This window comes from Rhea pennata, chromosome 6 (genome assembly GCF_028389875.1).
Source record: "Rhea pennata isolate bPtePen1 chromosome 6, bPtePen1.pri, whole genome shotgun sequence".
NCBI lineage: Eukaryota > Metazoa > Chordata > Aves > Rheiformes > Rheidae > Rhea > Rhea pennata.
In genome coordinates this window covers 16,255-79,092 of record NC_084668.1, presented here as the reverse complement: position 1 = coordinate 79,092, position 62,838 = coordinate 16,255, and the positions used below count along the sequence as shown (strand labels likewise).

At 59.5% G+C, this 62,838-nt stretch overlaps 5 long non-coding RNA genes across 13 annotated transcripts; all 5 read left to right on the top strand.

Annotated features, from left to right (window-relative positions):
* Positions 1-3,405: 3,405 nt before the first annotated feature.
* On the top strand, positions 3,406-7,145 carry LOC134141989 (uncharacterized). 2 transcript variants are annotated; one of them, XR_009958768.1, is made up of 4 exons: positions 3,406-3,646; positions 5,333-5,483; positions 5,866-6,079; positions 6,536-7,145. It is a non-coding gene; the product is annotated as an uncharacterized LOC134141989 (long non-coding RNA). The 2 variants fall into 2 exon arrangements; XR_009958767.1 differs by lacking the exon at positions 6,536-7,145 and having other exon boundaries at positions 5,866-6,194.
* A 5,080-nt stretch (positions 7,146-12,225) lies between these two features.
* Positions 12,226-15,980, top strand: LOC134142341 (uncharacterized). 2 transcript variants are annotated; one of them, XR_009958839.1, is made up of 4 exons: positions 12,226-12,470; positions 14,173-14,323; positions 14,706-14,919; positions 15,371-15,980. It is a non-coding gene; the product is annotated as an uncharacterized LOC134142341 (long non-coding RNA). The 2 variants fall into 2 exon arrangements; XR_009958838.1 differs by lacking the exon at positions 15,371-15,980 and having other exon boundaries at positions 14,706-15,034.
* A 5,080-nt stretch (positions 15,981-21,060) lies between these two features.
* Positions 21,061-24,815, top strand: LOC134142342 (uncharacterized). 2 transcript variants are annotated; one of them, XR_009958841.1, is made up of 4 exons: positions 21,061-21,305; positions 23,008-23,158; positions 23,541-23,754; positions 24,206-24,815. It is a non-coding gene; the product is annotated as an uncharacterized LOC134142342 (long non-coding RNA). The 2 variants fall into 2 exon arrangements; XR_009958840.1 differs by lacking the exon at positions 24,206-24,815 and having other exon boundaries at positions 23,541-23,869.
* A 5,238-nt stretch (positions 24,816-30,053) lies between these two features.
* On the top strand, positions 30,054-33,788 carry LOC134141992 (uncharacterized). 2 transcript variants are annotated; one of them, XR_009958770.1, is made up of 4 exons: positions 30,054-30,298; positions 32,001-32,151; positions 32,534-32,747; positions 33,179-33,788. It is a non-coding gene; the product is annotated as an uncharacterized LOC134141992 (long non-coding RNA). The 2 variants fall into 2 exon arrangements; XR_009958769.1 differs by lacking the exon at positions 33,179-33,788 and having other exon boundaries at positions 32,534-32,862.
* A 26,688-nt stretch (positions 33,789-60,476) lies between these two features.
* Positions 60,477-62,066, top strand: LOC134141972 (uncharacterized). Of its 5 annotated transcripts, none has more exons than XR_009958762.1 (4): positions 60,477-60,837; positions 61,098-61,264; positions 61,424-61,668; positions 61,856-62,066. It is a non-coding gene; the product is annotated as an uncharacterized LOC134141972 (long non-coding RNA). The 5 variants fall into 5 exon arrangements; XR_009958764.1 differs by having other exon boundaries at positions 61,098-61,269; positions 61,459-61,668; XR_009958763.1 differs by having other exon boundaries at positions 61,098-61,269; positions 61,428-61,668.
* Positions 62,067-62,838: the final 772 nt, after the last annotated feature.

Sequence of the window (62,838 nt, the reverse complement as noted above, 5' to 3'; positions counted from 1 at the left end):
GGACGGCGCGGGACGGGCCGGCCATAGGGCCAAAGTTATTGGAGCGTTGCGCGGCAGCCGCGCGGCACGCCGGGAGCGGAAGTCTTCCGACACTGGGCTTCCGGTGCGCCATCTTCGTGCCGCGCGGCACGCCGGGAGCGGTAGTCTTCCGACACTGGGCTTCCGGTCCGCCATCTTCGTGCCGCGCGGCATGCCGGCAGCGGTAGTTCTTTCGCCGCTGCGCTGCCGCGCGGCCATATTGCTCAGGCGCTCGTTACTGCGGGGCAGCGCATGCGCACTGCGTTCCGCCGTACTCACTGCTGCCCTCGCCCGTCGATAAAGCGGAATTGAACAGATATGGCAGGCGCCCGCGCACTGCGTTCCGCCGCGCTCACCGCTGCCCTCGAGGGTCGGAAAAAAGCAGGCGCGCACCTGAGGCGGGAAAGCGCCTACGCCCTGCCCGCTGCAGTGCTCGTTACCGTCCCCTCGTTTCGAGAGTGCTCGACTGCACCCGAAACGGCGCCGCGCATGCGCACTGCCTGCCGCCCCGCTCTCTGCTGGCCTCGCCTGTCCGCATTGCGGTACTGCACCCGTAGAGGGGGCCGCGCATGCGCACTGCCTCCCGACCCGCTCACTACTGCCCTCAAATGTCCGCATTGTGGTACTGCACCCGTAGAGGGGGGCCGCGCATGCGCACTGCCTCCCCCGCTCACTACTGCCCTCGCCTGTCCGCATTGCGGTACTGCACCCGAGACGGGGCCGCGCATGCGCACTGCCTCCCGACCCGCTCACTACTGCCCTCGCCTGTCCGCATTGCGGTACTGCACCCGAGACGGGGCCGCGCATGCGCACCGCCTCCCGCCCCGCTCTCTGCTGCCCTCGCCTGTCCGCATTGCGGTACTGCACCCGTAGGCGGGGCCGCGCATGCGCACCGCCTCCCGACCCGCTCTCTGCTGCCCTCGCCTGTCCGCATTGCGGTACTGCACCCTTAGAGGGGGCCGCGCATGCGCACTCCCTTCGGCCCGCTCACTACTGCCCTCAAATGTCCGCATTGCGGTACTGCACCCGTAGAGGGGGCCGCGCATGCGCACTCCCTTCGGCCCGCTCACTACTGCCCTCGCCTGTCCGCATTGCGGTACTGCACCCGAGACGGGGCCGCGCATGCGCACCGCCTCCCGCCCCGCTCTCTGCTGCCCTCGCCTGTCTGCATTGCGGTACTGCACCCGAGACGGGGCCGCGCATGCGCACTGCCTCCCGCCCCGCTCACTGGTGTTCTCGCCGGTCCAAAAGCCAGTACTGCCGCCCCCCCCGGCCTCCCCTGCGTGCGGAGAATACCGCCGGCAGCACACGCGCGCACTGCCGCGCCTCTCCGCTCTTTCGGCCGCAGGTAAGCGCACGGGCCCGGCTCCTCGCCCCTCCCCGGTGCTCATGGACCGGTAGCGCAGGGCGCTTCTCCTTATCGCTGCTCCCTGGGGTCGCGGGGACGGCCAGTGCCGCCCCGGAGCTGCTCCGCGCTACTCTCCCACCGGAGCGGCCCCGGAGCCTGCTCGCTGATGCCCGTCGGTTTCTCGGGCACGGGCAGAGCAGCCTCGGGGCGCTCGCCGCTCGGGGCGAGCCCCGCGGAGCCACGGCGCCCTGCGGCTCGCACGCGGGAGCCGCGAGAGCGCCGCCCCGGCTCTCGCCTCCTCCCCGCTCCCGCCGCCCCTCCCGCCGCGGCCGCGGCCGCAGCCGGCGCATGCGCGGTGCTCGACCGCCGGGCCGCTGCTGCGGCTGCGCCCGGTTGGCGGGCGGCGCATGCGCGGCGCCGGGGAGCAGCATGGCGGCGAGCAGGGAGGGAGCTTTCGCGCGGCGGCGGCGGGCTGAGGCTGCCTGAGGTGGAGGAGCGGGGGGTGCCCGTGAGGCGAGCGCGCCCCTTCGGGTGGCCGCGGGTGTCGGGCTGCCGCCTGCTCGCTGAGGCCGTGGCTGCGCGGAGGCGGCGGTGCGGGGCTCGGGGCGGCGGGGGCTGGGGCCCGGCTCGGCCCCGCCGGGAGCGCCGGGCGGGGTCTGCGCGGCGCCGCGTGTGCCGCAGCGCGGGTCCGACCCCCCCTCGCCACGTGTGGCCTTTAGGGCCCCGGCTCCTGCGCAGCTGCTCGGGACGCAGCCCGGAGGAGCGGGGCCGCAGGCGGGCCCCGGAGCGCTGCTGAGTCCCGGGAGGCTTGAACCCTCTGCGCCAAAGCGGCCGAGGGAGAACTCGGGTCGGGCGCGGTGAGCGCAGCCCCAAGTCATTCGCTTGAGAAGCGTGGCCGGGCAAGCGGGCGGATGGGTAGAAGAAAGAGGCTCCCAGACGCCCGGAGGGCCCCCCCCCCCAGCCAGGCACAGCCTGCGAAACGTTGACGGGTGACGGCACAGCTGCCAAACCGATTTTTTCCCTCTCTTCGCCTGAGCCGCCTCTCGGAACTCTCTGTAGGCGCAAGATGCGGCTGGTCTGGGATAACTGCGCTGTGCGCAATGCTTCAGGGGAGCGTTAACATGAAACTGCAGGCTAAGGAGTCGCCTAGTAAAATAAAAGGCTCGGGAAAAGCTTAAGAGAGCACTGATGGGCCCTGGGAAGCCCCAGGGATGCTACAGAAAAGAGCCTGGCTTTTTTCAGGCACCTCCTCAGAGCAGAGAAATGGCTTACCCCAGCCTGCGGGAGAATGGGTGCTATTAATAACAGCCTTTCCTTACCACGGGCATTGCGAAAGCAGAAGGGACTAGAGAGGATGTGTAGCAGGTTATGGACTCTCTGCAAAGTTTAAGCGAACAACAGTCCCCTCTTAAAGTAGAACCGGTTTTGTCCTAAGTAATAGATGAACGTGGCTGTGAGTAACGTGAAGAGAAGCGGTTGCGTCTGTCACCCTCGGGGCCTCGGGGAAGTAGTGTCTAAAACCCGGTACCCTCGTGGCCTCATCAGCCTTCTCGGTCTGTCTGGCAGGGTAGTCCCCGGAAGGGGGCATCTCCAAGAGAAGCGGCTAGACCCAGCGACCCAGCCGTTCGCTTTGGTCGCCACCTGTGAGGCGAGCATCCGAGCGCAACGGGAGTCCGGGAGCTGTATCGAGAAGGTAATAGGTCTGAAAGAGAGACCGGCACATCGAGTGCTGTCGCTCTTCCGTGTAGTTAAGGGCCGAGAGAATTCTCGGTTAAGCGCGTGCGTGCAAGGCTTTGAGAAAGGATGCGGAGCAGTAACGATAATACCGAAGCGGAATAAAAACAAGGTTTCACGGAAGGCGGCGTAGGTAAGTGTCAGGTGATGCGCCTGCCTGTCTAATAACCTAGCCCTGTTGGCTGTATGCAGCGTTTCCAAACAGTTTACCCTGTACTGTGTGATACAGAATGCTGTATTAAGCCCTTCCCTTTCGGGGGGGGGGAGGGAGGGAGGGAGAAAAAAAAACAGGAACACAGTAAAGAGAAAAAGAACGCGCGTAAATCTAAGCCTTTCGTTGCCAGCAAAATGCCAGTTTCTCTCTTTGTTACAGAGCCGGAACCAACGACAGCAAATGCTGACGGAGAGGGAAGCCGGACGAACGGCGTGTAGGGGATTAATACCCAAGGGACGGGGTTGAAACGAGGAGGCAGAAACGCAGCGGACCCTCGGTATCCCCAGCAGCTGCCAGGGTAGCGGCAGGTGTTCCGCCACGGGCAAGTCAAGGTAACTCTCGACGGTGACTGTTAGTTATTTTGGCCTCCCGGAGGCAGCGCCGAGGCCCAAGCAAGCCGTTCCTACCCCGTGGGTATCGCTAGCGGCATCTGCCTTAGTTTTGCTTTGGTCGTTTCTATTTTGTTTTGTTATCGCACGCGCGTGGATAGAAGGGGAAAGGCGTGACGCTTTTGAGGTTAATTGGCGCGGCCGAAGTAGAAGAGACCAGGAAAACGTAAGCAAGCTGAAGTAATAAAATCAACCGGGACCGGCTGAGAGCTGTCCCCGTCTCCCCCAAAGGAAAACCCGTTCCTCCCGACTAGGCAGGATCGCCGTTAAGAGCGATCGGAATAATAGGTCACCAACGTGTAACGGGAGGCCTGTGCAGCTCCCAAACAACTCTGCTCCGTACGTGTATTTCTGGGTGCGTGACTTTGTGTGTCTACAAAACGTCCTGTTTTAAAAGCTGCAGGGCAGCAAATCGTTATCTTCGGGGAACGATGGTGAAGCGGCCAGAGTTACGGGAGAGGGAGAGAGAGAAAGAGAGAAAAGGAAAGAGGGGGAGAGAGGAAAACAGAGAGAGAGGGAGAGAGAGAAAGCGTGCGCCCTGTAAAACGAAGAGGCCGTTTTCGGAGGGCTCAATTAGCGCAACCCGCAGCTAGTTACCAGGCAATGGCATCTGGGGGAGGAGGAAGACAGTAGGTGGAGGAGACGTTAAAGCCTCGTGGAATGAATTAGCATCTCCTGCCCGCAAATTCCTAGGACAAGGCGAGCCTTTTCCAGTAATGCTTTCCGCATCTGGTGTCTCTGTGGGAGCAGCACCGTCAGAAAAGAGCGGTAAGGGAAAGCGGGTGCCAACGGCACCGTCCTCGCGTCCCCTTTGGGGCCGGAACGCAAATTCTCTGGCTGTGAGAAAGACCGTTTAGCAGCGCCCTGGGCTGTAACTGTCTGCGATACTTCTCCCTTTGACAGCACAGAGGCGGTCCGACGCGCTCAGGTCCCTCTAAAGTGGTAACGCCAGGCATAGGACTAGACAGCAGGGGATCATCTGTCCGAGCGGCACGATGAGCACTAACCTTAACGAGCAGGGGGTTACTGTGCGGGTATTACAGGAAGGGGATGTTGCGCGTGTCTGCGTTGACCGAGGGGCAGAGCACGTTGCGCCCAAAAATGCAGACAGAGAAGGTTTCTGACAGATTAATCTCTAGCGGCTACTTAGTCTAACTTCCCTTTCGCAGCAAACCCGAGTGTCGTCGTAGCTCCCAGAGCAGGGCTGGGGGAAGCGGTACCTGCGGGTTGCGCGTTCTCGTTTACCTTGCGCGCGTGCGTGCGCACTTGTTTGTGTTAGAGCTGCTTTTGTGCTTAGAAGCACCTTTGGATTCTTACGATTTTCCGCAGAGCTTTGCTTTGCTCCGTACTTTCGTAGGGTGATGGATTTTACGGTGCCTGCGTCGACAGGTGCTGGCTGGCTAAGTTGTAATGTCCCGAGGGAGACCCTAGGCAAGGCCGAGGCGCTCGGGGAGGGAGCCTGCCGGAAGAACGTCGCCCGGGAGGGGTCGGCGGCCTCGAGCTGTAGGCGCTGACGCCTACGTTCTGTCGGACGCAGAGAGGTTGCGGAAACTTTAGCTCGGCTTTACGCCGTACGGCGGTAGTATTTTTGTGTTTCTAAATTGCGTTAATCCTCGGCATTCTGAACAGCAGGGAACGACGACGGGCCGTCGTGAAGAACTACAGGCTGCCGCCCTCCGACCTCGGCAGGTGACGCGCCGAGAGCAGCCGGGAGAATCCGAATGCCGGTCTTGGCGAGTTCTCTGCCTGGTGCTGACGAGGAGCCTTTGACAGTAGGAAGGTTGGCAGCGTCCGTACCCGAACCGTGGAGTAGTAAGCTGCAGTTCACGGACCAGCAGAGGAGGCGGGGGGCGGGGGCCGGCGGGGGGGCGGGGGGAGGGATAGGGGGATAGTGACCGGTTGAAGGGGTTGATAGCACGGACTCCTGATAGGTTCTGATCAGAAGACGTTTATCCATGTCAGAAGGCAAAATATGTCTATCGATACAGTAAGCACGAGTTGTGCACGCGACATACACAGCGCAGTGATTGGGTATACAGCGACAAGCACGCGCTCCAGCCACTAAAGCGATTGGTTATGTCCCTTGATACAATTTTCTCACAAGCAGACACTACGGTTATCTGCTTGGCTCATATTCTGCGTTCTTGTTCTGTTTCTCGCAGCACACCTGCTTCTAGTCTCAGTTGAAGGACGGGTCGCCTAGCTCAGCGTCTAACAAACCCCACAACCGGTGGCCCGGTCGCTATGGCGCTGCTGTTGCTAGCAGAGCCACCAGGTCTGTGTGAAGCCTTAGGTGCCTGCTTGGAGCAGTGTTTTGGTCTGCTCACCTGGAAGAAGCAGCGAGGCCTAAAACAAGACTTTGTTGCGGCTACATGGGTAAGCTGCGACCCCACGTGTCTTTGCCTTGCTTTGCTGCCTCATGTCGTAAGAGCGACTTGGGAATAAAAACCGCTTACGGGGGTGCTTAAGGGAGGATCTGCGTTCTGCCCGGCTTAGGGAGCTATAGCGAAAGCTTGGGGAGGGGAGGGGAGGGGAGGGGAGGGGAGGGGAGGGGAGGGGAGGGGAGGGGTGGGAGGAACACTGAACTGAGAATCTCCCAGTGACCTCGGTGGCTTGATTTGTTTGCAGGACAGTGGTCTGAGGGTGGGGGCGGTCTGGGAGAGTTTCAAACAGGACAGGAACGAGCAAGGAGGGTTTGAGAGCGTGGACGAACCAGGTGCCCAGGCTACTGAAGTTGTTAAGGGCTGAGAGCATTTGGGGTTAAGCATCTGAAAGGGGCTAGCGCACGGGGAATGGTCAAATGCCGTCATGGAACACAAGGCTCCTCTCCAGCCTGGGCCTGTGCGTGCCCCCCGGCTCTTGCGGACGCCCCGGAGCTGTAGGCAAACAGGCGAGCAGCCCGGCAGGCGAGCGGGCTCGGAGCGTGGCGAGGGCTGTCCGTGCTGTGCGGATCCGTCCGCTTCCGTTCCCCGTCTCCTCGTCCGGCCCGCCCTCCTTTGGGTTTGTAACCTTCCCCTGCACCCAGCGTTCGGTTCGGCTCTGCGCGCAGACCTCAGGGCTGGGCTTCGTGCGGCCCAGGCCCGTGCCACCGAGACCGGCGATGGGACGGGCGAGCCGAGCGCTGGGCAGCGAGCGTCCTGCAGGGCTCTAGCCTGGCGCAGGGCAGAAGTGCGCAGACAGGCGAGCTCAGGCGTCGTCCTCTCCGTTCTCAGAGCTGAGTGCTCTCCGTGAAGGCGAAAGCGGAAGGGGTAGGTCGTCGGCTACTCGGACACCTGCCGCGTCAAGGGCGGCAGCGGGAGCTGACCCTTCCCCGACGGACGGACGCCGGTGAGGACTCTTTGGGTGTCACAAGGTAAGGGAAAGCGTGCCGGCGTCCAGCTCGGTGGCTGGCTCGCTCCCAGGTGGTGTTTCTGCACGGCAAAACAATAAACGGTTGCTTTAATTCTTTGCGCTCGTGCCTGTGGTTCTGGCTGTGCCTTTGCCGTGAGGACGATGCCCGGGGGGAGAGGGTTACGCGTTGCGCCTGGGGCCCGCAGCCGGCGGCCGAGCCCCTTGCGCTTCGGAGCGCCTGCGGTTCCCGGGGAGCTCGGTGCCGTTGACGGGGCCGTGGGGAATTGCCCTTGCGTGGCCTGGACCCTCGGGACTCTGGGCGGGGGGCGATCCCCATCGTGGTGGGGGCAGCCAGGGCCCCTCCAGGGCCACTGCGTGCCTGGAGCTGGGAGCGCCCGTGGGAACGGGGAGAGCCTGCGGGCGCCGTGCCGTCAGCCGCGCTGAGCCCTGTGAGGTGCCTGATGGTGTGCCCCCGAGGCCCTTTGTTTGTGTTTTGGTTTGCCCCAGAGCCCCGCGTTTGCCCTCTGGTACCCTCAGGAGCCTTCAGTTCACGGTTTGGGCTGCCCCCGTGTACCTCGGGGCCCTGCGTTTGCTTTGCGGCCCGCGCCAGAGTTCGCCGTTTAGCTTTGTCGTCCGCCGCAGAGTTTGGCGAGTGCCCCCCAGGGCCCTCCTCCTGCCTTTCGGTGCCCCCAGAATCGTTCCGTTTGCTCTGTCGTCGCCTTTTCTCTACCTTTGTGGCCCCCACAGGTCCCGCTCGGTTCCCTTGTGCCCCGAGCGCTCCCTTTTGCTCCCCGTGCGCTCCGGGGCTCTGCCTTGAGCTTTCAGGGAGCCGCTCCCGGGAGCGGGGGTGCCTCTGGTGCCCTGGGAGCCCCCGCCGGGGCTGAGGGCCGTTGCTGCCGCCCCCTTGCCGACGGGCTGCGGCTGTGGGAGCCGGGGCTGGGAGGCGGCCCGGGTGGGGCCGGGGGGGGGGGCGCTGCTGGCGATGGCGGGGGTGGGCCCTGGCCAGGAGCGGAGCACCGTTTGGGGCGAGCTGGCGCCGGGACCGGTCCGGGAGCTGGGAACCGGGGTGCGGAGCAGCACCCGCTGGAAGCGGCAGGGCGGCTGCAGCGCGGAGGAGGAGAGGGGTGTCGGGGGGGTCGGTCCGCGCCGCGGGTCCGGCGTGTGCCCCCGAGGATGGGAACGTGCGGGGCGGGGGGGGGGGGAGGGGGGCACAAGCGGTGCGCGCTGCCGGGGGGGGGGTGGAAGAGCGGCGTACCGGGGCTGCGGGAGGGCAGGGGGTGCGCCGGGGCTGCGGAGGGCGGGGAGAAAGGGGGTGCGCGCGGGGGTGGGGGGGGCGCAAGAGGGGGGCGTCTTGGGCCAGCTGGCGATCGCGTGTGGGAGCGGGAGGAGGGAGCTGAGGGGAAGCCCTAGGCAGGATTGCGGGGAAGGGGTGGAGGCGGTGTCGGAACTGCCGCGGGTCCGGTCGCGGGAGCGCCGGAGGGTATTGGGGAACGGCGCGGGACGGGCCGGCCATAGGGCCAAAGTTATTGGAGCGTTGCGCGGCAGCCGCGCGGCACGCCGGGAGCGGTAGTCTTCCGACACTGGGCTTCCGGTGCGCCATCTTCGTGCCGCGCGGCACGCCGGGAGCGGTAGTCTTCCGACACTGGGCTTCCGGTGCGCCATCTTCGTGCCGCGCGGCACGCCGGGAGCGGTAGTCTTCCGACACTGGGCTTCCGGTCCGCCATCTTCGTGCCGCGCGGCATGCCGGCAGCGGTAGTTCTTTCGCCGCTGCGCTGCCGCGCGGCCATATTGCTCAGGCGCTCGTTACTGCGGGGCAGCGCATGCGCACTGCGTTCCGCCGTACTCACTGCTGCCCTCGCCCGTCGATAAAGCGGAATTGAACAGATATGGCAGGCGCCCGCGCACTGCGTTCCGCCGCGCTCACCGCTGCCCTCGAGGGTCGGAAAAAAGCAGGCGCGCACCTGAGGCGGGAAAGCGCCTACGCCCTGCCCGCTGCAGTGCTCGTTACCGTCCCCTCGTTTCGAGAGTGCTCGACTGCACCCGAAACGGCGCCGCGCATGCGCACTGCCTCCCGCCCCGTTCTCTGCTAGCCTCGCCTGTCCGCATTGCGGTACTGCACCCGTATAGGGGGCCGCGCATGCGCACTGCCTCCCGACCCGCTCACTACTGCCCTCGCCTGTCCGCATTGCGGTACTGCACCCGTAGAGGGGGGCCGCGCATGCGCACTGCCTCCCCCGCTCACTACTGCCCTCGCCTGTCCGCATTGCGGTACTGCACCCGAAACGGGGCCGCGCATGCGCTCTCCCTTCGGCCCGCTTACTACTGCCCTCGCCTGTCCGCATTGCGGTTCTGCACCCGAGACGGGGCCGCGCATGCGCACTGCCTCCCGACCCGCTCACTACTGCCCTCAAATGTCCGCATTGCGGTACTGCACCCGTAGGCGGGGCCGCGCATGCGCACCGCCTCCCGCCCCGCTCTCTGCTGCCCTCGCCTGTCCGCATTGCGGTACTGCACCCGTAGGCGGGGCCGCGCATGCGCACTCCCTTCGGCCCGCTCACTACTGCCCTCAAATGTCCGCATTGCGGTACTGCACCCGTAGAGGGGGCCGCGCATGCGCACTCCCTTCGGCCCGCTCACTACTGCCCTCGCCTGTCCGCATTGCGGTACTGCACCCGAGACGGGGCCGCGCATGCGCACTGCCTCCCGACCCGCTCACTACTGCCCTCGCCTGTCCGCATTGCGGTACTGCACACGAAACGGGGCCGCGCATGCGCACCGCCTCCCGCCCCGCTCTCTGCTGCCCTCGCCTGTCCGCATTGCGGTACTGCACCCGAGACGGGGCCGCGCATGCGCACCGCCTCCCGCCCCGCTCTCTGCTGCCCTCGCCTGTCCGCATTGCGGTACTGCACCCGTAGGCGGGGCCGCGCATGCGCACCGCCTCCCGCCCCGCTCTCTGCTGCCCTCGCCTGTCTGCATTGCGGTACTGCACCCGAGACGGGGCCGCGCATGCGCACTGCCTCCCGCCCCGCTCACTGGTGTTCTCGCCGGTCCAAAAGCCAGTACTGCCGCCCCCCCCGGCCTCCCCTGCGTGCGGAGAATACCGCCGGCAGCACACGCGCGCACTGCCGCGCCTCTCCGCTCTTTCGGCCGCAGGTAAGCGCACGGGCCCGGCTCCTCGCCCCTTCCCGGTGCTCATGGACCGGTAGCGCAGGGCGCTTCTCCTTATCGCTGCTCCCTGGGGTCGCGGGGACGGCCAGTGCCGCCCCGGAGCTGCTCCGCGCTACTCTCCCACCGGAGCGGCCCCGGAGCCTGCTCGCTGATGCCCGTCGGTTTCTCGGGCACGGGCAGAGCAGCCTCGGGGCGCTCGCCGCTCGGGGCGAGCCCCGCGGAGCCACGGCGCCCTGCGGCTCGCACGCGGGAGCCGCGAGAGCGCCGCCCCGGCTCTCGCCTCCTCCCCGCTCCCGCCGCCCCTCCCGCCGCGGCCGCGGCCGCAGCCGGCGCATGCGCGGTGCTCGACCGCCGGGCCGCTGCTGCGGCTGCGCCCGGTTGGCGGGCGGCGCATGCGCGGCGCCGGGGAGCAGCATGGCGGCGAGCAGGGAGGGAGCTTTCGCGCGGCGGCGGCGGGCTGAGGCTGCCTGAGGTGGAGGAGCGGGGGGTGCCCGTGAGGCGAGCGCGCCCCTTCGGGTGGCCGCGGGTGTCGGGCTGCCGCCTGCTCGCTGAGGCCGTGGCTGCGCGGAGGCGGCGGTGCGGGGCTCGGGGCGGCGGGGGCTGGGGCCCGGCTCGGCCCCGCCGGGAGCGCCGGGCGGGGTCTGCGCGGCGCCGCGTGTGCCGCAGCGCGGGTCCGACCCCCCCCTCGCCACGTGTGGCCTTTAGGGCCCCGGCTCCTGCGCAGCTGCTCGGGACGCAGCCCGTAGGAGCGGGGCCGCAGGCGGGCCCCGGAGCGCTGCTGAGTCCCGGGAGGCTTGAACCCTCTGCGCCAAAGCGGCCGAGGGAGAACTCGGGTCGGGCGCGGTGAGCGCAGCCCCAAGTCATTCGCTTGAGAAGCGTGGCCGGGCAAGCGGGCGGATGGGTAGAAGAAAGAGGCTCCCAGACGCCCGGAGGGCCCCCCCCCCCAGCCAGGCACAGCCTGCGAAACGTTGACGGGTGACGGCACAGCTGCCAAACCGATTTTTTCCCTCTCTTCGCCTGAGCCGCCTCTCGGAACTCTCTGTAGGCGCAAGATGCGGCTGGTCTGGGATAACTGCGCTGTGCGCAATGCTTCAGGGGAGCGTTAACATGAAACTGCAGGCTAAGGAGTCGCCTAGTAAAATAAAAGGCTCGGGAAAAGCTTAAGAGAGCACTGATGGGCCCTGGGAAGCCCCAGGGATGCTACAGAAAAGAGCCTGGCTTTTTTCAGGCACCTCCTCAGAGCAGAGAAATGGCTTACCCCAGCCTGCGGGAGAATGGGTGCTATTAATAACAGCCTTTCCTTACCACGGGCATTGCGAAAGCAGAAGGGACTAGAGAGGATGTGTAGCAGGTTATGGACTCTCTGCAAAGTTTAAGCGAACAACAGTCCCCTCTTAAAGTAGAACCGGTTTTGTCCTAAGTAATAGATGAACGTGGCTGTGAGTAACGTGAAGAGAAGCGGTTGCGTCTGTCACCCTCGGGGCCTCGGGGAAGTAGTGTCTAAAACCCGGTACCCTCGTGGCCTCATCAGCCTTCTCGGTCTGTCTGGCAGGGTAGTCCCCGGAAGGGGGCATCTCCAAGAGAAGCGGCTAGACCCAGCGACCCAGCCGTTCGCTTTGGTCGCCACCTGTGAGGCGAGCATCCGAGCGCAACGGGAGTCCGGGAGCTGTATCGAGAAGGTAATAGGTCTGAAAGAGAGACCGGCACATCGAGTGCTGTCGCTCTTCCGTGTAGTTAAGGGCCGAGAGAATTCTCGGTTAAGCGCGTGCGTGCAAGGCTTTGAGAAAGGATGCGGAGCAGTAACGATAATACCGAAGCGGAATAAAAACAAGGTTTCACGGAAGGCGGCGTAGGTAAGTGTCAGGTGATGCGCCTGCCTGTCTAATAACCTAGCCCTGTTGGCTGTATGCAGCGTTTCCAAACAGTTTACCCTGTACTGTGTGATACAGAATGCTGTATTAAGCCCTTCCCTTTCGGGGGGGGGGGGGGGGGAGGGAGGGAGAAAAAAAAACAGGAACACAGTAAAGAGAAAAAGAACGCGCGTAAATCTAAGCCTTTCGTTGCCAGCAAAATGCCAGTTTCTCTCTTTGTTACAGAGCCGGAACCAACGACAGCAAATGCTGACGGAGAGGGAAGCCGGACGAACGGCGTGTAGGGGATTAATACCCAAGGGACGGGGTTGAAACGAGGAGGCAGAAACGCAGCGGACCCTCGGTATCCCCAGCAGCTGCCAGGGTAGCGGCAGGTGTTCCGCCACGGGCAAGTCAAGGTAACTCTCGACGGTGACTGTTAGTTATTTTGGCCTCCCGGAGGCAGCGCCGAGGCCCAAGCAAGCCGTTCCTACCCCGTGGGTATCGCTAGCGGCATCTGCCTTAGTTTTGCTTTGGTCGTTTCTATTTTGTTTTGTTATCGCACGCGCGTGGATAGAAGGGGAAAGGCGTGACGCTTTTGAGGTTAATTGGCGCGGCCGAAGTAGAAGAGACCAGGAAAACGTAAGCAAGCTGAAGTAATAAAATCAACCGGGACCGGCTGAGAGCTGTCCCCGTCTCCCCCAAAGGAAAACCCGTTCCTCCCGACTAGGCAGGATCGCCGTTAAGAGCGATCGGAATAATAGGTCACCAACGTGTAACGGGAGGCCTGTGCAGCTCCCAAACAACTCTGCTCCGTACGTGTATTTCTGGGTGCGTGACTTTGTGTGTCTACAAAACGTCCTGTTTTAAAAGCTGCAGGGCAGCAAATCGTTATCTTCGGGATAGCGAAGATATCGGTTTTATCGGTGAAGCGGCCAGAGTTACGGGAGAGGGAGAGAGAGAAAGAGAGAAAAGGAAAGAGGGGGAGAGAGGAAAACAGAGAGAGAGGGAGAGAGAGAAAGCGTGCGCCCTGTAAAACGAAGAGGCCGTTTTCGGAGGGCTCAATTAGCGCAACCCGCAGCTAGTTACCTGGCAATGGCATCTGGGGGAGGAGGAAGACAGTAGGTGGAGGAGACGTTAAAGCCTCGTGGAATGAATTAGCATCTCCTGCCCGCAAATTCCTAGGACAAGGCGAGCCTTTTCCAGTAATGCTTTCCGCATCTGGTGTCTCTGTGGGAGCAGCACCGTCAGAAAAGAGCGGTAAGGGAAAGCGGGTGCCAACGGCACCGTCCTCGCGTCCCCTTTGGGGCCGGAACGCAAATTCTCTGGCTGTGAGAAAGACCGTTTAGCAGCGCCCTGGGCTGTAACTGTCTGCGATACTTCTCCCTTTGACAGCACAGAGGCGGTCCGACGCGCTCAGGTCCCTCTAAAGTGGTAACGCCAGGCATAGGACTAGACAGCAGGGGATCATCTGTCCGAGCGGCACGATGAGCACTAACCTTAACGAGCAGGGGGTTACTGTGCGGGTGTTACAGGAAGGGGATGTTGCGCGTGTCTGCGTTGACCGAGGGGCAGAGCACGTTGCGCCCAAAAATGCAGACAGAGAAGGTTTCTGACAGATTAATCTCTAGCGGCTACTTAGTCTAACTTCCCTTTCGCAGCAAACCCGAGTGTCGTCGTAGCTCCCAGAGCAGGGCTGGGGGAAGCGGTACCTGCGGGTTGCGCGTTCTCGTTTACCTTGCGCGCGTGCGTGCGCACTTGTTTGCGTTAGAGCTGCTTTTGTGCTTAGAAGCACCTTTGGATTCTTACGATTTTCCGCAGAGCTTTGCTTTGCTCCGTACTTTCATAGGGTGATGGATTTTACGGTGCCTGCGTCGACAGGTGCTGGCTGGCTAAGTTGTAATGTCCCGAGGGAGACCCTAGGCAAGGCCGAGGCGCTCGGGGAGGGAGCCTGCCGGAAGAACGTCGCCCGGGAGGGGTCGGCGGCCTCGAGCTGTAGGCGCTGACGCCTACGTTCTGTCGGACGCAGAGAGGTTGCGGAAACTTTAGCTCGGCTTTACGCCGTACGGCGGTAGTATTTTTGTGTTTCTAAATTGCGTTAATCCTCGGCATTCTGAACAGCAGGGAACGACGACGGGCCGTCGTGAAGAACTACAGGCTGCCGCCCTCCGACCTCGGCAGGTGACGCGCCGAGAGCAGCCGGGAGAATCCGAATGCCGGTCTTGGCGAGTTCTCTGCCTGGTGCTGACGAGGAGCCTTTGACAGTAGGAAGGTTGGCAGCGTCCGTACCCGAACCGTGGAGTAGTAAGCTGCAGTTCACGGACCAGCAGAGGAGGCGGGGGGCGGGGGCCGGCGGGGGGGCGGGGGGAGGGATAGGGGGATAGTGACCGGTTGAAGGGGTTGATAGCACGGACTCCTGATAGGTTCTGATCAGAAGACGTTTATCCATGTCAGAAGGCAAAATATGTCTATCGATACAGTAAGCACGAGTTGTGCACGCGACATACACAGCGCAGTGATTGGGTATACAGCGACAAGCACGCGCTCCAGCCACTAAAGCGATTGGTTATGTCCCTTGATACAATTTTCTCACAAGCAGACACTACGGTTATCTGCTTGGCTCATATTCTGCGTTCTTGTTCTGTTTCTCGCAGCACACCTGCTTCTAGTCTCAGTTGAAGGACGGGTCGCCTAGCTCAGCGTCTAACAAACCCCACAACCGGTGGCCCGGTCGCTATGGCGCTGCTGTTGCTAGCAGAGCCACCAGGTCTGTGTGAAGCCTTAGGTGCCTGCTTGGAGCAGTGTTTTGGTCTGCTCACCTGGAAGAAGCAGCGAGGCCTAAAACAAGACTTTGTTGCGGCTACATGGGTAAGCTGCGACCCCACGTGTCTTTGCCTTGCTTTGCTGCCTCATGTCGTAAGAGCGACTTGGGAATAAAAACCGCTTACGGGGGTGCTTAAGGGAGGATCTGCGTTCTGCCCGGCTTAGGGAGCTATAGCGAAAGCTTGGGGAGGGGAGGGGAGGGGAGGGGAGGGGAGGGGAGGGGAGGGGAGGGGTGGGAGGAACACTGAACTGAGAATCTCCCAGTGACCTCGGTGGCTTGATTTGTTTGCAGGACAGTGGTCTGAGGGTGGGGGCGGTCTGGGAGAGTTTCAAACAGGACAGGAACGAGCAAGGAGGGTTTGAGAGCGTGGACGAACCAGGTGCCCAGGCTACTGAAGTTGTTAAGGGCTGAGAGCATTTGGGGTTAAGCATCTGAAAGGGGCTAGCGCACGGGGAATGGTCAAATGCCGTCATGGAACACAAGGCTCCTCTCCAGCCTGGGCCTGTGCGTGCCCCCCGGCTCTTGCGGACGCCCCGGAGCTGTAGGCAAACAGGCGAGCAGCCCGGCAGGCGAGCGGGCTCGGAGCGTGGCGAGGGCTGTCCGTGCTGTGCGGATCCGTCCGCTTCCGTTCCCCGTCTCCTCGTCCGGCCCGCCCTCCTTTGGGTTTGTAACCTTCCCCTGCACCCAGCGTTCGGTTCGGCTCTGCGCGCAGACCTCAGGGCTGGGCTTCGTGCGGCCCAGGCCCGTGCCACCGAGACCGGCGATGGGACGGGCGAGCCGAGCGCTGGGCAGCGAGCGTCCTGCAGGGCTCTAGCCTGGCGCAGGGCAGAAGTGCGCAGACAGGCGAGCTCAGGCGTCGTCCTCTCCGTTCTCAGAGCTGAGTGCTCTCCGTGAAGGCGAAAGCGGAAGGGGTAGGTCGTCGGCTACTCGGACACCTGCCGCGTCAAGGGCGGCAGCGGGAGCTGACCCTTCCCCGACGGACGGACGCCGGTGAGGACTCTTTGGGTGTCACAAGGTAAGGGAAAGCGTGCCGGCGTCCAGCTCGGTGGCTGGCTCGCTCCCAGGTGGTGTTTCTGCACGGCAAAACAATAAACGGTTGCTTTAATTCTTTGCGCTCGTGCCTGTGGTTCTGGCTGTGCCTTTGCCGTGAGGACGATGCCCGGGGGGAGAGGGTTACGCGTTGCGCCTGGGGCCCGCAGCCGGCGGCCGAGCCCCTTGCGCTTCGGAGCGCCTGCGGTTCCCGGGGAGCTCGGTGCCGTTGACGGGGCCGTGGGGAATTGCCCTTGCGTGGCCTGGACCCTCGGGACTCTGGGCGGGGGGCGATCCCCATCGTGGTGGGGGCAGCCAGGGCCCCTCCAGGGCCACTGCGTGCCTGGAGCTGGGAGCGCCCGTGGGAACGGGGAGAGCCTGCGGGCGCCGTGCCGTCAGCCGCGCTGAGCCCTGTGAGGTGCCTGATGGTGTGCCCCCGAGGCCCTTTGTTTGTGTTTTGGTTTGCCCCAGAGCCCCGCGTTTGCCCTCTGGTACCCTCAGGAGCCTTCAGTTCACGGTTTGGGCTGCCCCCGTGTACCTCGGGGCCCTGCGTTTGCTTTGCGGCCCGCGCCAGAGTTCGCCGTTTAGCTTTGTCGTCCGCCGCAGAGTTTGGCGAGTGCCCCCCAGGGCCCTCCTCCTGCCTTTCGGTGCCCCCAGAATCGTTCCGTTTGCTCTGTCGTCGCCTTTTCTCTACCTTTGTGGCCCCCACAGGTCCCGCTCGGTTCCCTTGTGCCCCGAGCGCTCCCTTTTGCTCCCCGTGCGCTCCGGGGCTCTGCCTTGAGCTTTCAGGGAGCCGCTCCCGGGAGCGGGGGTGCCTCTGGTGCCCTGGGAGCCCCCGCCGGGGCTGAGGGCCGTTGCTGCCGCCCCCTTGCCGACGGGCTGCGGCTGTGGGAGCCGGGGCTGGGAGGCGGCCCGGGTGGGGCCGGGGGGGGGGGCGCTGCTGGCGATGGCGGGGGTGGGCCCTGGCCAGGAGCGGAGCACCGTTTGGGGCGAGCTGGCGCCGGGACCGGTCCGGGAGCTGGGAACCGGGGTGCGGAGCAGCACCCGCTGGAAGCGGCAGGGCGGCTGCAGCGCGGAGGAGGAGAGGGGTGTCGGGGGGGTCGGTCCGCGCCGCGGGTCCGGCGTGTGCCCCCGAGGATGGGAACGTGCGGGGCGGGGGGGGGGGGGAGGGGGGCACAAGCGGTGCGCGCTGCCGGGGGGGGGGTGGAAGAGCGGCGTACCGGGGCTGCGGGAGGGCAGGGGGTGCGCCGGGGCTGCGGAGGGCGGGGAGAAAGGGGGTGCGCGCGGGGGTGGGGGGGGCGCAAGAGGGGGGCGTCTTGGGCCAGCTGGCGATCGCGTGTGGGAGCGGGAGGAGGGAGCTGAGGGGAAGCCCTAGGCAGGATTGCGGGGAAGGGGTGGAGGCGGTGTCGGAACTGCCGCGGGTCCGGTCGCGGGAGCGCCGGAGGGTATTGGGGAACGGCGCGGGACGGGCCGGCCATAGGGCCAAAGTTATTGGAGCGTTGCGCGGCAGCCGCGCGGCACGCCGGGAGCGGTAGTCTTCCGACACTGGGCTTCCGGTGCGCCATCTTCGTGCCGCGCGGCACGCCGGGAGCGGTAGTCTTCCGACACTGGGCTTCCGGTGCGCCATCTTCGTGCCGCGCGGCACGCCGGGAGCGGTAGTCTTCCGACACTGGGCTTCCGGTCCGCCATCTTCGTGCCGCGCGGCATGCCGGCAGCGGTAGTTCTTTCGCCGCTGCGCTGCCGCGCGGCCATATTGCTCAGGCGCTCGTTACTGCGGGGCAGCGCATGCGCACTGCGTTCCGCCGTACTCACTGCTGCCCTCGCCCGTCGATAAAGCGGAATTGAACAGATATGGCAGGCGCCCGCGCACTGCGTTCCGCCGCGCTCACCGCTGCCCTCGAGGGTCGGAAAAAAGCAGGCGCGCACCTGAGGCGGGAAAGCGCCTACGCCCTGCCCGCTGCAGTGCTCGTTACCGTCCCCTCGTTTCGAGAGTGCTCGACTGCACCCGAAACGGCGCCGCGCATGCGCACTGCCTCCCGCCCCGTTCTCTGCTAGCCTCGCCTGTCCGCATTGCGGTACTGCACCCGTATAGGGGGCCGCGCATGCGCACTGCCTCCCGACCCGCTCACTACTGCCCTCGCCTGTCCGCATTGCGGTACTGCACCCGTAGAGGGGGGCCGCGCATGCGCACTGCCTCCCCCGCTCACTACTGCCCTCGCCTGTCCGCATTGCGGTACTGCACCCGAAACGGGGCCGCGCATGCGCTCTCCCTTCGGCCCGCTTACTACTGCCCTCGCCTGTCCGCATTGCGGTTCTGCACCCGAGACGGGGCCGCGCATGCGCACTGCCTCCCGACCCGCTCACTACTGCCCTCAAATGTCCGCATTGCGGTACTGCACCCGTAGGCGGGGCCGCGCATGCGCACCGCCTCCCGCCCCGCTCTCTGCTGCCCTCGCCTGTCCGCATTGCGGTACTGCACCCGTAGGCGGGGCCGCGCATGCGCACTCCCTTCGGCCCGCTCACTACTGCCCTCAAATGTCCGCATTGCGGTACTGCACCCGTAGAGGGGGCCGCGCATGCGCACTCCCTTCGGCCCGCTCACTACTGCCCTCGCCTGTCCGCATTGCGGTACTGCACCCGAGACGGGGCCGCGCATGCGCACTGCCTCCCGACCCGCTCACTACTGCCCTCGCCTGTCCGCATTGCGGTACTGCACACGAAACGGGGCCGCGCATGCGCACCGCCTCCCGCCCCGCTCTCTGCTGCCCTCGCCTGTCCGCATTGCGGTACTGCACCCGAGACGGGGCCGCGCATGCGCACCGCCTCCCGCCCCGCTCTCTGCTGCCCTCGCCTGTCCGCATTGCGGTACTGCACCCGTAGGCGGGGCCGCGCATGCGCACCGCCTCCCGCCCCGCTCTCTGCTGCCCTCGCCTGTCTGCATTGCGGTACTGCACCCGAGACGGGGCCGCGCATGCGCACTGCCTCCCGCCCCGCTCACTGGTGTTCTCGCCGGTCCAAAAGCCAGTACTGCCGCCCCCCCCGGCCTCCCCTGCGTGCGGAGAATACCGCCGGCAGCACACGCGCGCACTGCCGCGCCTCTCCGCTCTTTCGGCCGCAGGTAAGCGCACGGGCCCGGCTCCTCGCCCCTTCCCGGTGCTCATGGACCGGTAGCGCAGGGCGCTTCTCCTTATCGCTGCTCCCTGGGGTCGCGGGGACGGCCAGTGCCGCCCCGGAGCTGCTCCGCGCTACTCTCCCACCGGAGCGGCCCCGGAGCCTGCTCGCTGATGCCCGTCGGTTTCTCGGGCACGGGCAGAGCAGCCTCGGGGCGCTCGCCGCTCGGGGCGAGCCCCGCGGAGCCACGGCGCCCTGCGGCTCGCACGCGGGAGCCGCGAGAGCGCCGCCCCGGCTCTCGCCTCCTCCCCGCTCCCGCCGCCCCTCCCGCCGCGGCCGCGGCCGCAGCCGGCGCATGCGCGGTGCTCGACCGCCGGGCCGCTGCTGCGGCTGCGCCCGGTTGGCGGGCGGCGCATGCGCGGCGCCGGGGAGCAGCATGGCGGCGAGCAGGGAGGGAGCTTTCGCGCGGCGGCGGCGGGCTGAGGCTGCCTGAGGTGGAGGAGCGGGGGGTGCCCGTGAGGCGAGCGCGCCCCTTCGGGTGGCCGCGGGTGTCGGGCTGCCGCCTGCTCGCTGAGGCCGTGGCTGCGCGGAGGCGGCGGTGCGGGGCTCGGGGCGGCGGGGGCTGGGGCCCGGCTCGGCCCCGCCGGGAGCGCCGGGCGGGGTCTGCGCGGCGCCGCGTGTGCCGCAGCGCGGGTCCGACCCCCCCCTCGCCACGTGTGGCCTTTAGGGCCCCGGCTCCTGCGCAGCTGCTCGGGACGCAGCCCGTAGGAGCGGGGCCGCAGGCGGGCCCCGGAGCGCTGCTGAGTCCCGGGAGGCTTGAACCCTCTGCGCCAAAGCGGCCGAGGGAGAACTCGGGTCGGGCGCGGTGAGCGCAGCCCCAAGTCATTCGCTTGAGAAGCGTGGCCGGGCAAGCGGGCGGATGGGTAGAAGAAAGAGGCTCCCAGACGCCCGGAGGGCCCCCCCCCCCAGCCAGGCACAGCCTGCGAAACGTTGACGGGTGACGGCACAGCTGCCAAACCGATTTTTTCCCTCTCTTCGCCTGAGCCGCCTCTCGGAACTCTCTGTAGGCGCAAGATGCGGCTGGTCTGGGATAACTGCGCTGTGCGCAATGCTTCAGGGGAGCGTTAACATGAAACTGCAGGCTAAGGAGTCGCCTAGTAAAATAAAAGGCTCGGGAAAAGCTTAAGAGAGCACTGATGGGCCCTGGGAAGCCCCAGGGATGCTACAGAAAAGAGCCTGGCTTTTTTCAGGCACCTCCTCAGAGCAGAGAAATGGCTTACCCCAGCCTGCGGGAGAATGGGTGCTATTAATAACAGCCTTTCCTTACCACGGGCATTGCGAAAGCAGAAGGGACTAGAGAGGATGTGTAGCAGGTTATGGACTCTCTGCAAAGTTTAAGCGAACAACAGTCCCCTCTTAAAGTAGAACCGGTTTTGTCCTAAGTAATAGATGAACGTGGCTGTGAGTAACGTGAAGAGAAGCGGTTGCGTCTGTCACCCTCGGGGCCTCGGGGAAGTAGTGTCTAAAACCCGGTACCCTCGTGGCCTCATCAGCCTTCTCGGTCTGTCTGGCAGGGTAGTCCCCGGAAGGGGGCATCTCCAAGAGAAGCGGCTAGACCCAGCGACCCAGCCGTTCGCTTTGGTCGCCACCTGTGAGGCGAGCATCCGAGCGCAACGGGAGTCCGGGAGCTGTATCGAGAAGGTAATAGGTCTGAAAGAGAGACCGGCACATCGAGTGCTGTCGCTCTTCCGTGTAGTTAAGGGCCGAGAGAATTCTCGGTTAAGCGCGTGCGTGCAAGGCTTTGAGAAAGGATGCGGAGCAGTAACGATAATACCGAAGCGGAATAAAAACAAGGTTTCACGGAAGGCGGCGTAGGTAAGTGTCAGGTGATGCGCCTGCCTGTCTAATAACCTAGCCCTGTTGGCTGTATGCAGCGTTTCCAAACAGTTTACCCTGTACTGTGTGATACAGAATGCTGTATTAAGCCCTTCCCTTTCGGGGGGGGGGGGGGGGAGGGAGGGAGAAAAAAAAACAGGAACACAGTAAAGAGAAAAAGAACGCGCGTAAATCTAAGCCTTTCGTTGCCAGCAAAATGCCAGTTTCTCTCTTTGTTACAGAGCCGGAACCAACGACAGCAAATGCTGACGGAGAGGGAAGCCGGACGAACGGCGTGTAGGGGATTAATACCCAAGGGACGGGGTTGAAACGAGGAGGCAGAAACGCAGCGGACCCTCGGTATCCCCAGCAGCTGCCAGGGTAGCGGCAGGTGTTCCGCCACGGGCAAGTCAAGGTAACTCTCGACGGTGACTGTTAGTTATTTTGGCCTCCCGGAGGCAGCGCCGAGGCCCAAGCAAGCCGTTCCTACCCCGTGGGTATCGCTAGCGGCATCTGCCTTAGTTTTGCTTTGGTCGTTTCTATTTTGTTTTGTTATCGCACGCGCGTGGATAGAAGGGGAAAGGCGTGACGCTTTTGAGGTTAATTGGCGCGGCCGAAGTAGAAGAGACCAGGAAAACGTAAGCAAGCTGAAGTAATAAAATCAACCGGGACCGGCTGAGAGCTGTCCCCGTCTCCCCCAAAGGAAAACCCGTTCCTCCCGACTAGGCAGGATCGCCGTTAAGAGCGATCGGAATAATAGGTCACCAACGTGTAACGGGAGGCCTGTGCAGCTCCCAAACAACTCTGCTCCGTACGTGTATTTCTGGGTGCGTGACTTTGTGTGTCTACAAAACGTCCTGTTTTAAAAGCTGCAGGGCAGCAAATCGTTATCTTCGGGATAGCGAAGATATCGGTTTTATCGGTGAAGCGGCCAGAGTTACGGGAGAGGGAGAGAGAGAAAGAGAGAAAAGGAAAGAGGGGGAGAGAGGAAAACAGAGAGAGAGGGAGAGAGAGAAAGCGTGCGCCCTGTAAAACGAAGAGGCCGTTTTCGGAGGGCTCAATTAGCGCAACCCGCAGCTAGTTACCTGGCAATGGCATCTGGGGGAGGAGGAAGACAGTAGGTGGAGGAGACGTTAAAGCCTCGTGGAATGAATTAGCATCTCCTGCCCGCAAATTCCTAGGACAAGGCGAGCCTTTTCCAGTAATGCTTTCCGCATCTGGTGTCTCTGTGGGAGCAGCACCGTCAGAAAAGAGCGGTAAGGGAAAGCGGGTGCCAACGGCACCGTCCTCGCGTCCCCTTTGGGGCCGGAACGCAAATTCTCTGGCTGTGAGAAAGACCGTTTAGCAGCGCCCTGGGCTGTAACTGTCTGCGATACTTCTCCCTTTGACAGCACAGAGGCGGTCCGACGCGCTCAGGTCCCTCTAAAGTGGTAACGCCAGGCATAGGACTAGACAGCAGGGGATCATCTGTCCGAGCGGCACGATGAGCACTAACCTTAACGAGCAGGGGGTTACTGTGCGGGTGTTACAGGAAGGGGATGTTGCGCGTGTCTGCGTTGACCGAGGGGCAGAGCACGTTGCGCCCAAAAATGCAGACAGAGAAGGTTTCTGACAGATTAATCTCTAGCGGCTACTTAGTCTAACTTCCCTTTCGCAGCAAACCCGAGTGTCGTCGTAGCTCCCAGAGCAGGGCTGGGGGAAGCGGTACCTGCGGGTTGCGCGTTCTCGTTTACCTTGCGCGCGTGCGTGCGCACTTGTTTGCGTTAGAGCTGCTTTTGTGCTTAGAAGCACCTTTGGATTCTTACGATTTTCCGCAGAGCTTTGCTTTGCTCCGTACTTTCATAGGGTGATGGATTTTACGGTGCCTGCGTCGACAGGTGCTGGCTGGCTAAGTTGTAATGTCCCGAGGGAGACCCTAGGCAAGGCCGAGGCGCTCGGGGAGGGAGCCTGCCGGAAGAACGTCGCCCGGGAGGGGTCGGCGGCCTCGAGCTGTAGGCGCTGACGCCTACGTTCTGTCGGACGCAGAGAGGTTGCGGAAACTTTAGCTCGGCTTTACGCCGTACGGCGGTAGTATTTTTGTGTTTCTAAATTGCGTTAATCCTCGGCATTCTGAACAGCAGGGAACGACGACGGGCCGTCGTGAAGAACTACAGGCTGCCGCCCTCCGACCTCGGCAGGTGACGCGCCGAGAGCAGCCGGGAGAATCCGAATGCCGGTCTTGGCGAGTTCTCTGCCTGGTGCTGACGAGGAGCCTTTGACAGTAGGAAGGTTGGCAGCGTCCGTACCCGAACCGTGGAGTAGTAAGCTGCAGTTCACGGACCAGCAGAGGAGGCGGGGGGCGGGGGCCGGCGGGGGGGCGGGGGGAGGGATAGGGGGATAGTGACCGGTTGAAGGGGTTGATAGCACGGACTCCTGATAGGTTCTGATCAGAAGACGTTTATCCATGTCAGAAGGCAAAATATGTCTATCGATACAGTAAGCACGAGTTGTGCACGCGACATACACAGCGCAGTGATTGGGTATACAGCGACAAGCACGCGCTCCAGCCACTAAAGCGATTGGTTATGTCCCTTGATACAATTTTCTCACAAGCAGACACTACGGTTATCTGCTTGGCTCATATTCTGCGTTCTTGTTCTGTTTCTCGCAGCACACCTGCTTCTAGTCTCAGTTGAAGGACGGGTCGCCTAGCTCAGCGTCTAACAAACCCCACAACCGGTGGCCCGGTCGCTATGGCGCTGCTGTTGCTAGCAGAGCCACCAGGTCTGTGTGAAGCCTTAGGTGCCTGCTTGGAGCAGTGTTTTGGTCTGCTCACCTGGAAGAAGCAGCGAGGCCTAAAACAAGACTTTGTTGCGGCTACATGGGTAAGCTGCGACCCCACGTGTCTTTGCCTTGCTTTGCTGCCTCATGTCGTAAGAGCGACTTGGGAATAAAAACCGCTTACGGGGGTGCTTAAGGGAGGATCTGCGTTCTGCCCGGCTTAGGGAGCTATAGCGAAAGCTTGGGGAGGGGAGGGGAGGGGAGGGGAGGGGAGGGGAGGGGAGGGGAGGGGTGGGAGGAACACTGAACTGAGAATCTCCCAGTGACCTCGGTGGCTTGATTTGTTTGCAGGACAGTGGTCTGAGGGTGGGGGCGGTCTGGGAGAGTTTCAAACAGGACAGGAACGAGCAAGGAGGGTTTGAGAGCGTGGACGAACCAGGTGCCCAGGCTACTGAAGTTGTTAAGGGCTGAGAGCATTTGGGGTTAAGCATCTGAAAGGGGCTAGCGCACGGGGAATGGTCAAATGCCGTCATGGAACACAAGGCTCCTCTCCAGCCTGGGCCTGTGCGTGCCCCCCGGCTCTTGCGGACGCCCCGGAGCTGTAGGCAAACAGGCGAGCAGCCCGGCAGGCGAGCGGGCTCGGAGCGTGGCGAGGGCTGTCCGTGCTGTGCGGATCCGTCCGCTTCCGTTCCCCGTCTCCTCGTCCGGCCCGCCCTCCTTTGGGTTTGTAACCTTCCCCTGCACCCAGCGTTCGGTTCGGCTCTGCGCGCAGACCTCAGGGCTGGGCTTCGTGCGGCCCAGGCCCGTGCCACCGAGACCGGCGATGGGACGGGCGAGCCGAGCGCTGGGCAGCGAGCGTCCTGCAGGGCTCTAGCCTGGCGCAGGGCAGAAGTGCGCAGACAGGCGAGCTCAGGCGTCGTCCTCTCCGTTCTCAGAGCTGAGTGCTCTCCGTGAAGGCGAAAGCGGAAGGGGTAGGTCGTCGGCTACTCGGACACCTGCCGCGTCAAGGGCGGCAGCGGGAGCTGACCCTTCCCCGACGGACGGACGCCGGTGAGGACTCTTTGGGTGTCACAAGGTAAGGGAAAGCGTGCCGGCGTCCAGCTCGGTGGCTGGCTCGCTCCCAGGTGGTGTTTCTGCACGGCAAAACAATAAACGGTTGCTTTAATTCTTTGCGCTCGTGCCTGTGGTTCTGGCTGTGCCTTTGCCGTGAGGACGATGCCCGGGGGGAGAGGGTTACGCGTTGCGCCTGGGGCCCGCAGCCGGCGGCCGAGCCCCTTGCGCTTCGGAGCGCCTGCGGTTCCCGGGGAGCTCGGTGCCGTTGACGGGGCCGTGGGGAATTGCCCTTGCGTGGCCTGGACCCTCGGGACTCTGGGCGGGGGGCGATCCCCATCGTGGTGGGGGCAGCCAGGGCCCCTCCAGGGCCACTGCGTGCCTGGAGCTGGGAGCGCCCGTGGGAACGGGGAGAGCCTGCGGGCGCCGTGCCGTCAGCCGCGCTGAGCCCTGTGAGGTGCCTGATGGTGTGCCCCCGAGGCCCTTTGTTTGTGTTTTGGTTTGCCCCAGAGCCCCGCGTTTGCCCTCTGGTACCCTCAGGAGCCTTCAGTTCACGGTTTGGGCTGCCCCCGTGTACCTCGGGGCCCTGCGTTTGCTTTGCGGCCCGCGCCAGAGTTCGCCGTTTAGCTTTGTCGTCCGCCGCAGAGTTTGGCGAGTGCCCCCCAGGGCCCTCCTCCTGCCTTTCGGTGCCCCCAGAATCGTTCCGTTTGCTCTGTCGTCGCCTTTTCTCTACCTTTGTGGCCCCCACAGGTCCCGCTCGGTTCCCTTGTGCCCCGAGCGCTCCCTTTTGCTCCCCGTGCGCTCCGGGGCTCTGCCTTGAGCTTTCAGGGAGCCGCTCCCGGGAGCGGGGGTGCCTCTGGTGCCCTGGGAGCCCCCGCCGGGGCTGAGGGCCGTTGCTGCCGCCCCCTTGCCGACGGGCTGCGGCTGTGGGAGCCGGGGCTGGGAGGCGGCCCGGGTGGGGCCGGGGGGGGGGGCGCTGCTGGCGATGGCGGGGGTGGGCCCTGGCCAGGAGCGGAGCACCGTTTGGGGCGAGCTGGCGCCGGGACCGGTCCGGGAGCTGGGAACCGGGGTGCGGAGCAGCACCCGCTGGAAGCGGCAGGGCGGCTGCAGCGCGGAGGAGGAGAGGGGTGTCGGGGGGGTCGGTCCGCGCCGCGGGTCCGGCGTGTGCCCCCGAGGATGGGAACGTGCGGGGCGGGGGGGGGGGGGAGGGGGGCACAAGCGGTGCGCGCTGCCGGGGGGGGGGTGGAAGAGCGGCGTACCGGGGCTGCGGGAGGGCAGGGGGTGCGCCGGGGCTGCGGAGGGCGGGGAGAAAGGGGGTGCGCGCGGGGGTGGGGGGGGCGCAAGAGGGGGGCGTCTTGGGCCAGCTGGCGATCGCGTGTGGGAGCGGGAGGAGGGAGCTGAGGGGAAGCCCTAGGCAGGATTGCGGGGAAGGGGTGGAGGCGGTGTCGGAACTGCCGCGGGTCCGGTCGCGGGAGCGCCGGAGGGTATTGGGGAACGGCGCGGGACGGGCCGGCCATAGGGCCAAAGTTATTGGAGCGTTGCGCGGCAGCCGCGCGGCACGCCGGGAGCGGTAGTCTTCCGACACTGGGCTTCCGGTGCGCCATCTTCGTGCCGCGCGGCACGCCGGGAGCGGTAGTCTTCCGACACTGGGCTTCCGGTGCGCCATCTTCGTGCCGCGCGGCACGCCGGGAGCGGTAGTCTTCCGACACTGGGCTTCCGGTCCGCCATCTTCGTGCCGCGCGGCATGCCGGCAGCGGTAGTTCTTTCGCCGCTGCGCTGCCGCGCGGCCATATTGCTCAGGCGCTCGTTACTGCGGGGCAGCGCATGCGCACTGCGTTCCGCCGTACTCACTGCTGCCCTCGCCCGTCGATAAAGCGGAATTGAACAGATATGGCAGGCGCCCGCGCACTGCGTTCCGCCGCGCTCACCGCTGCCCTCGAGGGTCGGAAAAAAGCAGGCGCGCACCTGAGGCGGGAAAGCGCCTACGCCCTGCCCGCTGCAGTGCTCGTTACCGTCCCCTCGTTTCGAGAGTGCTCGACTGCACCCGAAACGGCGCCGCGCATGCGCACTGCCTCCCGCCCCGTTCTCTGCTAGCCTCGCCTGTCCGCATTGCGGTACTGCACCCGTATAGGGGGCCGCGCATGCGCACTGCCTCCCGACCCGCTCACTACTGCCCTCGCCTGTCCGCATTGCGGTACTGCACCCGAAACGGGGCCGCGCATGCGCTCTCCCTTCGGCCCGCTCACTACTGCCCTCGCCTGTCCGCATTGCGGTTCTGCACCCGAGACGGGGCCGCGCATGCGCACTGCCTCCCGACCCGCTCACTACTGCCCTCAAATGTCCGCATTGCGGTACTGCACCCGTAGGCGGGGCCGCGCATGCGCACCGCCTCCCGCCCCGCTCTCTGCTGCCCTCGCCTGCCGCATTGCGGTACTGCACCCGAGACGGGGCCGCGCATGCGCACCGCCTCCCGCCCCGCTCTCTGCTGCCCTCGCCTGTCCGCATTGCGGTACTGCACCCGTAGGCGGGGCCGCGCATGCGCACCGCCTCCCGCCCCGCTCTCTGCTGCCCTCGCCTGTCCGCATTGCGGTACTGCACCCGTAGGCGGGGCCGCGCATGCGCACCGCCTCCCGCCCCGCTCTCTGCTGCCCTCGCCTGTCCGCATTGCGGTACTGCACCCGTAGAGGGGGCCGCGCATGCGCACTCCCTTCGGCCCGCTCACTACTGCCCTCAAATGTCCGCATTGCGGTACTGCACCCGTAGAGGGGGCCGCGCATGCGCACTCCCTTCGGCCCGCTCACTACTGCCCTCAAATGTCCGCATTGCGGTACTGCACCCGAGACGGGGCCGCGCATGCGCACTGCCTCCCGACCCGCTCACTACTGCCCTCGCCTGTCCGCATTGCGGTACTGCACACGAAACGGGGCCGCGCATGCGCACCGCCTCCCGCCCCGCTCTCTGCTGCCCTCGCCTGTCCGCATTGCGGTACTGCACCCGAGACGGGGCCGCGCATGCGCACCGCCTCCCGCCCCGCTCTCTGCTGCCCTCGCCTGTCCGCATTGCGGTACTGCACCCGTAGGCGGGGCCGCGCATGCGCACCGCCTCCCGCCCCGCTCTCTGCTGCCCTCGCCTGTCTGCATTGCGGTACTGCACCCGAGACGGGGCCGCGCATGCGCACTGCCTCCCGCCCCGCTCACTGGTGTTCTCGCCGGTCCAAAAGCCAGTACTGCCGCCCCCCCCGGCCTCCCCTGCGTGCGGAGAATACCGCCGGCAGCACACGCGCGCACTGCCGCGCCTCTCCGCTCTTTCGGCCGCAGGTAAGCGCACGGGCCCGGCTCCTCGCCCCTTCCCGGTGCTCATGGACCGGTAGCGCAGGGCGCTTCTCCTTATCGCTGCTCCCTGGGGTCGCGGGGACGGCCAGTGCCGCCCCGGAGCTGCTCCGCGCTACTCTCCCACCGGAGCGGCCCCGGAGCCTGCTCGCTGATGCCCGTCGGTTTCTCGGGCACGGGCAGAGCAGCCTCGGGGCGCTCGCCGCTCGGGGCGAGCCCCGCGGAGCCACGGCGCCCTGCGGCTCGCACGCGGGAGCCGCGAGAGCGCCGCCCCGGCTCTCGCCTCCTCCCCGCTCCCGCCGCCCCTCCCGCCGCGGCCGCGGCCGCAGCCGGCGCATGCGCGGTGCTCGACCGCCGGGCCGCTGCTGCGGCTGCGCCCGGTTGGCGGGCGGCGCATGCGCGGCGCCGGGGAGCAGCATGGCGGCGAGCAGGGAGGGAGCTTTCGCGCGGCGGCGGCGGGCTGAGGCTGCCTGAGGTGGAGGAGCGGGGGGTGCCCGTGAGGCGAGCGCGCCCCTTCGGGTGGCCGCGGGTGTCGGGCTGCCGCCTGCTCGCTGAGGCCGTGGCTGCGCGGAGGCGGCGGTGCGGGGCTCGGGGCGGCGGGGGCTGGGGCCCGGCTCGGCCCCGCCGGGAGCGCCGGGCGGGGTCTGCGCGGCGCCGCGTGTGCCGCAGCGCGGGTCCGACCCCCCCTCGCCACGTGTGGCCTTTAGGGCCCCGGCTCCTGCGCAGCTGCTCGGGACGCAGCCCGGAGGAGCGGGGCCGCAGGCGGGCCCCGGAGCGCTGCTGAGTCCCGGGAGGCTTGAACCCTCTGCGCCAAAGCGGCCGAGGGAGAACTCGGGTCGGGCGCGGTGAGCGCAGCCCCAAGTCATTCGCTTGAGAAGCGTGGCCGGGCAAGCGGGCGGATGGGTAGAAGAAAGAGGCTCCCAGACGCCCGGAGGGCCCCCCCCCCCAGCCAGGCACAGCCTGCGAAACGTTGACGGGTGACGGCACAGCTGCCAAACCGATTTTTTCCCTCTCTTCGCCTGAGCCGCCTCTCGGAACTCTCTGTAGGCGCAAGATGCGGCTGGTCTGGGATAACTGCGCTGTGCGCAATGCTTCAGGGGAGCGTTAACATGAAACTGCAGGCTAAGGAGTCGCCTAGTAAAATAAAAGGCTCGGGAAAAGCTTAAGAGAGCACTGATGGGCCCTGGGAAGCCCCAGGGATGCTACAGAAAAGAGCCTGGCTTTTTTCAGGCACCTCCTCAGAGCAGAGAAATGGCTTACCCCAGCCTGCGGGAGAATGGGTGCTATTAATAACAGCCTTTCCTTACCACGGGCATTGCGAAAGCAGAAGGGACTAGAGAGGATGTGTAGCAGGTTATGGACTCTCTGCAAAGTTTAAGCGAACAACAGTCCCCTCTTAAAGTAGAACCGGTTTTGTCCTAAGTAATAGATGAACGTGGCTGTGAGTAACGTGAAGAGAAGCGGTTGCGTCTGTCACCCTCGGGGCCTCGGGGAAGTAGTGTCTAAAACCCGGTACCCTCGTGGCCTCATCAGCCTTCTCGGTCTGTCTGGCAGGGTAGTCCCCGGAAGGGGGCATCTCCAAGAGAAGCGGCTAGACCCAGCGACCCAGCCGTTCGCTTTGGTCGCCACCTGTGAGGCGAGCATCCGAGCGCAACGGGAGTCCGGGAGCTGTATCGAGAAGGTAATAGGTCTGAAAGAGAGACCGGCACATCGAGTGCTGTCGCTCTTCCGTGTAGTTAAGGGCCGAGAGAATTCTCGGTTAAGCGCGTGCGTGCAAGGCTTTGAGAAAGGATGCGGAGCAGTAACGATAATACCGAAGCGGAATAAAAACAAGGTTTCACGGAAGGCGGCGTAGGTAAGTGTCAGGTGATGCGCCTGCCTGTCTAATAACCTAGCCCTGTTGGCTGTATGCAGCGTTTCCAAACAGTTTACCCTGTACTGTGTGATACAGAATGCTGTATTAAGCCCTTCCCTTTCGGGGGGGGGGGAGGAAGGGAGGGAGAAAAAAAAACAGGAACACAGTAAAGAGAAAAAGAACGCGCGTAAATCTAAGCCTTTCGTTGCCAGCAAAATGCCAGTTTCTCTCTTTGTTACAGAGCCGGAACCAACGACAGCAAATGCTGACGGAGAGGGAAGCCGGACGAACGGCGTGTAGGGGATTAATACCCAAGGGACGGGGTTGAAACGAGGAGGCAGAAACGCAGCGGACCCTCGGTATCCCCAGCAGCTGCCAGGGTAGCGGCAGGTGTTCCGCCACGGGCAAGTCAAGGTAACTCTCGACGGTGACTGTTAGTTATTTTGGCCTCCCGGAGGCAGCGCCGAGGCCCAAGCAAGCCGTTCCTACCCCGTGGGTATCGCTAGCGGCATCTGCCTTAGTTTTGCTTTGGTCGTTTCTATTTTGTTTTGTTATCGCACGCGCGTGGATAGAAGGGGAAAGGCGTGACGCTTTTGAGGTTAATTGGCGCGGCCGAAGTAGAAGAGACCAGGAAAACGTAAGCAAGCTGAAGTAATAAAATCAACCGGGACCGGCTGAGAGCTGTCCCCGTCTCCCCCAAAGGAAAACCCGTTCCTCCCGACTAGGCAGGATCGCCGTTAAGAGCGATCGGAATAATAGGTCACCAACGTGTAACGGGAGGCCTGTGCAGCTCCCAAACAACTCTGCTCCGTACGTGTATTTCTGGGTGCGTGACTTTGTGTGTCTACAAAACGTCCTGTTTTAAAAGCTGCAGGGCAGCAAATCGTTATCTTCGGGATAGCGAAGATATCGGTTTTATCGGTGAAGCGGCCAGAGTTACGGGAGAGGGAGAGAGAGAAAGAGAGAAAAGGAAAGAGGGGGAGAGAGGAAAACAGAGAGAGAGGGAGAGAGAGAAAGCGTGCGCCCTGTAAAACGAAGAGGCCGTTTTCGGAGGGCTCAATTAGCGCAACCCGCAGCTAGTTACCTGGCAATGGCATCTGGGGGAGGAGGAAGACAGTAGGTGGAGGAGACGTTAAAGCCTCGTGGAATGAATTAGCATCTCCTGCCCGCAAATTCCTAGGACAAGGCGAGCCTTTTCCAGTAATGCTTTCCGCATCTGGTGTCTCTGTGGGAGCAGCACCGTCAGAAAAGAGCGGTAAGGGAAAGCGGGTGCCAACGGCACCGTCCTCGCGTCCCCTTTGGGGCCGGAACGCAAATTCTCTGGCTGTGAGAAAGACCGTTTAGCAGCGCCCTGGGCTGTAACTGTCTGCGATACTTCTCCCTTTGACAGCACAGAGGCGGTCCGACGCGCTCAGGTCCCTCTAAAGTGGTAACGCCAGGCATAGGACTAGACAGCAGGGGATCATCTGTCCGAGCGGCACGATGAGCACTAACCTTAACGAGCAGGGGGTTACTGTGCGGGTGTTACAGGAAGGGGATGTTGCGCATGTCTGCGTTGACCGAGGGGCAGAGCACGTTGCGCCCAAAAATGCAGACAGAGAAGGTTTCTGACAGATTAATCTCTAGCGGCTACTTAGTCTAACTTCCCTTTCGCAGCAAACCCGAGTGTCGTCGTAGCTCCCAGAGCAGGGCTGGGGGAAGCGGTACCTGCAGGTTGCGCGTTCTCGTTTACCTTGCGCGCGTGCGTGCGCACTTGTTTGCGTTAGAGCTGCTTTTGTGCTTAGAAGCACCTTTGGATTCTTACGATTTTCCGCAGAGCTTTGCTTTGCTCCGTACTTTCGTAGGGTGATGGATTTTACGGTGCCTGCGTCGACAGGTGCTGGCTGGCTAAGTTGTAATGTCCCGAGGGAGACCCTAGGCAAGGCCGAGGCGCTCGGGGAGGGAGCCTGCCGGAAGAACGTCGCCCGGGAGGGGTCGGCGGCCTCGAGCTGTAGGCGCTGACGCCTACGTTCTGTCGGACGCAGAGAGGTTGCGGAAACTTTAGCTCGGCTTTACGCCGTACGGCGGTAGTATTTTTGTGTTTCTAAATTGCGTTAATCCTCGGCATTCTGAACAGCAGGGAACGACGACGGGCCGTCGTGAAGAACTACAGGCTGCCGCCCTCCGACCTCGGCAGGTGACGCGCCGAGAGCAGCCGGGAGAATCCGAATGCCGGTCTTGGCGAGTTCTCTGCCTGGTGCTGACGAGGAGCCTTTGACAGTAGGAAGGTTGGCAGCGTCCGTACCCGAACCGTGGAGTAGTAAGCTGCAGTTCACGGACCAGCAGAGGAGGCGGGGGGCGGGGGCCGGCGGGGGGGCGGGGGGAGGGATAGGGGGATAGTGACCGGTTGAAGGGGTTGATAGCACGGACTCCTGATAGGTTCTGATCAGAAGACGTTTATCCATGTCAGAAGGCAAAATATGTCTATCGATACAGTAAGCACGAGTTGTGCACGCGACATACACAGCGCAGTGATTGGGTATACAGCGACAAGCACGCGCTCCAGCCACTAAAGCGATTGGTTATGTCCCTTGATACAATTTTCTCACAAGCAGACACTACGGTTATCTGCTTGGCTCATATTCTGCGTTCTTGTTCTGTTTCTCGCAGCACACCTGCTTCTAGTCTCAGTTGAAGGACGGGTCGCCTAGCTCAGCGTCTAACAAACCCCACAACCGGTGGCCCGGTCGCTATGGCGCTGCTGTTGCTAGCAGAGCCACCAGGTCTGTGTGAAGCCTTAGGTGCCTGCTTGGAGCAGTGTTTTGGTCTGCTCACCTGGAAGAAGCAGCGAGGCCTAAAACAAGACTTTGTTGCGGCTACATGGGTAAGCTGCGACCCCACGTGTCTTTGCCTTGCTTTGCTGCCTCATGTCGTAAGAGCGACTTGGGAATAAAAACCGCTTACGGGGGTGCTTAAGGGAGGATCTGCGTTCTGCCCGGCTTAGGGAGCTATAGCGAAAGCTTGGGGAGGGGAGGGGAGGGGAGGGGAGGGGTGGGAGGAGCACTGAACTGAGAATCTCCCAGTGACCTCGGTGGCTTGATTTGTTTGCAGGACAGTGGTCTGAGGGTGGGGGCGGTCTGGGAGAGTTTCAAACAGGACAGGAACGAGCAAGGAGGGTTTGAGAGCGTGGACGAACCAGGTGCCCAGGCTACTGAAGTTGTTAAGGGCTGAGAGCATTTGGGGTTAAGCATCTGAAAGGGGCTAGCGCACGGGGAATGGTCAAATGCCGTCATGGAACACAAGGCTCCTCTCCAGCCTGGGCCTGTGCGTGCCCCCCGGCTCTTGCGGACGCCCCGGAGCTGTAGGCAAACAGGCGAGCAGCCCGGCAGGCGAGCGGGCTCGGAGCGTGGCGAGGGCTGTCCGTGCTGTGCGGATCCGTCCGCTTCCGTTCCCCGTCTCCTCGTCCGGCCCGCCCTCCTTTGGGTTTGTAACCTTCCCCTGCACCCAGCGTTCGGTTCGGCTCTGCGCGCAGACCTCAGGGCTGGGCTTCGTGCGGCCCAGGCCCGTGCCACCGAGACCGGCGATGGGACGGGCGAGCCGAGCGCTGGGCAGCGAGCGTCCTGCAGGGCTCTAGCCTGGCGCAGGGCAGAAGTGCGCAGACAGGCGAGCTCAGGCGTCGTCCTCTCCGTTCTCAGAGCTGAGTGCTCTCCGTGAAGGCGAAAGCGGAAGGGGTAGGTCGTCGGCTACTCGGACACCTGCCGCGTCAAGGGCGGCAGCGGGAGCTGACCCTTCCCCGACGGACGGACGCCGGTGAGGACTCTTTGGGTGTCACAAGGTAAGGGAAAGCGTGCCGGCGTCCAGCTCGGTGGCTGGCTCGCTCCCAGGTGGTGTTTCTGCACGGCAAAACAATAAACGGTTGCTTTAATTCTTTGCGCTCGTGCCTGTGGTTCTGGCTGTGCCTTTGCCGTGAGGACGATGCCCGGGGGGAGAGGGTTACGCGTTGCGCCTGGGGCCCGCAGCCGGCGGCCGAGCCCCTTGCGCTTCGGAGCGCCTGCGGTTCCCGGGGAGCTCGGTGCCGTTGACGGGGCCGTGGGGAATTGCCCTTGCGTGGCCTGGACCCTCGGGACTCTGGGCGGGGGGCGATCCCCATCGTGGTGGGGGCAGCCAGGGCCCCTCCAGGGCCACTGCGTGCCTGGAGCTGGGAGCGCCCGTGGGAACGGGGAGAGCCTGCGGGCGCCGTGCCGTCAGCCGCGCTGAGCCCTGTGAGGTGCCTGATGGTGTGCCCCCGAGGCCCTTTGTTTGTGTTTTGGTTTGCCCCAGAGCCCCGCGTTTGCCCTCTGGTACCCTCAGGAGCCTTCAGTTCACGGTTTGGGCTGCCCCCGTGTACCTCGGGGCCCTGCGTTTGCTTTGCGGCCCGCGCCAGAGTTCGCCGTTTAGCTTTGTCGTCCGCCGCAGAGTTTGGCGAGTGCCCCCCAGGGCCCTCCTCCTGCCTTTCGGTGCCCCCAGAATCGTTCCGTTTGCTCTGTCGTCGCCTTTTCTCTACCTTTGTGGCCCCCACAGGTCCCGCTCGGTTCCCTTGTGCCCCGAGCGCTCCCTTTTGCTCCCCGTGCGCTCCGGGGCTCTGCCTTGAGCTTTCAGGGAGCCGCTCCCGGGAGCGGGGGTGCCTCTGGTGCCCTGGGAGCCCCCGCCGGGGCTGAGGGCCGTTGCTGCCGCCCCCTTGCCGACGGGCTGCGGCTGCGGGAGCCGGGGCTGGGAGGCGGCCCGGGTGGGGCCGGGGGGGGGGGCGCTGCTGGCGATGGCGGGGGTGGGCCCTGGCCAGGAGCGGAGCACCGTTTGGGGCGAGCTGGCGCCGGGACCGGTCCGGGAGCTGGGAACCGGGGTGCGGAGCAGCACCCGCTGGAAGCGGCAGGGCGGCTGCAGCGCGGAGGAGGAGAGGGGTGTCGGGGGGGTCGGTCCGCGCCGCGGGTCCGGCGTGTGCCCCCGAGGATGGGAACGTGCGGGGCGGGGGGGGGGGGAGGGGGGCACAAGCGGTGCGCGCTGCCGGAGGGGGGGGGGGGAAGAGCGGCGTACCGGGGCTGCGGGAGGGCAGGGGGTGCGCCGGGGCTGCGGAGGGCGGGGAGAAAGGGGGTGCGCGCGGGGGTGGGGGGGGCGCAAGAGGGGGGCGTCTTGGGCCAGCTGGCGATCGCGTGTGGGAGCGGGAGGAGGGAGCTGAGGGGAAGCCCTAGGCAGGATTGCGGGGAAGGGGTGGAGGCGGTGTCGGAACTGCCGCGGGTCCGGTCGCGGGAGCGCCGGAGGGTATTGGGGAACGGCGCGGGACGGGCCGGCCATAGGGCCAAAGTTATTGGAGCGTTGCGCGGCAGCCGCGCGGCACGCCGGGAGCGGTAGTCTTCCGACACTGGGCTTCCGGTGCGCAATCTTCGTGCCGCGCGGCACGCCGGGAGCGGTAGTCTTCCGACACTGGGCTTCCGGTCCGCCATCTTCGTGCCGCGCGGCATGCCGCCAGCGGTAGTTCTTTCGCCGCTACGCTGCCGCGCGGCCATATTGCTCAGGCGCTCGTTACTGCGGGGCAGCGCATGCGCACTGCGTTCCGCCGTACTCACTGCTGCCCTCGCCCGTCGATAAAGCGGTATTGCAACAGATATGGCAGGCGCCCGCGCACTGCGTTCCGCCGCGCTCACCGCTGCCCTCGAGGGTCGGAAAAAAAGCAGGCGCGCACCTGAGGCGGGAAAGCGCCTACGCCCTGCCCGCTGCAGTGCTCGTTACCGTCCCCTCGTTTCGAGAGTGCTCGACTGCACCTGAAACGGCGCCGCGCATGCGCACAGCCTCCCGCTCCGCTCTCTGCTGCCCTCGCCTGTCCGCATTGCGGTACTGCAACCGAAACGGGGGCCGCGCATGCGCACTCCCTTCGGCCCGCTCACTGCTGCCCTCGCCTGTCCGCATTGCGGTACTGCACCCGTAGACGGGGCCGCGCATGCGCACTCCCTCCCCCCTCGTTGCTCCCTGGCGGGGCTGGGGCCAGGGGCTGTGTGCCTGGAGCTGGGAGCACCCGTGGGAAGCGGGGGAGCCTGCGGGCACCGTGCCGTCAGCTGCACTGAGCCCTGTGAGCCCCTTTGGTGTGCTCCGAGGCCCTTTTCTTGTGTGTTTTGGTTTGCCCCAGAGCCCCGTGTTTCCCCTCTGGTGCCCTCAGGAGCCTTCAGTTCACGGTTTGGGCTGCCCCCAAGGCCCCCGTGTGCCTCGTGGCCCCGCGTTTGCTTTGCAGCACGCGCCAAGGTTCTCTGTTCAGCTTTGTCGTCTGCTGCAGAGTTTTGCGGGTGTGTCCCAGGGCCCTCCTTTTGGCTTTTGGTGCTGCCAGAATTGTTCTGTTTGCTCTGTCATTGCATTAAAATATACATACACATATATGTATAACGTGTGTACATATATATATATATACACACACACAAAACACGTTTGTTGCACCCACAGCTCCCGCTTTGTTCCTTTGTGCCCTGAATTCCCCTTTTAGCTCCCTGTGTGCCCCAGGGCTCTCCCTTGAGCTTTCAGGAAGCTGCTCTCAGGAGTCTGGGGGGCCTCTGGTGCCCTGGCAATCCCAGCTGTCCCTGATGGCCTGCAGCTGTGGGCACTGTGGCTGGGACAAGTCCCAGGTGGGGCCTGTTGGGTGGATTGCAAGGGCAGGAAATGGGTACATGCTGTGCGCTGAGTCTGCATTTGGTAGAAGTTCATGTCAGGGTTGGTCCAGGACAATGGAGCTGCTGCCACACACTGCCTGCTGGGACCAGAATGTTGGCTGCAACACAGGTGAGCAGGGCTGAGGGAAGTCTGGTCTATGGCTTGTGTATGTGCTGGGGGGTCTTAGTGGATGGGAGTGTCCTGGGCAATTCAGCACAACTGAGGTGGACCATGCCAGGGCAAACTGTCCTGGGGCTGGGAGTCGCCATGTATTGGGACAGTGGGGGACAAGGACAGGGTGGGGAAGAGTGGTGCATCAGGGTCATGGAGGGTGGGGAGGAAGGCGGTGCACTGGGGCTGGAGGGGGAAAGATGAATGGATTGCATCAGGGCTGTGGTGGGGTTTATTGCGCATCAGATTAGTGGGGGGAGGGGGTCAGGGGCAGATTGGGGCTGTTTCCTGCAGGGATAGAAGGGATCCGAGGAGAAGCACTGGGGAGGGTCATGTGGGCATGGGCAGTGTGGGAACTGACCCAGGGCTGCTCCAGAGGGTGTCAGGGAGCCCCGGACCCGTGCTGGAGACTGCGGGGCTGCAGTGTGGCCTGTGTGGCAGTTTCTGGCCCTTGAGTGTGAGGAGGGAGTAGAGACGGGGCGGGCCAGAACAGAACCGCCGCAGGGTCAAAGGTCACCGAGCGCTGCAGGCCGGTCTGCCCCCCCCCCCCCCCCCCCCCCGGCATGCCGGAAACAGTAGTCTTCCGGCACTGGGCTTCCGGCAGGCCATGTTGTTTTGCGCTGCACCCCGAGAGCAGTAAACTTCCGGCACTGCGCTTCCAGCTGTTGTTTTGTGTGGCATGGTGGTAGCAATAGGCTTAGGACACCGGGTTCCGGATTTTTTTTTTCGATCTATGCCGGGAGCACTAGTCCACCAGTATCTGACTTCCATTCGGCCATTTCAGGCTGCTGTGGATGCCGGGAGCTCTAATCTTCCTGTCGGCCATATTGTTTTCTGCTGCATGCTGGTAGTTGTAGTCTTCCGGTACAGGCTTTCCAGGAAGTCATTTTATCCTGCCGCGCATGCCAGGAACTGTAGTCTCCTGGCACCGGGCTTCCGGAAGCCTATTTTCATATGCTGTGCATGGTAGGAGGTGTAGTCTTCTGGTACCGGGCTTTTGGGAGGCCAAGGGGGAGAGGTTATTGTAACACAGTAACGTGAAGGATGAACAGTTCCAGCCAAATAACATTAAGTAAACCACAAACCTTTGAACAACGCGAAGAGTTGGCAAAACAAAAACATCAGAATAACCCAGTAATCTAAGATCATTAGTACTTATTAACATATTAAATTACACTCCCCTAAATCAATGAGATCAGAATGACATAATAATGACATAATAATGTTACCACCTTTTGAGCTTCTTGTGCTAATTAATAGGAATGTTAAAGCGCAAGCATGGAGTTAATACATGATGTGATAAAATTGTAACCGATAGAAAAAAATGTGTAAAGTACTCCCTGAAAAGTGTAGGTGTGCTAGCTTTGTGGATCTACCACTTAGCACCTATCTCTGCACAGAAATATAATAAACAAATATCTCAATGTTGTGTGTCTATTGGTTCCTTGCACACCAGATAAAGAAGGATTAAGGGCTCCACCCCACTTTAGCAGCCCGCTTCTCTGCTTTGGCCTGCTCCTTTGGCCTTTTATTTTCCATCTGCTGACCTCTGTTGGCCTTCTGTGCGCCCCTCTTGTGCACTTTGCACTGTTCTTGCAGCCCTCTTTGTGCCTCACAGCTGTCTTTTGCCCCTCCCGTGTTTTTACCTCCCCTCTACTCCCTTCAGAGTGCCTCTGCAGGCCTTTATCCTGCCCAACAGCACTCCTTTGGTCCTCCAGACCTCTGTGTGACACTCCTTTCTTCTGGCCCTATACACCCATTAGCACCCCTGCAGTCTCTTCAGAATCCCCCAAGGGATCTTCTTCCTGCCCTAGAGCTTTCTGGTTGCCAGTCCAGTCCCTTTAGCAGCCCGCTGCTCTGCTTTGGCCTGCTTCTTTGGCCTTTTATTTTCCATCTCCTGAGCTCTGTTGGCCCTCTAGACCCCTTAGCTCTGCTCTTGTGCACCCTGGACTATTCTTTCAGCCTTCGGTGTGCCCCAGAGCTGTCTTCTGGCCTCCCTGCCCAGACACTTTAGGAACACTCTAGTCTCCTCAGAATGCCTCCAGCTATCTTCTTTCTTCTCCAGAGTCATCTTTCCCTCTTGGAGTCCCCTTAGAAATCCTGTAGTGCACTCCAGAATACTCTTTTAGCTTTCTTTCTGCCCCAGAGGTTTGTCTTGGCACCCTGTAAACCCATTAGCCCCCCTCTTGTCCCTTTAGAATCCCCCAGGTGCCCTCCTTCTTGCCCTGTAGCCCTCAGTTGGTGCTCCACCCCTTTAGTAGCCTACTGCCCTGGTTAAGCCTTCTATTTTCCACCTGCTGACCTCTGTTGGCAGACAGACTCCTTAGCCCCCTCTTGTGCTCTGTGGACTATTCTTACAGCCTTCCTTGTACCCTACAGCTGTCTTTTCCTCCTCCAGTCTCTCTAGCACACCTCGACTCCCCTCAGAGCCCCTCTGAAGGCCTTTATTCCAACTCAGAGCACTCCTTTGGTCCTCCACAACCCTGTGTGACACTGCTGTGCTCTGGACCACTCTTTTGGCCTCTGTGGTGCCCGAGAGCCTTCTTTTGGCCCTTTAGAGCCCCAAGGACCCCTCTTGTGCTCTCTGGACACCTATTTTGGACAGGACGGGGCTCAAGAGCAGTCTTCTGCCTTTCTGGACCCTTTCAGGACCACCTAGTCTTCTCAAAACCCCTTCAGATTCCCTCCTTGTTCCTTGTCTTTTTTTTGGCCCTCTGGATGCCTTAGGGTCTCTATAGAGCACTCTGGATTATTCTTTCAGCCTTTCTTTTCCCCCAGGGCTCTCTTATGGTCCTCTACACTCGTTAGCACCTTGCAGTCCCCTCAGAATCCCCCAGGAGCCCCGTGGTTGGCAGTGCAGCCCCTTTACTAGCCTGCTGCTCTGGTTTAGCAACCTCTTTTGGCCTTTTATTTTGCATCTGCAGACCTCTGTTGGCCCTCTAGACCCCTTAGCATCCTTCTAGTGTACTCTGGATTACCCTTTCAGCCTTCTGTGTGCCACAGAGTTCTCCCCCACCCCAACGCTTTGGAACTCTCTAGTCTCCTCAGAACTCCTCTATCTTCCCTGTTCTCTAGAGTAATTCTTTTTGCCATGTAGATTGCTTAGCACTCCTAGTTTCCTCTGGATGTCTCAGCCTTCCTTGTGGTCTTGATGCATCTTCTGGCCCTCTGGAATCCCATTAGAAAGCATGTAATTTTCTGGTAGCCCATCCAGGTTTCTTCTTTATTGCCTAGAGTCATTTGTTTGGCTATGTAGGCCCCTTTTGAACCGTTGTAGTACACTTTCGACTAGTTGCTTCCCTTCATTGTTTGCCAGAGCTGCTGTCTGGCCTTCCCCCTCCCTGGATCCTGCAGTCCCCTCAGAATCCCTCTGGAGTGCTCCTGCAGCCCTAGAGCCCTCTTAGCACTCCAGCTCCTTTAGCAGCCTACTGCTCTGCTTTAGCCTCCTCTTTCAGCCTTTTGTTTCCCACCCACAGACCTGTGTTGTCTGCCTAGACTCCCCCTTAGCACCATGCTACTCCCCTGGAAACCCTTCAAAAACTCTTCCCTTTAAAGGCCCTTTTCGTGCCCCAGAGCTGTCTTCTGGCCCTCAAAGTTGCTTAAAACCCCTCCAGTTGTTCACATGGCCTCCTGAGGCCTTTGGCCCTATATATCTCATAGAACCTCTTCTGTCCCCTTAGAATACCTCTAGAAGTCTCTCTTGTTAGTAAATTCTTAACTTTTGGCCATCTAGTCCCATTATGAGCTGTCTGGCCTGCTCTGAACGCTTCCTGGGATGCTTACTGTGCTCCACAGATTCTCTCTGGCCCTCTAGCCACCTTAGGAACTGTCTAGTCTCCTCAGTAGCCCTCCAGCTATCTTCCTTGTGCCCTAGAGTCATTTTTTAGCCATGCAGGTCTGTTAGGACCTCTCTAGTGCATTGGAGAGTCTTTTGGCCTTCCATCCTCCCTAGAGCTGTCTTTTGGCAGTCTAGCTTCTTTAGGATTTCTGCAGTGTTCTCCAAACTGTTTCTGAGCTTTTTCTTATGCCCTAATCCTTTTTTTTTTCCTTTTTTTTTCCCTGCGGTTTGTGTGGGGGGGTGGTTTATGTTTTGTGTTTTGTTTGGGTGGTGTTTTTTTTGTTTTGCTTTCCTCTGTACTTTTGTAGGGTGATGGATTTTACTATGCCTCTATCAACAAGTGCTGGCAGACAAAGTTATAACATCCCAAGGCAGACTCTTAGGCAAGACTGAGGAGTTCAGCTGGACAGCCTGCTCGAAGAGTCTCGCCCAAGAGGGGTTGCTAGCCCCCTCTTGAGCTCTAGGCGCTGATGCATCTGCATCGTCCTGTCAGACACACAGACGTTTTCTTTGCTCGCAGACATTTCAGCACGTCTTTACGCCTTACAGCGGTAGCATTTATAAACTGCGTTAATCCTAGGCGTTCGTAACGTTGGGGAACGACTGCACGCTGCCGTGAAGAATTACAGGCTACCGCCCTCAGACCTCTGCAAGTTATTGCGTGTCAGGAGCAGCCAGGAGGATCCAGGTGCCAGCGGAAAGGTTCTCCTCCCGGTCCTGACAAGGAGCCTTCGGCCGTAGGAAGGTTGGCCGCGTCCTTACCTGTGAGTAGTAAGCTGCAATTCCCAGGCGGGCAAAGGAAGCGGGGAATAGCGATGGGTAGCCCGGTCACTGTGGCCCTGCTGTTGCTGGCAGGGCCACCGGGTCTGCGTGAAGCGTCAGCTGCCTGCTTGGAGCTGTATTTTGCTCTGTTTACCTGGAGGAAGTGGTGAGGCCTAAAATAAGAATTTTTGTGGCAAGATGAGTAAGCTGGGACCCCACTTGCCTTTTGCCTTGCTTTGCTGCTTCACGTCATAAGAGCAACTTGGGATCCCAGGATGAAAACTGTTACAATGCTGGGGGGGTGGGCACTGCATCTGCCCGGGTTAGGAAACCATCGTTAAAGGTTTGGGAGGGAAAAAGCTCTAAAACGAGAATCTCCCAGGTGGTTTGATTCGCGTTGAGGGTCAGGGTCAGAGCCTAGTACTCTCTGACAGGGTTCTTCTAGATATTCCACACATACGGAGAGCACAATGTTATTACAGTGGCTTAATTTAAAGGTACGTGACGTTACATGAGATTTTTGATTTAGAGGAGTGATACAGTAATATACTGAAATCACAGTACAAGTGTAAATCTTCTTACCGGACTCTATAATACACTCACCGTCACGACGTCGCCGGGAAGCAATACATGGGTTGAAGCCAGCTCCAGCCCGTTGCTCTCTCCAAAATTTCCTTTGTTGGTTGTTCAGGCCTTATACTCTGTGTTGGGCTGAGCCACGTATGCACTTATACCATTCCTGAGCTTCAGGGGCATCTTGCCTGCGTTCGTCTCCTCTGAGCCTTCTTTTCTTACAGGCGTTATTGGTCGGTTACAGTCAGTCGTAACTGTGGACTAGGGAGTAGCTCTAGGAGGGCCGTGCGGCTGCCTGGCCTCTCGGTAGCTGTTCCGGCCTCTTCGCAGGTGCTGAGCGTAGTCTGGCCGTCGAAAGAGCATTGTCGTCGCTGGGAGCTCTCCGCAGAGATCTGCGTCTGGCCGCCGAAGATGAGCGGAAGGCGAGCCCAGGCTTGCGACGTGGATGCAGCTAAGTCCTGGGGCTGCGTTGCGTGTGAGCAGGGCTGGGACGTGGCAGTGGTTTTGCCCTTGGCGGTTACGGGCATAACTGGCCGTGGATGGTTGCCCGCAGAGCCGAGAGGAGCAAAACTATCAACGGTCTGTGGGGGAGATGAATTAGCGCTTGCGGCGTTTCAGGTGCGTTCAGTGGTCACGCAGCCTGGCGCGATCCAGCGGCACGATTTGTGCACGTGCTTATGCATTAGCGGCGGCTAAGCCCAAGCCTCTAAACAGCAACTGTAACAGGATTGTGGTGCACGTCTTCCTGTTCTGCTGCCCTTCTAAATGAAGGGGAAAGTTCCTAAGCTGTGGGCAAAACACTTTGGCCGCTTCTTACTGTTCTCATGCTCGTGGGTGCTGTGGCATTCCTTAAAGCTAAGGGTTTGGACTTTTTCACTCGAGGTTTATGTAGTTTGTTGCTGAGGGTCTCTCACGCCGCAGTTGTGGTTTCTCGCTTTATTTTGTGGGGCTCAGTCTTTATCAGGCACAGTTCACAGGTCCCTCATTTAGCGATCAGGGTGCAGGATTGAAAATGCAACCTCATCCCGAGACTTTACAGCCTCAGAAACCATTTGGGTGCCAAGATGTGCAGTTTGTCACTTCAGGTTCAGGGCTTAGGGCTTCCTGATGAGGGAGAAATCCGTAAATAATAAACTGTAAGCCCTGAAGCCCGAGCAGAGGGCTGCAAGCCCTCCTTCGGCGTTTGCCATCTTCCCCTGTGCTAGCGCTCCGCTCTGCGCGCTGAGCTGAGGCCTGGGTTCGATACGGTGCAGGCCCACCACACGGACACTGGCAGCGGGCGAGCCGAGAGCCATGCGAGCGTTCCGCGGGGCTCTGGTCTGGGGTAGAGCGGAAGTGCAGGCAGGCGAGCTGAGGCGTTGTCCTCTCCGATTCTCAGAGCTGAATCCTATCCCCGAAGGAAAAAGCAGAAGGGGCAGGCCGTCGGCTACGCAGACGCCTGCCGCCTCGGGGGCTGCGGCGGGAGCTGACCCTTCCCTGACGGACGGACGGACGGTCGGACGGATGGATGCTGGCGTGGCGATGACTCTTCAGGTGTCACGGGGTAAGGGGAAGCGTGCCGGCACCGAGCTCCATGGCAGGCTCGCTCCCAGGTGGTGTTTCTGCCCAGTAAAACAATAAACAGCCGCTTTATTCTTTGCGGTCGTGTCTGTGGTTCCGGACGCCCCCCTGCCTGAAGATGACACCCAGGGGAGAAGGTTACACGTTGTGCGCGCGGGGCCGGGAGCTGGTGCCTGAGCCCCTTGCGCTTTGGAGTGCCTGCGGTTCCGAGGGGACTCGGTGCTGTTCCCGGGGCTATGGGGAGTTGCTGTTGCGTGGCTTGGACCCTCAGGACTCTTGGGGGTGGTTTCCATCGTCGTGGGGGCAGCCGGGGCCCCCCCTCCAGGGCCGTGTGAGGGCACCGGCCTGCTCCCTGGCCTGTCTGGGGCCGGGGCCCACGTGCCCGGAGCTGGGAGAGCTGCGGGCGTCCGCGGGGCCGCGGAGAGCCTGCAGGCGCCGGTGCAGTCACAGAATCACAGAATGGGTAAGGTTGGAAGGGACCTCTGGGGATCGCCTAGTCCAACCTCCCTGCTCAAGCAGGGTCACCTAGAGCACATTAGACAGGATCGCACCCAGGTGGGTTTTGAATATCTCCAGAGAAGGAGACTCCGCCACCTCTCTGGGCAACCCGTTCCAGTGCTCCGTCACTCTCACGGGAAAGAAATCCTTCCTCGCATTCGGGCGCAACTTCCTGTGGTTCGGCTTGTGCCCGTTGCCTCTAGTCCTTTCGCGTGGGAGAACTGGAAAGAGTTTAGCCCCATCCCCTTGCCACCCTGCCTTCAGATACTGATAGATTTTGGTAAGATCCTCCCTCAGTCTTCCCCAGGCTAAGAGCCTCTTGTCGAGGCTAAGTCAGCCGCGCTGAGCCCTGCGACGTGCCTTACGGCCCCTTCGGTGTGCCCCGAGGCCCTTTGTCTGTGTTTTGGTTTGCCCTGGAGCCCTGCGTTTGCCCTCTGATGCCCTCAGGAGCCTTCAGTTCACATTTTGGCTCTCCCCCACGGCCGCCATGCGCCTCGGAGCCCTGCGCTCGCTCTGCAGCGCGCAACAAAGTTCTCTGTTTTGTTGCAGAGCTTTCTGGGTGTGCCCCAGGGCCCTCCTTTTGCCTTTTGGTGCTCCCAGAATCACCCTGTTTGCTCTGTCTTTGCATTGTAATATACATACATACATACATAAAATGTGTGTGTGGGGGTATACACACACACACATCCCGTTTGTTGCACCTGCAGCTCTCAATTTGTTTCCTTGTGCCCTGAATGTCCCCTTTTGCTCCCTGTGCACTCCAGGGCTCTCCCTTGAGCTTTCAGGAAGCTGCTCTCAGAAGCCGGGGGGGCCTCTGCTGCCCTGGCAGTCCCAGCTGTCCCTGATGGCCTGCAGCTCTGGGCACTGTGGCTGGGACAAGTCCCAGGTGGGGCCTGTTTGGCTGATTGCAAGGGTAGGAAGTGGATACATGCTGTGAGCTGGGTCTGCATTTGGTAGAAGTTCATGTCAGTGTTGGTCCAGGACAATGGAGCTGCTGCCACACACTGCCTGCTGGGACTAGAATGTTAGCTGCACTGCAGAGGAGGTGAGCAGGGCTGAGGGGGGGCTGGCCTACGGGTCATGCACGTGCCGCCGGTCTTAGCGGATGGGAGCGTCCTGGGTGATGGAGCAGAACTGAGGTGGATCGTGCTGGGGCAAAGTGTACTGGGGGTGGGGAGGGGCCATGTATTGGGACAGTGGGAGGCAAGGACAGGGTGGGGAAGAGCTGTGCATCAGGGTCATAGAGGGTGGGGAGGAAGGTGGTGAGCTGGGGCTGGAGGGGGAAAGATGAATGGATTGCATCAGGGCTGTGGTGGGGTTTAGTGCACATCAGATTAGTGGGGGGGGGGGGGGAGTGTCCAGGGTCAGATTGGGACTGTGTCCTGGAGGGGTAGAAGGGATCCCAGGGGAAGCACTGTGGAGGATCACATGGGCCTGGGCAGTGTGGGAGCTGACTCGGGGCTACTCGAGAGGGTGTTGGGGAGCCCCAGGCCTGTGCTGGAGATTGCAAGGCTGCAGTCTGGGCTGTGTGGTGGTTTCTGGCTCTCGAGAGCGAGGGGGGAGCAGAGAAGGGGGAGGCCAGAACAGAAGTGCCGTATGTGCAGACACCACCGAGTGCTGCAGCCCCCCCCCCGCCCCCCTCCCCCCAGCATGCCGGAAACAGGAGCGGTAGTCTTCCGGCACTGGGCTTCCGGGCGGACATGTTGTTTTGCGTGGCATGCCGGGAGCAGTAGGCTTCCGGCACCGTGCTTCCGGGAGGCCTTTTTTTTTTTTTTCCGCTTTTTTGCACGTGCGGTATGCCGGGAGCACTAGTCCACCTGAATCTGACTTCCGGTCGGCTATTTCAGTGTGCAGTGGATGCCAGGAGATCCAATCTCCCTGTCGGCCATATTGTTTTGCTCTGCATGCCGGTAAATGTAGTCTTCCGGCAGAGACTTTCCGGGGAGCCATTTTAGCCTGCCGCGCATGCCAGGATCTGTAGTCTTTCGGCACCAGGTTTCCGGAAGGGCATTTTCATATCCTGCGCATGGTAGGAGGTGTAGGCTTTCGGTACCGGGCTTTTGGGAGGCCATATTTGTCCGCAGCGCATGCTAGGAGTTGTAGTCTTGTTACTGGAATGCTGCTGTGGAAACCCTGCAAGACTGAAGGAGAAGGGAGAGAGGCTATTGTAACACAGTAATGTGAAGGACGAACAGTTGCAGCTGAATAACATCAAGGAAACAACACTTTGAACAACGCGAAGAGTTGGCAAAACAAAAACAGTAGAATAACCCAGTAATCTATAAGTTCATTAATACTTATTAACATATTAAATTACACTCCCCTAAATCAATGAGATCAGAATGACATGATAATGACATAGTAATCATGTTACCACCTTCTGAGCTTCTTGTGCTAATTAATAGGAATGTTAAAGCGCAAGCATGGAGTTAATACATGATACGATAAAACTGTAACTAATAGAAAAACATGTGTAAAGTACTCCCTGAAAAGTGTATATATAAATAAAGAACGAGGAAAGGAGAAGGTGCGCTAGCTTTGTGGATCTACCACTTAGCACCTATCTCTGCACAGAAATATAATAAACAAATATTTCAACCCTGTGTGTCTATCGGTTCCTTGCATACCAGATAACATGATTAAGGGCTCCACCCCGCTTTAGCAGCCCGCTTCTCTGCTTTGGCCTGCTCCTCTGGCCTTTTATTTTCCATCTGGTGAGCTCTGCTGGCCTTCCAGACCCCTTAGCACCCCTCTTGCGCACTTTGCATTACTCTCGCAGCCCTCCTTGTGCCTCACAGCTATCTTTTGTCCCTCCAGCAGCTTTAGCACCCCTCTACTCCCTTCAGAGTCCCTCTGCAGGCCTTTATTCTGCCCCAGAGCACTCCTTGGATCCTCTAGGCCTCTGTGTGATACTCATTTCTTCCAGCGCTGACCTCTCTTCTGGCCTTCTACACCCATTAGCACCCCTGCAGTCTCTTCAGAATCCCCCAAGAGATCTTCTTCCTGCCCTAGAGCTTTCTGGTTGCCAGTCCAGTCCCTTTAGCGGCCCGCTGCTCTGCTTTGGCCTGCTCCTTTGGCCTTTTATTTTCCATCTCCTGAGCTCTGCTGGCCCTCTAGACCCCTTAGCTCTGCTCTTGTGCACTCTGGACTATTCTTTCAGCCTTCGGTGTGCCCCAGAGCTGTCTTCTGGCCTCCCCGCCCAGGCAGTTTAGGAACTCTCTAGTCTCAGAAAGCCTCCAGCTATCTTCCTTCTTCTCCAGAGTCATCTTTGCATCTTGGAGTCCCCATAGAAATCCTGTAGCACACTCCAGAATACTCTTAGCTTTTCTTCTGCCCCAGAGGTTTGTCTTGGCACCCTGTAGACCCATTAGCCCCCCTCTTGTCCCTTTAGAATCCCCCAGGTGCCCGCCTTCTTGCCCTGCAGCCCTCAGTTGGTGCTTCAGCAGCCTACTGCCCTGGTTAAGCCGTCTATTTTCCATCTGCTGACCTCTGTTGGCCTTCTAGACTCCTTAGCATCCCTCTTGTGCTCTCTGGACTATTCTTGCAGCCTTCCTTGTACCCTACAGCTGTCTTTTCCTCCTCCAGTCTCTCTAGCACACCTCGACTCCCCTCAGAGCCCCTCTGAAGGCCTTTATTCCAACTCAGAGCACTCCTTTGGTCCTCCACAACCCTGTGTGACACTGCTGTGCTCTGGACCACTCTTTTGGCCTCTGTGGTGCCCGAGAGCCTTCTTTTGGCCCTTTAGAGCCCCAAGGACCCCTCTTGTGCTCTCTGGACACCTATTTTGGACAGGACGGGGCTCAAGAGCAGTCTTCTGCCTTTCTGGACCCTTTCTGGACCACCTAGTCTTCTCAAAACCCCTTCAGATTCCCTCCTTGTTCCTTGTCTTTTTTTTGGCCCTCTGGATGCCTTAGGGTCTCTATAGAGCACTCTGGATTATTCTTTCAGCCTTTCTTTTCCCCCAGAGCTCTCTTATGGTCCTCTACACTCGTTAGCACCTTGCAGTCCCCTCAGAATCCCCCAGGAGCCCCGTGGTTGGCAGTGCAGCCCCTTTACTAGCCCTCTCCTCTGGTTTAACAACCTCTTTTGGCCCTTTATTTTACATCTGCAGACCTCTGTTGGCCCTCTAGACCCCTTAGCATCCTTCTAGTGTACTGTGGATTACCCTTTCAGCTTTCTGTGTGCCACAGAGTTCTCCCTCACCCCACTTCAACACTTTGGAATCCTCTAGTCTCCTCAGAACTACTCTAGCTATCTTCCTTGTTCTCTAGAGTAATTCTTTTTGCCATGTAGATTGCTTAGCACTCCTAGTTTCCTCTGGATGTCTCAGCCTTCCTTGTGGTCTTGATGCGTCTTCTGGCCCTCTGGAATCCCATTAGAAAGCATGTAATTTTCTGGTAGCCCATCCAGGTTTCTTCTTTATTGCCTAGAGTCATTTGTTTGGCTATGTAGGCCCCTTTTGAACCGTTGTAGTACACTTTCGACTAGTTGCTTCCCTTCATTGTTTGCCAGAGCTGCTGTCTGGCCTTCCCCCTCCCTGGATCCTGCAGTCCCCTCAGAATCCCTCTGGAGTGCTCCTGCAGCCCTAGAGCCCTCTTAGCACTCCAGCTCCTTTAGCAGCCTACTGCTCTGCTTTAGCCTCCTCTTTCAGCCTTTTGTTTCCCACCCACAGACCTGTGTTGTCTGCCTAGACTCCCCCTTAGCACCATGCTACTCCCCTGGAAACCCTTCAAAAACTCTTCCCTTTAAAGGCCCTTTTCGTGCCCCAGAGCTGTCTTCTGGCCCTCAAAGTTGCTTAAAACCCCTCCAGTTGTTCACATGGCCTCCTGAGGCCTTTGGCCCTATATATCTCATAAAACCTCTTCTGTCCCCTTAGAATAGCTCTAGAAGTCTCTCTTGTTAGTAAATTCTTAACTTTTGGCCATCTAGTCCCATTATGAGCTGTCTGGCCTGCTCTGAACGCTTCCTGGGATGCTTACTGTGCTCCACAGATTCTCTCTGGCCCTCTAGCCACCTTAGGAACTGTCTAGTCTCCTCAGTAGCCCTCCAGCTATCTTCCTTGTGCCCCAGAGTCATTTTTTAGCCATGCAGGTCTGTTAGGACCTCTCTAGTGCATTGGAGAGTCTTTTGGCCTTCCATCCTCCCTAGAGCTGTCTTTTGGCAGTCTAGCTTCTTTAGGATTTCTGCAGTGTTCTCCAAACTGTTCCTGAGCTTTTTCTTATGCCCTAATCCTTTTTTTTTTTTTTCATTCAGCTGCCTGAGCCCCCTTTTCTCCTCTGAACCCTTTGGGTGGCCTTGGTTGCACTTTGGGGTTTTTTTTTTTTAGTTTTTCTCTAGTATCTATAAGAGATGTTTAATGTGCTCTGGATTCTTCTTCAGAGCTTTACTGTGCCACATGCATTTCTGTTGGCCCTGCAGAGCCCTTAGGAATCCCTTTATTTTAGTCTGGACTATTATTTCAGCCTTCTTTTTGTGCCCAAGTTATGTTTTGGCCTTTTCACCCTTGTAGGACTCCTCTAGTGCCTTCAGAACCTCATTCTGAAGCCTTTGTTGTGCCCTAAAGTGCTGTGTTGGTTCTGCAGCCCTGTTAGTACTTTTCTTGTTTTCTGTGAGTCCTCCACTTTGAGATACAGAGCTAGTATTCCCCTGGGGACCTACCTATCCCACCTAGCAACTGCATTTTCTTAATTACTCTAGGTACTACACAGGAAACACCCCTCTTGGGAAGTAGTCACCTTACAGAAGCAGGCTTGTTCCAAGTGTTTATTGTGGTATCTCGGTTTGCCCTATAGGAAATGGTGTCCTGCCTGAATAGCTGAATTGTATGCAGGTCTGAAACAACTGACTGTGGTATAATATTCCCTTTAAAGGTTATGTGGAATGTTGTTGTTTTCTTCCAAAGCATAAGCAGAACTGGTTTCTAGTTTTGAATGCAAAGGCTCGTGCTAGTTAGAGTAAAAAGAAGTTTAACAACATACCTCCCGGTATTATAGAAATAGTAGATGAAGTCTCAGTAGCAGAGTAGATAACTCTTTCCGTCAAAATGGTCTGTTGATCCTTTTTGTAATTTGCATTCTGAACAGAAGAGAAAGACCTGCTTCTGCCTAGCCCTATGTATTTATGGCTTCCACTGCTTTGCTCCTCCCCTTCCAAGTGCTTGTGGGTAGGGCGGTGGGCGGGCCTAGCGTTACATAAAGGCGGGCTCTCAGCCCAGGGAGATCATTCTGGCTTTGCTCTCTCATGGGAGTAATGCTCTGGAATTGCCTTAAAATAACAAATGCTGTAAATAACAGCATTTGAGGAAATAAAACTGCCTGCAGAAATTTATTGCTGCGTTTAGAATAGCAAGGGTCACGTCTTAATGTAAGAGCAATGGGACGGCTGAATGCAGAGACGCAAGTACAGCAGAAAACCGCTCGTACCCTGCATTTTTTTCTCTCCGGTCGGTGTTTCGGTATGGGGCGTTCAGCGGTGGAAAAGGACTTCCAGGTCTCCAGGTATATCTTCTGTTAAGTGTCATTATTGGGTTCTGGTGTTTCTGTGTTTATTGTGGAATGGTCCCAACTTCATCACTGGGTTCTTCCCAGATGATGAGACCTGAGAAATTATTTGCTGCTCTCTTGGACTGCAGACAAAAAGAGACAGCAGAGGTTATTAAAAAGCATTTTCTCCTTTCACAGCCTAGGTGGTGGTGTGTTGTGTAGCATCTCCAGTAATTCAGATGCGTGTGAGCTGTTGCTCTCGTCAGCTAGTCTGACAGCTTACTTGCTGGATGTTTTGCTGCTCCTCAGAAATATTGTCAGCCCTGTCAGGGAGATACTGTTTGAAATTTTTGTAGTATGTAGACTTGTAGAAGAGTGTAGACTTTATATGAAGAGAGAAGGAAGCACCCTTCCTCCCTACCACTGCAGTATGATGAGAAATGTAGTCATCTCATTGGAAACACAACCCCTGCATAAGTAAGCATATGTGCTTCAAGAGCTCAAAAATCAACCTACATATAGCTAATCAACTCCCCTCTTTTCCTACCCAAGCATTAGGGCTGAGCAGGAAGAAACCGCTGGACTTCCCTGGGCAAGCAGCAAGCAATTTGCAGCGTTGCCTTCCAGCACCTTTCTTATACTTGTGCCCCTGAACGCACTGCCGCGTACTGTTTTGTGGCTGTGCTTCTGACCCTTACTCTGGCTTTAGGGGCTGCCCGCTTTGTTTTTTTGGGTACAGTGTGGCCCTTCCAAGAAATGGCTGAGCATTTCTGGTGAGGCAGAACAGGTGATTGTACCGGTGTTTCAGTTGTTCTAGGGCTGGTCAGCACTGCCTGGCAGCATAGTAAGTTTGTTGTGTTGGTTTTCCAGGTACCGTGGACATCACCGCAGAGACGTTGCGGGAGCTGGGAATCGGCGTGGCACAGGTGAGCGGCACGCACAGCGCTTTGGCGGAGGGCGCTCTTGCGGACAAGGCCGGAGCCAGCTGTCACGGGGGTGACCGCTCGTGTTCCAATTTGGCAGGTGATGAAGGTGAATGTGGTGACCGAAGGAAGATCAGAGAGCGTGTAGCTGCTATTGCGGATGTTTCTTCAGTACAGATAGCGACCCTGAGAACTCCAAAAGCTAAGTTGAGGGGCAAAGAGTGTTGGTGTGTCTTGGCTGTGTGTGTGTGCCCGCTGACGTTCAGTGCAGTGTGGAGGGCTCTTCTGGTGAGTGCTGTGTGTGAGGCAGGTGCAGCGGAGGGTGGATGGGAGGAAGCGAGAGTGAGCCAGTCAGGGCAGCTCCAGCCTATGTCTATGTTCCTGTGTCGTCTGTGTTGTGTGTTTTAGCTCTGCTACCTTTTGTTCAGTTCTTGATGTCACTTTTGTCCTTTGTGCTCAAGGAGCATAGTCCACACTGTGCAGCAGTAGCATGGTAGGCATCCATTGTCTTTTGCCTGGCGTGACTCATCGGCGTCACGGCGACAGATTGCCTCTCATTCCGTGTGGCCAGCTAAAAGGGGCCGTCCATCTCTCCAGCTTTGCGTCGTAGCCGTTTGCAGCCAATCAGCTTTGCCATCGTCGAGGCATCATCGGCCGCTCTTTTTTTGCGTCTTTGTGGCGTCCTTTCAGGGTTTTCTTCCCTGCGTCATCGCTGCATCGGATCTTTCTCGCTGACCTTTCTCGCGTCGATCTTTCTGGCTTTGCCAGAGCTCTCGCCACCAGAAGTGGTGGCACTTGGTTCCTTTCTGGTCTTGTGCAGAGCATCAGAGCTGTGCAGTTGTGATGTTGTAGAGCTTTCTAACCCACAGCATCTTACGTGTGGGAGTAGTTCTTTTTGTGTAGGGCTTTCCTGCATGTTTGTGTCTAATGTTTCTTATCTGTCTGTTTAGTGCTGGAGCTGCCTTGCGTGTGGGTGTTAGCAACGGTAGTGTGTAGAGCGTTGCAGTGATGGACTGGAGCAGCAATCGATCGGCCTCCTTGCGCTCTGCTTTGATTTTTTGCAGATATGCAGCGGCTTTCCCAGTGGGCTGAAGAGAGATGGAAGAAGAAAGGGTTGTGCTATAAGAAGATGAGCTAGAGTTGTTTTTGGAAGGAGAGCGGTGTGGTCAACGGTTCCCTTGTTAACTTTTGCTTTGTGCTTGTAGGTGTGGAACAATGTGCAGTGAGGGTCCCTCTCACCCGGGAGGAGCGCGATGAGGCGAGCGTCAGTCCGAGAGAGGAAGCGGCACCTAGTATAGAGCCGTCATCTTGTCGGCGCCGTCCCCGTTGCCCACCGCTGTTCTGATTTTACAGGTGTGTGGCATGCCTCGGCATGGCAACCCATAGCCTGGCGGTCAGGATGGGCAAGCGGAGCAGGTAAGTGTTATAGTGAGGTATGGTTGCAGATGGGGTGTGGTTTTTGGCATCACCTCCAGGTCTAGTCTTCTCTGGTTTTGCAGGTTTTGCAGGAAGTTGTGAAGAGGAGAACGTGAGCGGCAACAAGAAGGCTGAGCAGGTGAGAGGGGGCACTTGTCAGGCTGGAGTTCCCCTGTCCGGTCGGGTAATGCCAGGCTGCTGGTCAGTAATTTATTTTTTTCTTTTCTTTTCGAGGTACTGTGTGGGCTTTTCCCAGGAATGTTTCAGTGTTTGAGATTAGGTAGAATGGGTGAGTATAATGGTGTGACAGTTCTAGAGCTAAGTCGATGCCGCCTAGCAGAAGAGTACTTTTGTTGTCTCGGTTTTTCCAGGTGCCATGGGTGTTCTCACAGCCACGATGGAGCGTAGAATCGGTGCGGTGCAGGTGAACAGAGCAATTTTAACTATTGCGGGGAGGGTGCCGTCGCAGAAGAGGCCGGAGCCGACCGGCACAGGGGTGACCGCTCGCGCTCCAGTTTGGCAAGCGACGAAGGCGAACGTGGCGACCGAAGGAAGATCGGAGAGGATGCAACCGTTATCGAGGATGACTCCTGAGGACAGACGGTGATTCGCAGTACTCCAAAAACTAAATTGAGGGGCAAAGAGTGCGTGTGGGGTGTATATGTGCACACTGACATTCAGTGTAGTGTGGAGGGTTCTTCTGGTGATTCCTGTGCGAGGCAAGTGCAGCAGAGGGTGCACGGGAGAAAGCGAGGGTGCGCTAGGCAGGGCAGCTGCAGCTTGTGTCTGTGTTGTGTGTAGCTGTGATACCTTTTTTCTCAGGTCTTGATGTCACTCTTGTTCTTTGTGCTCAAGGAGCACGGCCCATACTGTGCAGCAGTAGAGTGATAGGCATGCATTGTCTTTTGCCTGGCGCGACTCATCAACATCCTGCCAAGGGATCCTGTCTCATTCTGTGCGGCCAACTAAAAGGGGCGGTCAGTCACTCCGGCTTTGCATCCCGGTCATTTGCGGCCAATCATTTCCGCGGTCGTCATCGAGGCCTCGTCAGCTCTCGTCTTCTGGGACCGCTCTTGTTTTGCATCTTACTGGCACCCTTTCAGGGTTCTCTTCCCTGTACAGCCACAGCTCGGGGTCTTCCGTGGCTGGCTGCTTTGGCATCAACTCTCCTGCCTTTGTTGGCACCTTTGCATCATGGACGCTGGTATTTGACTCTCTTGTGGACTTGTCCAGGGCATCAGAGCTGCACAGCTGTGGCATTGTAGGACTTTCTGGCTAGCAAAGTCGTGTGTGTGTGTGTGTGTTTCTTTTTGTGTAGGACTCTGCTTTGTGTTTGTGTCTGTCTGTTTGGGGCTGGAGCTGCCTTGCCTGTGGGTGTTAGGAATGGTAGGATGTAGAGTGTGGCAGGGATGGCTCAGAACATTGATCTGCCAGCCCGTGCGCTTCCCTTTATGCTGTTTTGCAGATGTGCTGCAGCAGCCCAAGTGCCCAAGGGAGACGAAGGAAGCGAGAGGCATCTCCACTCTTAGGTTCAGGTGCAGAGCAGCATTCCCAGTGGGCTGAAGGGAGACGGAGGAAGAAAGGGGCATGGTCTTAGAAGGTGATCTAGGGGTTTTTTGTTGGAAACGGGGTGGTGTTGTGCTACGGTTCCTGGATCAATTCTTGCTTTGTACTTGTAGATGAGGAGCAATGCGGAGGCCAGATTACTCACACCCAGGCAGAATACGGCAAGGTGAGCGTCGTTCCCAGAGATGAAGCGGAGGCTATATAGGGCTGTTGTCCTGTCGGCGCCGTCCGTGTTGCACACCGCCGTTCTCGTTTTACAGACAGGCCTCGGCACTGTGACCATAGCCTGGCGGTCAGCAGGGGTTATAGGAGCGGGTAAAGGTGTGGGAGCAAATGCTTGATGCAGGTGGTCTGTGCACACATCACCTCAGTGCATGATTGCTCTGTGCTTGAAGGTTTTGCAGAAAGCTGTGGAGAGAAGCTGAGTGCTGGCAAGAGCCTGAGCAGGTGAGAGCATATCTTGTTTGTGTCAGAATGTTATTGTGTGGTGGGCGGTGTTGGGCTGCCCCTCGATGATGTCTCTTGCTCTGCTTTTTTGCAGGTACCGTGCAGGCCTTTCCGAGGCACGCCTGCGGATCGCAGGGAAGCAGCTCGGTGTCTGGCATCACGGGGCTGGCGAGCGCTGTCTGGGTGAGGAGCAATTTTGTTTTTTTGTTTCTTCCAGATGCTGCGGGTGGCCCATCCAGCCGCAGTGTTGGAGTTTGGAAGTGTCGTAGTGAAGGTGAGCAGAGCATCTGTGGTGCTTTGGGGGAGGGTATTGTTGGGGATGAGGTTGGAGCTGACTGGCACAGGGGTGACAGCTTGTGCTGTGGTTTGGCAGGTGCTGGAGGCAAACGCGGTGATCGAAGGAAGACCGGAGAGGATGTGGCTGCCGTTGCGGGTGCCTCCTGAGGACAGATGGTGACCCGCAGGCTCTGCACTCTAAAAAGTAAGCTGAAGGGCAAAGGGTGTTGGGGTGTGTTGGCTCAGTGTGTGTGTGTGCGTGTGCACATGTGCTGACATTCATTGTAGTGTGGAGGGCTCCTCAGGAGGAGTGCTGTGTGTGAGGTAGAGATGGTGGGGTGTGTGTGGCAGAAAGTGAGGGGGTGCTAGGCAGGGCACCTCCAGGGTGTAGTCTGTGTTCGGGTGTAGTCTGTGTTCTTGTGTAGTCTTTGTGTTGTGGCTGTGTTCTGTTTTGCTGAGGTCCTGATGTCGCTCTTGTTCTTTGTGCTCAGGGAGCACAGCCCACATTGTGCAGCAGTAGCGTGGCAGGCATCTGTTGTCCTTTGCCTGGCACGAGTCATCGGCATTGTGCCAAGGGAATCTCGTCTCATTCCGTGCGGCCTACTAAAAGGGGCGGTCCGTCGCTCCGGCTTCGCGTCACGGCCGATTGGGCCACGGTCGCGGCCTCGCCGGCCGCTCCTCTTCTGAGGCCGCTCTTGTTCCGCATCTTTGCGGCGCCCTTTCAGGGTTCTCTTCCCTGCATTGTCACGGGCTCGGGTCTTTCTTGCGAGCCTCCTCTTCCTCGGCGTTCCTGGCTTTGCCGGCTCCTTTCCATCGCGAGCGGTGGCCTTTCCCCCTCTTTTCTGGACTCGTCCAGAGCATCTGAGCTGCACAACTGTAGTGTCATAGGTCTTACCGGCCGGCAACATTGTCTTCGCTGCCCTTTATCTATGCTAGGGTGTGTGTTTGTGTCTGTATGTATGTCTGTGTCTTTGTTTGGAGCTGCCTTGCCTGTGGATGTAGTTATGGTAGTGGGTAGAATATAGTAATGCAGCTATCCTAGTTATTGGGGGGGGGGTTAATAAGAGGTAGAGGTATTTATTTATTTATTATTAGTTAGAATTTCCAGTTTGGGGGGCTTTGTGGTCATTCCAATGCAGTGTTATGTTTAAGAAGAATAGTAGCAGATAGTTATGTTAGCTAAGGGGATGGATGGCTGTAGTGAGTGTGAATGGGCAGTTGTTTGGTAGTTGGATGGGTCTAATGATGTATGCTTTTCTTTTTGCCTCTAGGTTGTAGTTAGCATTCTGAATTATTATTATTTTAAAAAAAAAAAAAAAAAACGGCGGATTTTTTTTTTCCCCCAGCTGGGTTTTTTTTCCCCTGGTCCCGGCCACTCTGCGAGGCAACTATTGTTGCCCATGTTGATGCGGAGCTTTGCCTTGGGACTGGGGTTTTCTAGGATTTTTTTTTTCCTTCTTGGTAACCCTGTTACTGAGAGCTACCTAAAATAGGAGGGGATCGCCTATTACTGCAGGAAGGTAGTGTATGTGCCGGGTGACGCGAGTAGTAGCTGTGAGATTATAGAGATGGATGGCAAGGAGTATGTGGAGCCGCTCTAGAATGTGGAGTTGCTTGTTGAGGTTTTTCTATTGTGATGATTGAAGGCCAAGATACCTTGTTGCGATAAAGAGATTGTTGACTGGCTTTGAGTAATAAAGACAAAGACGGTTGTGTGTGTCTCTATTTCAAATAAAGACAGTTTTGTTTGTATGTGTCCTCTTAACTAAATTACATTCATCCCCTTGGCTTTCAGCCAGACTGAAATGGTCCTTTTTTAGAAGGAAGTCATAGATTGCTGCTTGCTAGGCTATAACTGCTGTTTCTTTTGCTCCATTTATTCTTTCATCTTTGCTTTGTTTCTCTACTCTGTGCACTTTAAATCTGTCTGTACTTTTGTTTACCTCTTTGCTCTTTTTTTTTTTTTTTTTTTTTTTTTTTTGCTTTATTCAGTATTCTGTCGGCTGGGTTGTACGCTTTGCTCTGTCATCTCTGTTCTTTGCTCTGTAGTGTTTGCTTTCTGCTTTATTCTCTCTCTCTAGGCTGTCTTCTTTATTGCTAGACTACTGCTTGGGAGTCAGCTTTCTTCTCCCTGTAGTTATCTGTTTTAATTTGCATATGTCATGCCTTCCCTAGCAGAAGGAGGATACTAGCTCAGAGCAAATAATATTTTTTTTAAATTATGATACTTCTTTTTAAATAAACTAATTTTTAAAAATTAATTATTATTTGCTCCAAGCTAGTATCCTCCCTCTGCTAGGGAAGGAATGACATATGCAAATAAATAAATAAAATAAATTAATTAATTTATTTCCCCCCCCACCCCTTTTTATTTCCCTTCTGCCCCACTCCCCTCCTCCCTCTCTCTCATTTTGCATTCACACAGCATCCAGCAACCCTATACAGCACAGTCAAGCACCCCAACCACCCAGCAGCAGCAGCAGAAATCACAGCACAGAGCATGCAGCTCAGCCAACCAGCGCAGAGGAGGAGGCAACCAGGCACCACAGCTCACAGCACAGGGACACAGCAAGGAACCACACACCACAGCCAGCAACATTAGCACAGCCAGCAGCAAGACACCACAAGGACAGCCACAGCACCAGGGGTTAGGGGTCAGGTCACAGCTAGGGGCTAGGCCTAGGGGCCAGGGGTTACAGCCAGGGTCAGGCTTAGCAGTCACAGTTAGGGGTCAGGGTTGGGGGTTAGGGGCTAGGGGTCAGGTTCAAGACTTAGGGTCAGGGAGTCAGGCTCAAGGGGTCAGAGGTCACGGTCCAGGCTAGGGGCTAAGGGCTATGGTTAAGGGGTCAAAGGTCAGGGTTCACATGCTCATAGGTCAGACGTCAAAGGTCAGGGGGTCAAGGGTCAGAGGTCAGGGTTCACAGGGTCAGGGGGTCAAAGGTCAGGGATCAGAGGTCAAGGATCAGGGGGTCAGGGGTCAAAGGTCAGGGGTCGAGGGTCAAGGGTCGGAAGTCAGGGGTCAAGGGTCAGAGGTCAAAGGTCAGAGGTCAGAGGTCAAGGGTTAGAGGACAGGGGTCAAGGGTCAGAGGTCAGAGTCAAAGGTCAGGGGACAAGGGTCAGAGGTCGAAGGTCGGGGGTCAAAGGGCATGGGTCGATAGAGGTCAAAGGTCAGGGGTCGAAGGTCGGGGGTCAGAGGTAGAAGGTCAGGGGTCAAGGGTTAGAAGGCATGGGTCGAGGGTCAGAGGTCAGGGGTCAAAGGTCAGGGGTCAATGGTCAGGGGTCAAGGGTCAGGGGTCAAGGGTCAGAGGTTGAAGGTTGGGGTCAGGGGTCAAGGGTCAGAGGTCGAAGGTCGGGGGTCAAGGGTCAGAGGTTGAAGGTCGAGGGTCGGGGTCAAGGGTCGGAAGTCAGGGGTCGAGGGTCAGAGGTCGAAGGTCAGGGGTCGAGGATCAGAGGTCGAAGGTCGGGGGTCAAGGGTCAGGGGTCAGAGGTCGAAGGTCGGGGGTCAAAGTTTAGGGGTCAGGGGGTCAAAGGTCTGGGGTGGAGGGTCAAGGGTCGGGGGTCAAGGGTTGGAAGTCAGGGGTCGAGGGTCAGAGGTCGAAGGTCAGGGGTCGAGGGTCAGAGATCGGGGGTCAGGGGTCGGAAGTCAGGGATCGAGGGTCAGAGGTCGAAGGTCAGGGGTCAAGGGTCAGAGGTCGGAGGTCAGGGGTCAGAGGTCGAAGGTCGGGGGTCAAATGTTTGGGGTCAGGGGGTCAAAGGTCCGGGGTCGAGGGTCAAGGGTCGGAGGTCGGGGGTCAAGGGTCAGGGGTCAGAGGTCGAAGGTCGGGGGTCAAAGTTTAGGGGTCAGGGGGTCAAAGGTCTGGGGTGGAGGGTCAAGGGTCGGGGGTCAAGGGTTGGAAGTCAGGGGTCGAGGGTCAGAGGTCGAAGGTCAGGGGTCGAGGGTCAGAGATCGGGGGTCAGGGGTCGGAAGTCAGGGATCGAGGGTCAGAGGTCGAAGGTCAGGGGTCGAGGATCAGAGGTCGAAGGTCGGGGGTCAAGGGTCAGGGGTCAGAGGTCGAAGGTCGGGGGTCAAAGTTTAGGGGTCAGGGGGTCAAAGGTCTGGGGTGGAGGGTCAAGGGTCGGGGGTCAAGGGTTGGAAGTCAGGGGTCGAGGGTCAGAGGTCGAAGGTCAGGGGTCGAGGGTCAGAGATCGGGGGTCAGGGGTCGGAAGTCAGGGATCGAGGGTCAGAGGTCGAAGGTCAGGGGTCAAGGGTCAGAGGTCGGAGGTCAGGGGTCAGAGGTCGAAGGTCGGGGGTCAAAGGTTTGGGGTCAGGGGGTCAAAGGTCCGGGGTCGAGGGTCAGAGGTCGAAGGTCGGGGGTCAAGGGTCAGGGGTCAGAGGTCGAAGGTCGGGGGTCAAAGTTTAGGGGTCAGGGGGTCAAAGGTCTGGGGTGGAGGGTCAAGGGTCGGGGGTCAAGGGTTGGAAGTCAGGGGTCGAGGGTCAGAGGTCGAAGGTCAGGGGTCGAGGGTCAGAGATCGGGGGTCAGGGGTCGGAAGTCAGGGATCGAGGGTCAGAGGTCGAAGGTCAGGGGTCAAGGGTCAGAGGTCGGAGGTCAGGGGTCAGAGGTCGAAGGTCGGGGGTCAAAGGTTTGGGGTCAGGGGGTCAAAGGTCCGGGGTCGAGGGTCAAGGGTCGGAGGTCAGAGGTCGAAGGTCAGGGGTCAGAGGTCAGGGGTCAAGGGTTAGAGGTCAGGGTCGAAGGTCAGGAGACAAGGGTCAGAGATCGAGGGTCGGGGTCAAGGGTCAGAGGTTGAAGGTCGAAGGTCAGGGGTCAAGGATCGGAAGTCAGGGGTCAAGGGTCAGAGGTCGAAGGTCGGGGGTCAAAGGGCATGGGTCGATAGTCAGAGGTCAAAGGTCAGGGGTCGAAGGTCGGGTGTCAGAGGTCGAAGGTCAGGGCTCAAGGAGTAGAAGGCATGGGTCGAGGGTCAGAGGTCAGGGGTCGAGGGTCAGAGGTCGAAGGTCAGGGGTCAAGGGTCAGAGGTTGAAGGTCGGGGGTCAGGGTCAAAGGTCAGGGGTCGGGGTCAAGGGTCGGAAGTCAGGGGTCGATGGTCAGAGGTCGAAGGTCAGGGGTCAAGGGTCAGAGGTCGAAGGTCAGGGGTCAAGGGTCGAAGGTCGGGGGTCAGGGGGTCAAAGGTCAGGGGTCGAGGGTCGGGGGTCAAATGTTAGGGGTCAGGGGTCAAAGGTCTGGGGTCAAGGGTCGGGGGATCAAAGGTCAGGGTCGGGGAGTCAGAGGTCAAGGGTCAGGGGTCAAAGGTAAGAGGTTGGTTGGGTTAGGGTTAGAGGGTTAGGGTTAGGAGTTAGGGTTAGGGTTAAGGGTTAGGGTTTAGGGTTAGGGTTAGGGTTAGGGTTAGGGTTGGGGTTAGGGTTGGGGTTAGGGTTAGGATTGAGAGAACGAGAAAGGCAGTGTGTGCCATTGTTATGAATGTGGATAGAGGGTGCCCAAAGAAGGTGTTGGCAGCCAAGAGAGCTGAGCTGTAAAAGGGGACATCTTGAAGAGAAGTGGCTACAGGTAGCGAACCAGCTATTTGGTCATCACCTATGAGGCAAGCATGTGAGCGTAAGAGGAATCTGGGAGCTGAATCGAAAAGGTGATAGGTCGGAAACAGAGACAGGCACATCAAGTGCTTTCCTTCTTCCGTGTAGTGAAAGACCGAGGGAATTGTTGGTTAAGCGGGTGCGTGCGAAGGTTTGAGAAAGGGTACAGGACAGTAACGATAGTACTGAAGCAGGATAAAAACAAGGCTTCATGGAAGATGGCGTAGGTAAGCATTAGGTGATGTGCCTGTCTGTCTAATAACCTAGCCCTAATTGCTGTACGGAATGTTTCCAAACAGTTTACCCTGTAACGTATGATGTAAAGTGCTGTATTGAGACCTTTCCTTTAAGAAAGGAGGGGAGAGGAGAAGAAAAAAAAAAAGTATAAAAAGGGGGAAGAACACGGGAAAGAGAAAAAAAGAACATGCGTAAATGCTTTCGTTGCCTTTCATTGAGAGTAAAATGCCAGCTTCTCTCTTTGTTACAGAGCTAGAACCAACGATAGTAAATGCTGACGGAGAGGAAAGCTGGACAAGCGGTCTTTTTGTGATTAATACCTAAGGGACGAAGTGAATGAAACGAGGAAGCAAAAATGCAGTAGACCCCTGATATCCCCAGCAACTGCTGCAGAAGGAGGTGTTCTGCCACGGGCAAGTAAGGTGACTGTTGGTAACGACTGTTTGTTATTTCGGCCTCCCAGAGGCAGTACTGAAGGCTAAGCAACCCTTTCCTGCCCTGTGGATATCGTTAACTGCATCCACCTTAGTTTTGCTTTGGCTGTTTGTGTTTTGTCTTGTTATCCTACGTGTGCAGATAGAAAGGGAAGGATACAATACTTACACTTTCAGACGAATTGCCACGGCTGAAGTTGAAGAGACCAGAAAAACGTAAGCAAGCTGAGGTGCGAAAACCACGTGGAACCAGCCAAGAGCCGTCTCCGTCTCCCACAAACAAAAGCCCGTCCTTCCTGACTAGGAAGGCTCACTGTTAGTAGCGATCGAAATAATAGATCACAGACGTATAACGAAGGTCTGTCCGCCTTACAGCAAGTATGCTACGTACGTGTGTTTCTGTGTGTGTGACTTCACATGTTTGTGAAAGATCCTAATTTAAAAGCTATGAGACTGCAAATTATTATCTTAGGGGAATGATACTGAAGTGGCCAAAGTTTCTGAAGAAGGAGAGGGAGAAAGAGAGAGAGAGGGAGAAAGTGCACAAACTGTAAAATTAAGAGATGGTTTTCAGAGATGGTTTTACCTGCCGCCTCGGGGGCTGCGGCGGGAGCTGACCCTTCCCCAACGGACGGACGGACGGTCGGACAGACGGACGCTGGCGTGGCGATGACTCTTCAGGTGTCACGGGGTAAGGGGAAGCGTGCCGGCACCGAGCTCCATGGCAGGCTCGCTCCCAGGTGGTGTTTCTGCCCAGTAAAACAATAAACAGCCGCTTTATTCTTTGCGGTCGTGTCTGTGGTTCCGGACGCCCCCCTGCCTGAAGATGACGCCCAGGGGAGAAGGTTACACGTTGTGCGCCCGGGGCCGGGAGCTGGTGGCCGAGCCCCTTGCACTTTGGAGTGCCTGCAGTTCCCAGGGGACTCGGTGCTGTTCCCGGGGCTGTGGGGAGTTGCCCTTGCGTGGCCTGGACCCTCGGGACTCTTGGGGGTGGTTCCCATCGTCGTGGGGGCAGCCGGGGCCCCCCCTCCAGGGCCGTGTGAGGGCACCGGCCTGCTCCCTGGCCTGTCTGGGGCCGTGGCCCGCGTGCCCGGAGCTGGGAGAGCTGCGGGCGTCCGTGGGGCCGCGGAGAGCCTGCAGGCGCCGGTGCAGTCACAGAATCACAGAATGGGTAAGGTTGGAAGGGAATTCTGGGGATCGCCTAGTCCAACCTCCCTGCTCAAGCAGGGTCACCTAGAGCACGTTAGACAGGATCGCACCCAGGTGGGTTTTGAATAGCTCCGGAGAAGGAGACTCCGTCACTTCTCTGGGCAACCCGTTCCAGTGCTCCGTCACTCTCACGGGAAAGAAATCCTTCCTCGCATTCAGGCGCAACTTCCTGTGGTTCGGCTTGTGCCCGTTGCCTCTAGTCCTTTCGCGTGGGAGAACTGGAAAGAGTTTAGCCCCATCCCCTTGCCACCCTGCCTTCAGATACTGATAGATTTTGATAAGATCCTCCCTCAGTCTTCCCCAGGCTAAGAGCCTCTTGTCGAGGCTAAGTCAGCCGCGCTGAGCCCT